This window comes from Ptiloglossa arizonensis, chromosome 9 (genome assembly GCF_051014685.1).
Source record: "Ptiloglossa arizonensis isolate GNS036 chromosome 9, iyPtiAriz1_principal, whole genome shotgun sequence".
In the NCBI taxonomy this organism is placed as follows: domain Eukaryota; kingdom Metazoa; phylum Arthropoda; class Insecta; order Hymenoptera; family Colletidae; genus Ptiloglossa; species Ptiloglossa arizonensis.
The window spans coordinates 21,673,944-21,742,997 of NC_135056.1; the positions used below are offsets into that span (position 1 = coordinate 21,673,944).

At 49.5% G+C, this 69,054-nt stretch overlaps 6 protein-coding genes and 2 long non-coding RNA genes across 15 annotated transcripts; 4 read left to right on the forward strand and 4 right to left on the reverse strand.

The window, feature by feature from the left end:
* Window positions 1-5,467: 5,467 nt before the first annotated feature.
* LOC143151576 (uncharacterized) lies at window positions 5,468-6,713 on the forward strand. The gene has a single exon (XM_076320882.1). It carries the CDS (start codon window positions 6,474-6,476, stop codon window positions 6,711-6,713), a length of 240 nt encoding a protein of 79 aa, XP_076176997.1. The 5' UTR covers window positions 5,468-6,473.
* An 8-nt stretch (window positions 6,714-6,721) lies between these two features.
* LOC143151578 (uncharacterized) lies at window positions 6,722-8,097 on the forward strand. Of its 2 annotated transcripts, none has more exons than XM_076320884.1 (2): window positions 6,722-7,496; window positions 7,811-8,097. In XM_076320884.1, the coding sequence occupies exon 1, from the start codon at window positions 7,284-7,286 to the stop codon at window positions 7,494-7,496; it is 213 nt and encodes a 70-aa protein (XP_076176999.1). In that variant the 5' UTR covers window positions 6,722-7,283; the 3' UTR covers window positions 7,811-8,097. The 2 variants fall into 2 exon arrangements, with proteins under 2 accessions (XP_076176999.1, XP_076177000.1); XM_076320885.1 differs by having other exon boundaries at window positions 7,279-7,496; window positions 7,814-8,097.
* LOC143151579 (uncharacterized) lies at window positions 8,071-9,286 on the forward strand. 2 transcript variants are annotated; one of them, XR_012993376.1, is made up of 2 exons: window positions 8,071-8,210; window positions 8,739-9,286. It is a non-coding gene; the product is annotated as an uncharacterized LOC143151579 (long non-coding RNA). The 2 variants fall into 2 exon arrangements; XR_012993377.1 differs by lacking the exon at window positions 8,071-8,210 and having other exon boundaries at window positions 8,237-9,030; window positions 9,105-9,283.
* A 946-nt stretch (window positions 9,287-10,232) lies between these two features.
* Window positions 10,233-18,972, forward strand: Pvf1 (PDGF- and VEGF-related factor 1). 3 transcript variants are annotated; one of them, XM_076320879.1, is made up of 7 exons: window positions 10,236-11,047; window positions 11,155-11,335; window positions 14,704-14,809; window positions 17,235-17,482; window positions 17,563-17,673; window positions 17,907-18,082; window positions 18,588-18,972. In XM_076320879.1, exons 2-7 carry the CDS (start codon window positions 11,183-11,185, stop codon window positions 18,745-18,747), a joined length of 954 nt encoding a protein of 317 aa, XP_076176994.1. In that variant the 5' UTR covers window positions 10,236-11,047; window positions 11,155-11,182; the 3' UTR covers window positions 18,748-18,972. The 3 variants fall into 3 exon arrangements, with proteins under 3 accessions (XP_076176995.1, XP_076176994.1, XP_076176992.1); XM_076320880.1 differs by having other exon boundaries at window positions 10,233-11,335; window positions 17,907-18,169; window positions 18,588-18,727; XM_076320877.1 differs by having other exon boundaries at window positions 10,236-11,335.
* LOC143151573 (uncharacterized) lies at window positions 14,957-19,892 on the reverse strand. The gene is made up of 5 exons (XM_076320876.1): window positions 19,877-19,892; window positions 16,768-17,020; window positions 16,230-16,663; window positions 15,458-15,924; window positions 14,957-15,254 (listed from the first exon to the last, which is right to left on the reverse strand). The coding sequence occupies exons 2-5, from the start codon at window positions 17,007-17,009 to the stop codon at window positions 15,183-15,185; spliced, it is 1,215 nt and encodes a 404-aa protein (XP_076176991.1). The 5' UTR covers window positions 17,010-17,020; window positions 19,877-19,892; the 3' UTR covers window positions 14,957-15,182.
* LOC143151577 (uncharacterized) lies at window positions 18,896-19,852 on the reverse strand. The gene is made up of 2 exons (XR_012993375.1): window positions 19,508-19,852; window positions 18,896-19,283 (listed from the first exon to the last, which is right to left on the reverse strand). It is a non-coding gene; the product is annotated as an uncharacterized LOC143151577 (long non-coding RNA).
* A 25,136-nt stretch (window positions 19,893-45,028) lies between the features above and the next one.
* Window positions 45,029-51,049, reverse strand: Dap (cyclin-dependent kinase inhibitor dacapo). Its single transcript, XM_076320881.1, has 2 exons — window positions 49,262-51,049; window positions 45,029-45,346 (listed from the first exon to the last, which is right to left on the reverse strand). Exons 1-2 carry the CDS (start codon window positions 49,827-49,829, stop codon window positions 45,246-45,248), a joined length of 669 nt encoding a protein of 222 aa, XP_076176996.1. The 5' UTR covers window positions 49,830-51,049; the 3' UTR covers window positions 45,029-45,245.
* Window positions 51,050-54,478: 3,429 nt separating this feature from the next.
* On the reverse strand, window positions 54,479-65,645 carry LOC143151005 (uncharacterized). 4 transcript variants are annotated; one of them, XM_076319705.1, is made up of 3 exons: window positions 65,562-65,645; window positions 55,334-55,514; window positions 54,479-55,219 (listed from the first exon to the last, which is right to left on the reverse strand). In XM_076319705.1, the coding sequence occupies exons 1-3, from the start codon at window positions 65,579-65,581 to the stop codon at window positions 54,989-54,991; spliced, it is 432 nt and encodes a 143-aa protein (XP_076175820.1). In that variant the 5' UTR covers window positions 65,582-65,645; the 3' UTR covers window positions 54,479-54,988. The 4 variants fall into 4 exon arrangements, with proteins under 4 accessions (XP_076175820.1, XP_076175823.1, XP_076175819.1 ...); XM_076319708.1 differs by lacking the exon at window positions 65,562-65,645 and adding an exon at window positions 61,189-61,359; XM_076319704.1 differs by lacking the exon at window positions 65,562-65,645 and adding an exon at window positions 58,495-58,794.
* Between the last annotated feature and the right edge of the window lie 3,409 nt (window positions 65,646-69,054).

Genomic DNA, 69,054 nt, shown 5'->3' on the forward strand with positions numbered 1-69,054 from the left:
CTCTCGTCGCTGCCTCGGGAAACGGGCTACCCTTTCGAAAGGAGACCGCGCGACCGGAATAGGAAAGCCGTGGTTTTCAGCGACCGGTAACCGCTTCGCGAAACCTTCCTCGAACGCTCGGATAATTTCGTCCGCTCTGGCCGCCCGATCCTCCAAACGGAGCGTCTAAACGCGACGTGGTCTCGGCGAAGCGAACAACGAAACGACGCGTACCGCCGCGAGGTCGATGGAAAGCGTCTCGGTGCGTTAACGGTCGCTGGACGTCGCCTACCGAAGAAAAGCGGATCGATGATGGCAAAACGACGATTGTGCGAAAGGTCGAGCACGGATGGTAGACGACGGAGGTACGTTGCGCAACTAGGGCTCGTAATTGGATCGGTTACCTCCGTAATTGCGCGATTCTCGAGGTTCGAAGGAGTTTTCGGCAGAAACCGAGTAAACTTTTCGTTTTTTTTCCGCGCTCGGTCGTTATCAACGACCAGAAGCCGTCGAACGCGGCGGAGCGTTCTCGTCGGCGGCGCTCGGCTTCCGCGTGACCGTGCGAAAAAATTCCAAACAACTGCGTCGAACCGAACGGAATGACATTTAAACGCGATCGAGTTCCCGGGAATCCGGCGTCCACGGGCGTCATAGTAGGCCTGCCAGAAAACGAATCATATTTCACGGTTCCGACGGAGGGAACGCGACGGGTCCATCGGACCGCGTGGAAGGAGAGACGCAGATGTCCGTGAAAAGGTAACGAAGAAAGCGACAGTTTTGATAATCGGTGTGCGCGTTCCGTATAATGCCGACAAGAGGCGTAGCCGCCATCGGATGCAGAAGATACGACACGACACGGCACGATACGACGCTTCTGCTTCGAGTCCGGGACTCGTCCTCGCCGATCCGTTCTTATCCGGCCACGGATCTAACTTCTATCCGCGCTCCTCCGCGTTGCTGTTTTCGAGCAAACGGTTACTCGTCCCGCGAAACTTTCGCGCCCGTCCACCGAACTAACGAGGAGAACGAGGAGAACGTGGGACGAACCTTTTGAAATTTCTTCAACGACGAGAGTTGGAAAAGTTGTCCGCGAGGGCGCGATTTCGCGTCGGTCGTTCCGAAAGGCTCGGAGGATCGCGACCGGGTCCGGAGTAAATCTCGATCCGCGGTATTCTCGGTAGGAATCGCGCCACGAATGCTCGCATGCACGATGACGGGATCGTCTCGGCTCGAAAGAAGAAGAAAAGGCACCGACGAAGCCGCTACTTCTCTTCTCGCTCTCCTCCTCTCCCCTGGCGGTCGGTGCTCGGCCCATCAGCCTTCAGCGTTCGCGTTCGCGTTTGCGTTCGCGTTCGCGTTCGCGTTCGCTCCGTGCTTGCGTGCCAGTCAGCATTGGCAAGTAATTTCTTGCACGCAATTGCCCGCTACTGGAATTGCCTGGTAGGCGACCTCAGTCCGTCAGTCATTTACTTTTTAAATCGAGCCAGCCTGCCTGCCTACCTACCTACCTACCTATACCTCTGCCGGAGCGAGCGGCCGAGTGGCTGACTGGCTGGCTGCCTGGCTGACGAACCGCCGGATCGACTCGGCCCTGTGCACGCGTCTTCGAGCCCGCACCGCTTCGCGTCGTTCCCGCACGATTTCCCAAACGTACCGCCACGATTACGCGATTACGCGATTACGCGACAAGCGTTCTCGGCCGCGACTCGCACCGAAAATCGTTCTCGAGGGACCTCGAGCGGGGCCCGAGGCCGCTTCGAAAGGGCACTCCGCTCCGCTCGAAACCTCGTTTCTCGCTACGATCGCTCGTGAACGTCCCGCCGCGAGCGGGGACGATACTCGAGTCGCGCGCGCGGCCACGCGTTAACCGGCCACGTAACTCGCTCACCGTGAAAACAACGAACCTTTGGGAACATTTATTCGAGAGGCTCTCGATCGATCGCGTGGACCTCGTATTTTTTACCTCGATGTAAAACCCCCTACCCTACCCTACCCATACCCTCCTCCTCCTCTACCGTTTTGTACCTCGTCTTTCGTCGCTCGCAGAAACCCGACAAGCGCAGGCCCAAATCGTTCGAACGCTCTCGAAACGAAAAAACCGACTCGACTTTTTTCCTACCGCCAAGGTGCAACGTACCCCACCCCTTTAACGAGCGAAAACGTTTCTCTCGCTGCGATTACCGCGGAGAAAAACGAGCCCGGGCGTTGCTTGCAGGTTTTATTCGAAACTATGAAAGAAGGAAGAATTATCGTTCCGAATCGAACGTACCAATGACGAATAATTGTACGTTCGGCGTCGGTTGCGTTTACATTCGTGCACGACAAGCCGACTTCTTGTCCAGGAAGAGGGAAGCGACGAGCAAAACGACCGTATCTTAATCGTCTCTTGTTATTGGCTTTCTAGACCGAGCGTGTCCGGCTCGTGGGAATCTTCTATCGCGCGCGGAAAAGAGGAAATCGAGCGAAAATTCTCCGATCCTTCGCGAAACCGAGGGAAAACCGAGCCGTCTCTCTCCCAACGTGCTCTTACTCGGGAGCTCGCTCGAAAGCTTCGTCGAAAACTCTCGAATCGATCGACGTCTCTGCGTTTACCGAACCTGCCGATCGTTGACGCACTCCGTGCCTTTTTTTACGTATCCTTTACGCGCAATTATCCGAGTGGAATAAAAACTGGTGAAAAACATCTTGTTCTTTGAATCGAATACCCGTTCTCGTTCCCTCCCCGATCGGACGCGACGGAAAATTAACAACGATTCGACCGCGAAACGAAAAAACCGCAACGACTCGACGTAAGAGCGAAACAACCTGGCTTACGGTGATACGCGTTTCGGTTCACCGGAACGCTTCGCGGAATATCGCGAGTTTCGAAGACACCGGTACGTGCGCGTATATTTCGATATTCCGCGTTTCTCGCAGCCGCGTTCAACGCGATCCTGTTTTGACTTGGAAATCTTTACGGTAAACGTAATTCTTCCCATTTAAAATACATGAATTATTAATCGAAATACGTTGTTTTCCTCGGGTGCGCCGCGCCGCGCCGCGCCGCGCCGCGCCGCGCCGTGCGCAACGAGATGCAAAACAAAATTAAATAGTATGCGCGTGCATGATTAGTTGCAATTAAATCGTAGTCGCGAGGGGTTAAGATCGAGAGCCCGGCAGTGCCGCGAGAATCGGAAAACGTCTCTCTGGTATCGCGCGGACGAACATCCGCTCGAGGGATCGTTGTTGGAAGTTTGTTACGCGATTCGGGGTCTAGTAAATCGATCATGACCCGTGCCAGAAACTCGGCTCGTGCAAACCGAATCGCGGATAAAATCCGAGCGCGCGGCAACGCGTACGTATGAGAAATCGACTGTACGCGATCCGCTGCCGTACCATCCTGAACCCCCGGGGAAAACTCAACCCTTCGCTGAATACGAGATAGGCGTAACGAACGCTCGAGATCTCTTCTCGCGATAACGGGAAATGCTTTATTTTTCTTCCCTCGCTCGTACCATCGCTGGTTGACCCGATTTCTGTCGCGCGGATTCGATTTTTCCTGCGAGAATCTTGCCACCGATACGGCCCGATCTCGATCCTCGAACGAACGACACCGCGACACGGTCCCGAGATCGAAACTTTCGTCGTACGAAAATTCTAGAAAAGTCGATCGACGTATTCCTCTTCTTTTTCGCGATCTCGAGCTCGAACCGCGACACAGCGAGACCACCGGGAAACCTCGAGTTCCGTCGATTCGAAAAATATTTCGAGGTTCGATCGTATCGAAGAGGGTCCCCTCGTGCGACCGGAACGTCTTCGAGCATCGAAGTTTTGCGGAACGGGTACGAGGACCGAATTGGGCCTAACGCGTACGCGCGGGATGCGGCGCACCGTGGACATCGGATCGGCCATTTTTACAAGAATCGTCTTCGAGGATCGAAGTTTTGGTGTCGTCCGACCAAGTTCCAAGGTAATTTTACATCGTTCGAGAGTGAACGGCCCGAAGTCGAGGCATCGATTCGTGGTACGCAAATTCGTGAGCACGTGAACGAAAACATCTCTGGGACGAAACCCTGCATACGCAAACGAGGAGTACGCGTTTCGAAACGGAGAAATCGCGACGCGTTGCACGGGTTAATTAATCGCGAGCCGGGAACGAGGTGCTCGCGAGAAGAGGGTAAAAATCGTCGCGAAACGACTCGGTGTTCGCCGTTCGAGACGCGATAAGGGGAAAAATGTTCTAACGCGACACACTCACCGAACGACGAATCATTTGTCACGGTCTAATGTCTCCGCGAGCTGAACGCTTATCGCGTGACACAACGCCGCGACCATTTCGTTGCTTTCGCGATGATCGCGGGATGGCGCCACGAACTCTCGATGATTTCGCCTTCGAAGAAAACGACGCACGTTTCATCGTCAAATTTCCCTCGACGGAAACCGAGCCGTTATTTCGACCGATTACCGTGACGCGGTAGCACGCCGAGAGGACCACTCGAATACCGAGGATCGAAATCGAAAGACCGGAGCAAAATACGATATTCTCCTATACGCGACCGAGTCGTCGATTTTACCATGAACCAATTATTGACTTTCGATCGTTACTCGCGATACAAGATACGAGACGACCCGTATCGTGCGCGAATTAAACGCGCGTTCTTCTTCGCGTACGAATCCTGAATCGTCGTTGTCCGGTAAAATATCGTTGTCGATGAAAAAAAGAATAGACTAGAAACGAGATCGCAGGGCTCGTACGGACGAATAAAGGATCCATCGTGACAGAAACGTTCCCTGGTCGAGACCCAAGCTTTTTGTCCACAAACGCTTCACCGAGTTCTTTCGTTGCCAGACTTCCGACTGGGAATAATTTAGAATATATTTCCGTAATTACTCGCATCCGGTACGTGTACGAGCTGGCCCGCTCGAAGACGTTGACGAATCGACGCAGAGTCGAAACGTCCGCGCTCCAGGGATTATCGACGATCTCGTCGATGGAACGAAAATCGTTCCGCACCGTTGCGGCAAAATACCGTGTCTCGAAAGGTTCGAGTACGCGAGGTCGACGAGGTGTACGAGCGAAACTCGTCGTCGATGGAGCGACCGACGTATAGAACGACGCTCGTTGCTCGGATGATTGTTCGTTGAAAAATTCCTCGAGTTCTCTCGTATCTCCGCGAAGATTTCGAAGAATCGAAACCGTGCGCGATACGGTGCGAGCAGACGGAGAAAGTTTGCTCGAAGAAAGACGCGAAAAGTCAACGCGATGAAACGCGTCACCGAGTCTGCAACCGCGAACGTCATCGGTGCTTATCGTCTTCGAGGAACGTTCAATTTCTTTTTTTCTCTCCGGGCACGTAGCTGCTAATTTCTCGTTCCGCGTTAGACTTTGCGCGAGCACGTCGATCGTAAACTCGATCGACCCTGAGCGCCGATCGTTGAATTTCTTTAACGGCGACGATTTTCGTAAACAAAAGAGAAACGATAACAAGCGCGTTACGCTCAGCGAACAGGGCAGTACGCTCGCTACGCGATGCGCGCGGAAACTTTGAGAAATCGATACGACGCGAGACGAACTTTACGAGTTCGCTACTTGTTTATTTATAGGCTCGGTTAAATATATATGCGTGTAAGTAGATTTCGAAGAGAACCGGCCGTAAAGAGATTATAGCCGGTAACGCGTATTCGGGGTTATAATTTTCGAGCCGGAAGTATCCAGATGCGTCTCTCGTACGAAAATTTATTCGGACGAGAGCCTTCGAACGACCAATGGAACCTCGGGAACGAAACGATCCTTGCACGTGGATATTTACCGTCGTTTTTTACCTCTCTTCTTTCTAAATTGAAAACAAAGTCGAAAGAGAAGGAATTCCTCGCGAGCTCGAGCACCGTTCTTTCCGTCGTCGGGAGAAACGAGCAACGAAACTATATTTTTCGAAACTTTCGCGAACATTGCAAAGGGCGTATCGCCGCGGAAGGGACGCACCTTGCACGAACGACGATAAAAACGATCGAACCCTCGAGTGTAAATACAACGAGTCGTCGACAGTGTTTAAAAGCGTTCGGTTACCGTACTCTGGTACAGTTTCCGTCAATTTGTGCAAACAGAGCGGTCGAGTCCATTGGTTTGCTTTAGATAAGGATACCGTGCGCACTGTTTCGCGAAAGAACGTGGTACGCGATCGAAGGAGCACGGTTCGTTCGAAGAAGAAATCGCGAGGCAAGAACGATCGGTGTTTCCGAGGTTCGATTATCGCGACGGAGACGATAAACGGGGACGAAACGTTGTTAGCGCGCGTTCGTTTAATTTCGTGCGATCGAGGGAACGTTCGGGCCGTTGGATGGTGTAGCGCGAAGTGTCAGCCGAGGTTATCGGGAAACGATGGAAACGAAACGACAACGTACGATTGACCTTCAGTAACGGAGCGAGATCCCTCGGTGCGAGACGAGCGTTCTCGAACGTGGACGTTTTGCGCTCGGTTCGGTCCGCGAGCGATCGTAAGCGTTTTCGAGCAAGAATGCGCTACGTTGACGCTGTCCTCGCGTTTGCGGTGTTCCTCGTGTTCCTGGACGCGAGTCTGTCCCCCGGGAATGCGTTCGGTGAAACGTTGACGGACGCGAAACTCGAGCGCGCGAACGGCTCGCGAGACAAGGTGACCACTGGTTGGATAATAGCACTTCCGTACCGAAAGAGAACCTCTCTCTGCCCGGACGGAGAACGCAAGGACCGACGTGGCAACTGCAGAAAGACTTTTTGAAGGTTCGCGCGGAAGGAGGCACGTACGCGTGCACGCATTCATCTACGTCGCGATACGCATCTATCGAGTCCCCGCGACGCGTCGCGATAACGGTTTTTATCGCCGGAGGTGGTTGCGCCACCGTGATAAGATTACGATTTTCGACGGGCGGTCGACGCGACGACACCGATACGGCTCCCAATCGGCGCTGTTTCAGCTTCCTCGTGCACCGTGTCGGGATCGCGTCCAAGTTTCCGCGCGGAAACGTTGCACGCGTACGAGGATTCGCGAACAGAGGTTGTTTCGCGTTCGCGAGAAATCGGAGAAATTCCTCGTCCGATAAGCGGCTCGCGTTCGGTGTACGCGCGTCGCGGTCCGGTCCGGTTCGGTCCGGTCCGGTCCGTTCGTGTCCCTGTCACATCGACGCCGTGACAACCGGTGAACAGTAACCGAGCACACTCCGTAACCTCGATTGGCAGCGGGAAATTTGCCACGGGTAAGATTCCCGCGTGACTAATCGTTCGACTCGCGTACGAGAAGACACCGAGATTTCTGGAAAGAGCGATTATTCGTCGTCGAGCCGCGGGCAACATGAGACTACCGTGGATCGCTGGATTGACGGTGGCGTTTGTTTTGCTTCTCTCTTCGCGCACGAGTGTCGCTAATTCGACACCGCCGGAGGAATTGAAGCGGTTCGTGCCCTTCGTCGCGAACAAGGTCGAAGCTAGTTCCTTCATCAATGTCCCGATCAACTGTCCATCGCACCAGATCAAAATCGGACCACGCTGCAGGACTACCTTCTGAGTGAGTCGTTTCTTTCGATACGTTCGTACACTTTCCTTGCGAAACCGTTTCCTTGAACACCGCGGTGCTACGGTCACTTTTCCAACCGTTGATCGATCGCGATGTTCCTCCGATCGGTGAACATCATCGTCGTAGAACGCGTAACTTTGGCGTACAGAGTTCGATAGAATTTCAGCTCTCTCCGCGACTTCGATACGAAGGACGGTTCAGATACTCGCGAAAAAATTGTACGATAAACGACCCTCGATAGCTCTAATCGCCGTTCAACGTTACGACGCACTAATCCGCGTTGTCCATTAACGTTTCCATTCCAGAAGAGATACGCTCCAATCGACCGTTTCCATCGTCGTTCGATCATCGTTGAACGTATTTGCGACCAGCACTGACAAAGGATTCTTAAACCGATCGAGCACCCTCGCGAACTCTCCAAGATTCGAGTTCCAAAGGGCGAAGCCGGTAAAGAAGATCCTCGAATCGTTTATCCAACGAGCGCTACGAAAACGGTATCGAGAAGGCGACAGCGTCGAGCAACGCGAGGTTATCGATAGGAGAAAACTGCTTTATCGCGTGTTCGTAACTCAATAAAAATTTTAACCGATCGGCCAAGTGTACGCCTTTACGATTTATTTTCGACGAATCGCGCTCCCGTTCTCTGGAGAAGTTCAAACACTCGCGCGTAATATTATCGACGGTGAAACCCGTTGGGATTTCATGGTAAGTGAGCTACCGCGAGAAATACCGATCTCGCGAGTATCGGTGGTTCGGAGCGACTTTGAAGTCCGAGAACGGTGACTCGGGGAATTACGTACCCTCGATTGGAGTACCAAAGTCGGTAAAGGTCGTAAACGTAGAAAATTCGCCCCGTATATCGAATACATCGATCTTGGAAAATATAAAAAGCTACCTGCGTACAGCATCGTAGATTACCAAAGTTTTCAATATCGCACTATTATATTTATTTTTATATCCAAAGAAACTGTTCCAAGTTCAAATACAAGTAAAATACAAGATTGAAATAAATTCGATCTTTTTCAGCTATTGATCGTTTTATCGAGAGAGTCGGTCCGTAATTAGCGTGCAACGACTTTATCGTATCTCGAAAAGCATTTGACGTAATTAGAAACCACATTGTGCGTAATCAGGATACGAACTGTAACCGCAAATTAGTGCGAACAAGGCGGAACGGGGATGGGAAATAGCCCTCAAAGGAGACTATGTATATCACTCGTGTTCTCTTTGCAGCGTGCCTCAGTCGCTAATTTCCACCTTGACGCGATCGATCTGCTTCGTACGAAATTAAAATAATTGAATCAAAAGTGACGAAAACCTACAAAAATTGTTCAAGTTTTCTATCCGCGCGATGGCACCGCTGCGTTTCATTTTCCTCGCTTTGCTCCTGATGGCTTTGATCGTCGGACAGGAATCCAAACCACTGACGTTCCCACGAAGAAACGAGAAACGTTGTCCACCGGGATATAAATGGGTTCGTAACTTGGGATGCAGGAGAGTCCTATCGATGAGATCGCAATTTATGGTAAATCGACGAAATTTATAAAAAAAACCGTATTTAAATTGCTCGTAACGCGCACAATACGCATTTCGTTGCAGTAAACCTCGGAGACGAGCTTCTGCGAGGTATAACGCGCCGATCGTGGATATCTTTACCCAATATCCGATATCACGAAACTCGTATTTAATGCACGGTTTACTATTTTGTAATTGTAAATGTCTGCGACACGATGCGTGGAAAATAAATGACAGTTGAAGAAATAATTCCTACGTCTCGTTTTTTACGTTATCATCGATTTCTTATCGAGAAGTAAAATTATACCGACGATTAATTTTAATCTTCGCAATGACGTAATTCGCGTAGATTCGTATTCGAATAAACCGCGGGATCGATTTCACGGCGCAAAGACGAATATCGACCTATCGAGAGTTTTCTTAAGTTGCATCCAAAATGGCTGCCTACGGGGCTCGAACGGAGAAGAAGAAAATGTGTTTTTCCTTAATGAAAAGAATAATTAAACGTCGCGAAACAGTTACTCGACGTTGCGACAACTACTCAACAGGGGGATCGATGAAACCGATTTATAATATCGTTAGGAAAGTACGTCGAAGGGTAACATAACCTACTATTGTGTACTTTAAATATTTTACGTTGGACGTTTAAAGTAAATGCTACTGTAATTAGTTTGCCATTGAAATCTAATTGGAGACGGTGTTTGTCTCAACGATGCGGATCACAATCGATGCTCTTCGAAGCGGACAATGTTCCCTTCGTTGAGTCTAACTCTAAGATAATGTCCAGCGTCGACTTCAGGTAATAAATTTTCTTTAAACGTTTCTTCGAATCGTTGCTGAGAAGTAATACGCGTTTGTATGTTCCAGAATACGATAGAAATATTTGGCGACCAGTGTGCTTCTTAACGTAACGGTACGTAGAGACCTTGCTGCTCGTTCTGAATGTCTGGCATTCCCAAGCGTACGATTCTTGAACTGCTTTCCTATTGGAAAGGTCGTTTGGTACTTTCTTAACGAGATAATTAAAACGCTATTAAATTTTGCATCTTGCGCATCGAGTATGTGGTTTTGGTAAAAATTAGAGTAATTGAATTAACGTTCGGAATCAAAATTAAATTAAAATACCAACAAACGTTTGCTCGAGTTTCAGCCAAGACGATCGAGGAGCTTCCCACAATCGTTCGGAAGAACGGTAAGACGTAATTTGGCCCCGAGAAGAATCGTCCGTGTATCAGGAAAATCGCTATTATTTTTCATAACCGGTCCGACGCTATTGAATCACGATCGATAATAAACCGAGAGCGCCATACAAAGTCGTTCTTCGTCTATATCCCGAATACTTTCACTATCGGTATTGCACAAGCCCTACGATCGAACTCGCGTTCGAGCGCGATATCGGCGCGGCGAACTTTCCTCGTGAACCGCCTCCTCGAGACCTCGCGTTACGGAGAGCGATCCGAGACTGTACGGATTCGTACATGGAAATTGGTACACCCACGTCCCTCGTCGGGCCAGCATTCCCGTATAAAAAATCCAATAGCGTACGCGTCCACGCACAGAACGATCGAGCGAACTCGCCGTATCGTAACTATCGAGAGTGTTGCGCAAAGTTCGCTATCACCGTCGTAACGTGCCGCGGTGAAAAAATTCGGAACGCGCACGGTAGATAACGCTGCGTACATTAATGCTCGCGGTGCCGATAAGGACGAAATAGTCATCGTGTAAAAAGAAATCGGAAAAAGAAGACCGCGCGACAGTGGCAAACGGCGAAGCGGCGATGCATTGCGATTCGTACGCGAGCCAGTGTTGCCCGTGTCCCGGTGTGCGCGCGCGTGTGTGCGACCAGAAATACGCGTCGAGACGTATTCGCTTCGGCAGTCGATCGCGACGCGAGCGGAGGAATCTGCTCAGGTGTGCGTTCTCGCGTTTTCCTCGTTAAACGCGAAGTGCAATGCGAGCAGCGAGATCGCCGAGAGTCTCGTAAACGCGTCGAGGATTCTTCGTTTGTTGATCAGAAATCGTGCTCGGTATCGGTTATTCTTTTCTTTTCTTTTCTTTTCTTTTCTTTTCTTTTCTTTTCTTTTCTTTTCTTTTCTATGCATCGACTTTCTCACGCGAACATGTTCCACACTAGTCGGAAACTGTTGGTTCTCGCGATCTTCATGTTGATAATGGTTATTGGATTCCTGGTGGCTCAAAGTGACACGCGGTTCCGCAACGACACCGACAGCATCGTGTTTCCCGATCAGATCGAACCCTGGAATGGAAAACCGACTCGCCGGGCCAACTGGCACGACGGTAGCAACAAAGTGGAGGTAAATCGATGATCGCGTACCACGCGACGCGATTTCGAACACGATCTTTCGAGATTCTAACGAAACATTTCCGTTCTCTCGAGAGCCTCGCTCCCACGTTTCCCCGCGCGGTAAATAGCGCGATTATGTTGTCCGGCGTACGACGATCGTAAAGACCGTGCACAATGAACGTCGAAGAACGCGTCGTACCGCACGAATTACATTATCGTCGCGAGCTGTTTCTTTTTTTTCTTTTTTTTTCTTCTTTTTTCTTTTCGATCGTTCACCGTTTCGTAACGCCCGTCCGCACCCGTTGGTTTGCGAATTTATCGGTACATCGTCGAGGACGTGACGCGAAAATCCTGCACAATTACGTGTCGCGAGAAAAGGCAGCGTGCTGTATCGTCGATTCCGACGAATTACGTCGAAACTAGTCATCCGTGTCGGTTCGGTTACCGCGGTGACTTTTTTTCTCCCCGATATCCTCTCTACGAGGGAAAGGTGAGGTCCGCTGGTTAATTATCGTTCGATGCTTCGACCGAGCGAGTTTCTCTTTTTCGTCGCGTTTAAAAATTCCGTTAGCTTCGCGGTCCGTTTCCGTTTCGGTTAATCCATTTTCGAACTCACGATCGTCGAAAAAGAGGCACCGATCTCTGTCGCGGACGACAGATACTTGGCGTTGCGACATCCTCGTCAACGAGGGAATATTTGTTTTCCCGTAAGAGACCTGGATGACGTCGAAGGCCGAACAACGCTAATGTCAAGGAGACTCGGGATCGAGGTGGAAACCTCGATTGTGCCCGATACGATTAGAACGCTCGTCACGGTGTCCGCGATTCGATGTATAGCCAATTGATTACACGTAGTTTGACGTTCGCGCGAATACTTTGAGGATTACCTTGCGATCGTCGATTCGTTTTATCGACGCCGTCGTATCGTGGTTTCGCCGGAAACCGTTAATTGGACGACGGGAGAAGATTAGCTTCGAGGTAGAGAGTATTTGTACAATTATTACGCGTATGCGATTTATCGCCAATGTACGAACACCGGTTGGATATTTTATCGGGACGATTTCGACCGAGAAATTCAATCGTCGTCCAAAATATCGAGTCCTTCGAAAAGAAACTGGGAAATTTTCGGTGTACGTAATCGGACGCGTTCAGTCGGAGAGATTGAGAATTATCGGGTTGTTTGGAAAGTAATTTCGTTTTCCAAAACGGAGAATGTATAATTTAACGAAATGTTTGAACACTTTAAAAAAATCCTGTTTCATTTCCATAAAAAAAAAAAAAATGAAATGACTTTCCGAACAAAACACTATCCTCTCGAGCAGTCACTGTCCGTTACCGTTTCTACGTCGCCTGCCTACTCTCTATTAGCACGCTTTCGTTAAAGTACGCGTGTACCAAAGGATACTCTCGCGAATGAACGCATTGTCGCGCAGCAGTTGTGCAAACGCCGACAATCGTCATCGATGATTCTTCTTATCCGCGTTTTTTGAACAATCGATGTTAAAGAATCGATCCGTAACCGAAAGAATAGAAAGGTATCGAGGTTACGATTAATAAAACGCACGTAGAACGCAAGTGTTGCAAGGTGAAGCCGGCAAGGTCGTTGGAGACTCGATTTCGCGGAGTTTACGTTTCTTCTATCGTAATGCAATTACCGCACGGGTTTCCGGTAGATCGTGGTGCAACGGGAGGTGATTCCCTGCGAAGAAACGTAAAAAGTGAAAAACACGAAGCAGATGGTTCCGATAGGTAGCGAGACCGATTACTTTAAACGCGAAATTGGCTCGAGTGTCGCGGACGCTGCCCCAAAGAGACTCGCGCTCTTGGTACTAAATAACCGTGAATTTATTCTACCGTGTTTAAAGTTTCGATCCCTGCGAACACCAAAGTGAATGTTTACTTTGATCGTTCGACGCTCGTTATCTCTTTCGAGTAAATAATTGTTTAAGGTAGCGATGGCAAAGTCCCGTGTAAGAAACGTCTCGACGCGTAGGTACCTCTCGTGAAATGGATGCAAGGTAATTTCGCGTTCGGTGTAAGTTTTTCTCGACGACTGACCCGTTGAATAAAAATTAGCTCCACATCGTATCGTTCTTCGGACGAGGAATCGCCTACTGGTGCGCGTTACGAGGCTACTACCGATGATAATCGCCGATCGTAAAGTTCCGATCGAGCGACAAATAGCCAACGACTTCGCGGAAAGTACGATCCGGGTTAACGGGGAGCACAGCGATTACGAAAATCCCGATACGCGTAAACGGTTTACGATGCAGGGTGCACCGTTACCCGTACAAATACTTCAATGAACGTTCAGAGTTGAAAGAATCGGTATTCGCGCAAGTGGGACAACCACCCGAGACGGAACGGAACGGAACGGAACGGAACGCGGCGAATCTCGCGAACGATCGAAAGAGAAAATTTCCATCGGGTTTATCGGTAGGGGACATTAACGCAGGAACTGGTTCTTAGAAATCGCTTCTCCCGCAGTTGTTCGTTTTTCGGCGTCCCGCGCGATAGAGATTTGTGCTCGAAACCTGTTCCAAGTCGAAGGACGAATGTTCCGAGATCCGGAGAAACGGCCGTGCACGACACCGCGTGAATGCAGTCGCGCATAAAAATACATTTAACGGCGGTCTAAAAATAGGGACCGCGAAAATGCGCATTCCTTTTTGCCCGTTTCCCGGATGATTGACCCGCGATCGTTCGATCGTCCCGACCCGAGTCCCGCGTGGACCATCCCGCGCGACCGAACGCGATGATTCACGTGTCGCTTCCTCTCTACCGGGAATACCCCGATAATTAACCAAACCGGTACTCGAATATCTTTTTCTCGGCGATTCTCCGTTCGATCGAGTTTTCTTAATCGTTTCGACGTCCGTCTGGCGCGCCGGCTCTCGTTGTCCCGACACTCTAAAAACTCGGGGTATCGTTCGGTAGAGTGCACGGTACACCTGAACGGTTCTACCCACCGATCACCGTTCGATTCACCGACTCGCGATATGCATGACAAAACGTTGGAATTCTTGAGCAAACAGGCTTAAAAGTGGCTGCTGATTAACGCGGTGATCGTAGAAAAAATATTCTACGTTGAAAGACTGAATACGAAATACGAGAAACCGGCTACGGTATTGAAATATTTTTATTCCGAAGCGGAAAGAATCGAACGGTGCGAAGTTCCGCGAGGAACGGCAATTAAAATCTTTTCTCGCGATCGATATCGGCCGGCTCGATCGAAACCAGAATCAGCCGCGTTATCCGTTTATCGGTCCCGATTAGATCGGCGTCCGATCCGTGGATAACGTCCGCGATAATTGAAAAATGGATAGAATTTTTCATCGATCGTGCTTCCCGTAACGATAACGTTCCATCGTTTTTCAGATGTCGATGCAGCTAGCCAAAGAGATCGATTCCATGGATTCGATCTACGACATCCTCAAGCTGGTCCAGAACGTCCCTAAAGCGAAACTGTTTCAACCCCTTTACGGTAAGAACGTTCTCCGAGAACGTATCGACGCGCGAGATCCTTATTGCGAATCTGTTGGTAAATAATTTCCGTAACGAAAACCGGTTGACTCGTAGCGGTCTGAGAAGAAAAAAAAAATGATAAAAAATAACGACAAGTAACCAGATCTCGTAGCTCGAACTTTATTCGATCGTATCTCCGATCCAACGTTGTACAATAGCAAACGGTACGAGAACACCGGGCGAATTTCGAGCGACAACGCAGAGCCAGCTCTGTCGTCGCGAATTCTTCGTTGTTTAACGAACGAATCGTTGCAAATAAATCAACGACGAGCGTAGCAAATATTGTTCGATCGGATAAACGAATTAAACCGAGCGGTATCGCTCGGTAAATATCATTGTTTGAACGTTGCTCGATTATCGGCAAATATGAGATCGCTCGACAAGTCTTGCCTACGAACCCTAAACTGAAACGTAAAAAAAAAAGTTACATCGACGAAACGAGAAACAAATTTTTGTTCCAACGTTGCCCAAATAAACGCAAAAGGAAAAGAAAGAAAAAAAAAAAGGTAATCGCGGTTCGATCGATCAACGATATCAACGTCGAAGAAAAGGATCTGTTCTTTTTTTGCTAAATTTTCGTCCTGTCGAACTCGCGCAAAAGATTTACCCTGCACTCGTTGCTACTGTCGTATACGATCCAGTGAATCCGATAGTTGAAGACGAATTTCTTCCTCTTCCGATCGTTGCTGTCTTCCATGTTGGCGCAAGGTTTGTCGAAGACCAGCTTGTTCTCCACGTATCGAGGGGCGAGTAACGGTGTGCAAGGGTCTCTGATCGTCATCTCCGTTCCCAAGCGCGCCAAAAACCCTTTGCGATCCTCGAAGAAGTCCATTTCTTTCAAGAAACCATTGAAATCGCTCGCGTTCGGCACTAGTCTGTTACTGATCTCGTTGATCTCCTCCAAGCTGGGCAATCTGGCTTTCGGTTGACCAAAACGGACCGTAGAGTTGTTACTCTTTCGTGGCGGTTCCAAGGCCGGGTACTCGGTTGAAATGGAATACGCGACCTGCAATTTACACGGCCGCCTCCAAGTGTGAACGCCAGACGTGGCCGGGAAGTACGCGTTCCAGGTATCTGCGATCGAATCGTACATTCTCGTTATGAAATATCTAAGCTGAGATTCTTGTCGGGGTTCGCGACTCGTTCGAGTCTGATTCCAAAGAAAATCCAGCAGCTTTGGGAAAAGCTCGAAACACGTACGCGATCATTCCGAATCTTAATCGATTTATCCGACGAATACGTTTCAATTCGAAAGATCTACCGATGCTCGTTAGCTCTCGGAAGCGCGATAAAGTTTCGAAAACTAGATTGTACGTTTAGTCGAGAGGAAGTGACTTCGAGGGTAAGGAGGTAAGTATACGAATAAAGTGAACCCTTGCCTCTTTTCCAATATTTACGCGTGAATTCGATCTCTCCTTCGGCCTCCATGTACTTAACCGTGCCAGTTTCAAAGACGATAGACCCATCTCCTTGACCACGTTCTCTCTTCGTCGCTTTGTTGGTCGGTGCCATTTCCTCCTCCAATTTTATCCTATTAATGCCCTGCTCGATCTCCTCTGTGTTGCTCGGCGAGATCTCGAGCTTGAAAAGATTGCAGAGATCGCCCTCGCTTAAATCGTAGAACAACGCGTCGTCGTACATCGCGGTGATTACTTTCGGATCGATTTCGTTGTGATTGAAATCTTTCGTAACGTCGCTCGTCGAAGACAGATCCGATGATTCACGTTTTATTCGACGGTCGTTGTTATCGGCGTCGATATCGATTCGTGAGGTATCTCGAGCGTTTCGGTTCCGATACGAAACGATCGTTTCCCTGTAGAAAAATCGACGATTAAATATTTCATCGTTTCCTCGTTCGAGCAGCGATAAGAACGGAAAGAAAATTATTCCGCGAATTCGGTATTCGCGTATTCTCACCGATTGGACGGTTCCTTTGTGCAACGTATACCAACGCTGGACGCGATATTCCCAAATATGTGGCGACTGTTCATTTTGTGCGCTTCCATGAAAGCGGTTACGTTCTTCCTACCTCTTACCGTCCTGCCGAACCAATCTAGGACCACGTTCTCCGAGAGGTGGCTTTCCAAGCCGTAAGCGAGACCGTCGACCAGAGCAAAGTAGCTGTTTGCGAACGAAATAGCTTGCGTGCGATCGTCCATTGTCCACTCACCTAGAACGAAACAGCTTCGCGCTGGAAAAAGTTTTCCGACTCGCGACCAGCGAACACGATACTACGTACACCACATGGGTGGAGGAACGTGACGGGAATTCTGGAGGAAATTTAAACGAAGGAGAATCGTCCTCGAGTGGTTCGAGGAGGGATCTTGTTTCGTTCGCGTTGTTGCCATTGTATCGAAAGATGCTGCGAAACGATCTGTTTTTAGGTAGGATTGGAGACGAAGGGATCGGAGAAGGGATCGTTGGGGAAGCGATCGGAGAACAACGCTCGAACGCCGAGCGACCAGTTCCAGCCGTGTGTATACCCGAATTGCAACCGGTTCCCCTGAAACTGGATACCGATCCATCCACGATCTATTTACCCACTTGCACGCGCGTCAAGAGATGCGGAGGATGTTGCAGCCATCCGTTGTTCTCCTGCCAGCCAGTCGCATCGAAACTACGTAATTTCGAGGTAAGTAGTCGATACGTTACCAATAATTCTCATTGCTCGTATTTAATTGCGGAGTAATTAAATATTACGAACGCTCGAAGGTAACAGTGGCGTCGTTGGACGACAATGGCATGCTGAACTTCAAGAACAATCAGATCGTGCTGGTGGAAGAGCATACGAAATGCAAGTGCGACTGCAAAATTAAGGCGGAGGTAATTTGAAGACAGCCGATAATTGGGATCTTCCTCCTTAAACCGGTATAAGTCGGTTAGCGGTTTATTGCTCACGGTTCGCGAATACTTTCGCATGTGCACATGGGCTTTTCCGTCGCGAACGAATGAAATATTCGTAGATTTTGCAACTTCTCGTTTCACGATTCAAGAACGAATAATCCGATTGGGTACTTTGGAAATATATTTTCTTTCATTCGACGTTGCCTTTGCAGAATTGTACCGAGAAGCAGTCGTACGTGGAAGATGATTGCAGGTGCGAGTGCAATAACGTTGACGAGGCGTCGAAATGCGTGAACAGCAAGTTCTGGCATCCAGAACATTGCGCCTGTTTCTGCAGAGAGGAGCTCGAGTGTTCCACCGGGTTTTACTTCGACCAAAACACGTGCAGGTGTGAGCTAAAGAAACGAACAGGACCGCTACTATGGAAATAAGGAAACTCTCTTCTCTCACTGCACTCTACTTTCTCACATATCTTGTAAGCTGCACACGCGTTGCACAGGATCGTTTCCTTAATTTGCTTTCTCAATGTTCCATTTCTCCGCACGAGTCGCAAAACTAACAATCCCTTTCCTCGTCGACGCTTCTGGATCTGTTCATTAACGGACGCTAATATTCATTCACCTCCGTGCATCTTTGTTATATTTCGAAAGTCCGACATAAATTGCGAATCATCGAAGCATGCGTCGCTTTCTTCGAACATACACGGTCAGCAATGTACGTATGCACCGTTGTCGATAAAGTTCGTTCAAAATTAACCAAAATAAATTAAAGCGGACAATGGATCGGTATCGGATTAGGGTTACTTTCTTGTAATTTAACCAGAGGCAACTAGCAGCGTTGATACAGCATTTGGAAAACGTCTTTTCGTACAACTTTTAACACGCGTGTTTCAGGTGTCGACAAGTACCGTTCTCCAAGAGTTGGTTTCCACCCACAAAGGGTGCGGATTACAAATTTGGACAAACACAAAAGTCCGACAACGTACCCCCTGTAATAATTGCATTGGACGCAACGGATCCTAGGAGAAAACCCAAAGAAGATCCAGAACGCTAATAAACTTGTAGATTAAATCGGAAGGCTCCCGAGACAACTATTTTTAACGGAACACGCTTACGACTCAACCCTCCACCGTCGTGCCATTTCATTACAACACGAAACACGTAATTATAGTATTTGTGAGATAGATAGTATTAATTCGATATCGCAGAATTAAGTCGATATATTTTTACACATCGAAAGACTTTGTAATATAAGAAAATACACTTATTTAAACGATAACATTCGTATTACTTCGTACAAGATACATTAACCTATTGTACAATCTACGGGGAATGTTTCCATAAATTCCAATTCTATCGACTACACGTATCGTAATCTATTATATAGAAAAAGTATACAGTACGCGTTCCTTATCCTTACTCGTCGTTACTTCTACTCTATTCGTGTTTCCTTCAAAGTGGACGATACCTCTTGTACGGTCGAATCCGGAGGCTGCTTAATACTTTGGTAATATCGAACTACCGCTTTGTTAACCTTTAAGAGAGTTCTATACCTCTCGCTCATGGATGTAACCGAGTCAGATATTTCACCTAAAAATTCGTACAGTATTAAATAATATCTTTCACTTTTGAACAACTCATGGATTCAATACATAACCTCTCTTCCATCCGCAGCGTAATACGTTTAAAACGCCACATTCGAATCAGTAATTTTCAAAACGTACCGATGCAAAGTACTCAACAACGCGTAAAGTAGAGATGTATGTAAATATGTACAGAATAATTAAATCGACTCGTAAAAATCGTTCACTCACTAATGGAGGATGCAATATCATCGACCATAGATTCTCTTGTGATTTTCTGTCGTTTGTGCGTATGCTCCATTGGAACGAAATTACAACTTTGTCTTCTAGATTTACACGATCGCGATTGAATATCGAGAACAATCGAAACGATCAAAAGTTAAAGTTTTATTCGACGAACACCGACACCGCCAAATGGCGCGAAAAGTATCCAAATCGGCAAGTCGTAAATACGTCGAACAACAAAATTTCTAAACGTCTACGTCCAAATTTCCATTAAACGGGCGACAAATACGCGATACACGGAATTCGATTTCTCATTACAATAAAAGAAATATACGTCGAAACCCTTGACAACGATTTATAACAATATATAATTACCTGTTTCCGAAAGACGCGCGAATCCTTCCTGTCGCTTTAAGACTCAAAGGTCACGGTAATCGGCAACAAATTACATTCGACATTCAACGACTTCGCCTCGTTTACAGTTTTTAACAATTTGGCCACAAAAAGTTATCCTCGACCAGCGTTAAGAATGCGCAAAAAAATTTACCAACGACCGAGCGCTGTAAATACCACTTTTACTGCCATCTGACGATCGGCAACGAAACATTGTATCTTTCGTACGCGTTCTCTAGATGTCGCGATCTAAACGATAAACGATAAAGCTTGCGTACCGTGCACGTAAATAATTTTCAACGAAAACGTATTCCATCGTCCTGTGAAAAATTTGGTCAAATCGGTAACTAAACGTTCAATCGAATCACGCGGAGCGCATTGAACCCGAGTGCAATTATTTTCTATTCGAATCGTTTCCATCCCGAGCACCTTTGGAACGAAATCGCGTCTCGCGCGACGATCCAAAGAAATCGTTCTCGATCCCGAACGACACAAATTTCCGTATTCCGTCGAAGAACCGGGCCAAAATTGGTCCGTTCGAGTTTTCGCGGAAGCCGAAGATCAACTCGATCGAGCTTACCGAGTAAATGGTAACGCAATGGCGTAATTGGAGAGCAAAGAACCATTACTCCGCGTACAAATTGCAGGCTCGAGTTTCCTCTATTTTTACCACGTGCAACCGAACGTGACTCAAAGATAACAACGATCGTCCGATCGCGTTTCGTTAATTAATTTCGTCGCGTTCGTCGATTTTGCGTTCGGTGAATCTTCGCGAACGACCGTTCCACGATTCCCGTTGGGTCGGAATGGATAATTAAATCGGAGAAAGAATGGTGGTTCGTAGTTAATCGAGATGCTCGAGATCGCGCAAAGACCTCGGTGGCTCGCAACGGAGAAAGGTTCCTTCCGTGGGTAATGCGCGTCCGAGCAGCGCGTTCGCTCGCGTACTGGACGAAAGGAGAGAGAAACGGCCGAAGTGGACGACGGACGGAGGCGCCGTTTTTTTTTTCTTTCTTTTTTCTTTTTGCGCCACCCGTTATAATTGCCGAGGCCTCGTCACTTTTGCCGCAGTGAAGTACCTCGGTTGGTGCGTCGCCCCGCGACTCGCTCGCTCGGTCGGTCGGTCGGTCGGTCGGTCGCTCGTTCGGCGCACCGACGGGGCGGCGGCGGTGGCGGCGGTGGCGGCGGTGGTGGCGGCTGCGGCGGCGGCTACCTCAAAGCGATCGCTTCGCTCGCTCGGCGAACAAGCGGAGGAAGCAAACGAGAGGAAGATGAAAGACCGGAGACAGAGAAAACAAAGGCAACGGGCAACGGGCAACGGGGAACTTCCGAGTCGCTGCGCAAGGTACGCTCGCTCGTCACGGAATTGTCGTCGGCCGTGGCACGTGAGCGGCTGAATTTGCAAAGCGCAAACACGTGCGGAGATAAACGCGCGTTTTCCGTTACTTTTTCGACTCGACGAAATGGATCAAGGGCCGTGCACGTGGAAACGTGTCGCGAAACGACGATCGATACGATCGCGTAAATTATGCGGCACCGAGGACGCGCGTATTGACCGATCATCGAAACGAGGGAGGAGGGCTCGAAGCGACAGCGACGACGTCGACGCAAATTCCGCGCACACGCGTTCGGTCTCGCGCGCACGCCGACCACGGACATACCGACGGATAATTATACACGGCTAGCCGTTGAAGGCACCCACGGCGCGTTCGGTGCAATTTAATCGCGGTGCGCGTCGCGGCGGACCACCATTCTTTTTGTCCTCGCGTGAATGCGGCTTAATTGCATTCGGTAGCGAGGAAGAATTAAAATTCAAAGAGGAGTACAGCAGTGGGTCCCGAGAAAAAACCGGTACCTCGCCTACGTATTTTATGCCACTTTCTTGCGTGTACGCACGCGCGTATCGGTGTCTCGCTTCATCGCGCTTCTCCCGGCCTCTCCTCCTCAAGGACTCTCCTCTGGAAGGCCCGTGTAGCCGGTAAGAGGCTTCGCGATCGTAACACGGTAGCCAACACGGTGGTAGGTTTAAATCATATTAAAGCGCATCCAGCGCACCGGGAACCGTAACCCTGGATTACTGCTACAAATCGTCCCGTACGGGGAATTCCGCGCCCCGAGTAATTCGATCGGCTTTAAAGGTCCTGCTGATCACCGGGAGGACCTCTTCGCTAGTCCCGGCCACCGATTACCGCTTCGTTTCTTTTCTTTTCCACGGTGACGCGGCGACGGACGCGACCACGAGAATTCCATCGACGATCCGCTCCCTCGATACGTAAATCGCCAAAATATTCGCGACACCTCCTGGACGCTGCTCGCGCGTTGAAAAAAATTCCTTTCTTTACTCGCGCCGAATACACCGGTGATCTTGCTATCGTTGGCGCTCGGCGAATCGCGCGTATCGTTCGAATAGAGGCGTACGCGATCGGTGGCGCGATTCTTCTACGTCTATCGAGAACCGGGACCAACAACGAGAGAGACGAGGAGGTACGATAAAGCGGTCTCGTGGAAAGTTACGAAACAACGTGGGCAGCGACGGTAGAAAATGGCGTGGGTCGTGACGGTCTCGGACCAGGTGGAACGTGTTTATACAAGATACGACCCGATAAGACACCGGCGAGCCTCGCCGGGGAGCTTACCTACGGAAGACGCGAAATGACCAATGCCCGAAACCGAAACGGAAAAACGAATTCGGAGCGGTACCGAACCCGCGTCCGAACCTTCGAATCGCTTTCGAATTTCGGGGGACGATCGAGCTCGACCGTGGATCGCGACCAAGCTTGCGAGGAAACGTCTCCCGGGAATTATCAGCCAAGGTTTAAGACCCACACCCGATACATCGGTCACGATTTTATCGCGTCCCTGCACGAATAAGCCCATTGAGAACCTAGTCGTCGACGAGATCGGATGGCCGTTCGTAGAGCGCCGGTTGCGATTAGTTCCGAGCGCGATTCGATCCGTGATTCGTGACAGAAAGAATGCACGCCCGCTTCCCTTTCCCACCGACTTTCCTGTGCGCGTTCCGAATCGCGAGACGAATCACTCGTGTCCGATTTCTCGAGCATTTTCGAAATTTCTTTCTCCGAGGAGGAAACATCTTCCCACGAGTGTCGATCGGAAAGGAAAATCGTGGAAGGCTCGACGTCTCCCCCTTGTACCCGTCCCGGTGGAAAGGTTCCGGTCCAGTTTGGGATCGTTCTCCTCCATCTTCCGGTCGGTTGGTTTCTCTCGGTGTACGAGGTGACCGGTAGCTCGTTCGCGTCGCTTCTCTTTCGCCGGTCGGGGTTCTCCGGTGCAGGTTCAGCTCCCGTTGTACCGATTGAGCGTTGACCCCGCTGCGCGACGTTCGCGCGGCGCGGTTTGTCCGAAAACGAAGGGCACGCGTTTCGATCGAGCCGTGGAAAACGGTTCGTGGGAACGAAGATCGATCGAATCGAGATCCGAGTAGCTTCGAGCTTCGAGTTCGGATAAAATCGAACGGAAGGTCTCGTTGACGGATCGGTTGCCGGCCGAACAATGCCGAGGATGGATGTACGCTTCTGCGTACGGGATCGTATTTTTCGTCGCGCGAGTACGCGCGTCCGCGCGCGGAGACGACCGCTTCTAAACCGCGCGATCCACTCGTAGACGCGGTCGAGGAATCGAGACGAACGATTCTTCTCGCGAGCGCGCGTCGAGTCGAGTCGAAAATGACAACGATGTTTCTCGAGTATTATCGGAAAGTTCATTCGTCTCCGCGCAGCCGCGTCGTTATTTACGTGTCCAATCAGTGGCCAAGTATCGGCTCGGAGCATAAATTGACAACGAAATTGGCAACGCAATTTACGTTGCAAGGGTATCGAGCATTTTTGATCTACACGCGATACGAGGCCACTTACGTGGAATTGAGAACCGCGCGCAAAAAGACAAGAGCGAGGGAGAAGAACCTTGATCGAGATCGCCGTATTTGCGATTATTACACGAATCTTTCCCCCCGCGAATACCTACGTACACGTACCTATGTATACGTAAGTCGCACTGGACGAGCAGCTGTTCGAATCTCCCCGATCGAAAAAAGGAAACCGCGTTCCGGGACTACCGATGGAAAAAGAAATCATGACCAATTTATACGCGAAAATGATTACAAGACGGTGCCGATTGCGCGTCGGTTCTTTTTCGCGCGGAAGAGGGAAAACGGCGCGACGTTGTTCTTCGATATGGAAGGTGTCGCTCGATGTTTCGTTTGGTAGGTGTTCGGGTATCTCGGTGAAGAGGAGATAAGATAGAGAGAGCGCGTCTCCTCGATCGCGCGAGATATATTCGCCAAGAGAGGGATATCCTTTCGCGTGGATGCAAGCGTGGATAGCTAGGCTCGCGCCGTTTGGTAATCGATGGCGTTAACGGTCCCCGTAAAATTACCGAATGGGTTCTTTGGTCGGTGAATCCGCGCGGGGCGTAGTAGCCGTTTGCACGTGGAAATCGCGACGCGGTCGATAAGCGGCGGTTCGCGGGCCGAGATCACGGCTCTTCCTTTTTCCTCCGTCCGCTTCTCCGCCGCGACGCTGTATCTACGAGTCTATCCGGCGCTTACAGCTTCATCGAAGCGAGTTCGCACGAGCCAGTATCCGTATTAAGAGGGCGGTTTCGCCGGTACACGAGCAGCGTCCACACCGGGGCAACGTGTCGCCGATCGAGACCTTCCTCGTATCGAAGCGGCGTTACGAGACGCTTTGCGCCGATAAAGTCGCACCGTGTAAAAAAGACGAACGAACCGGTGGGAATCTGGTATTACGGCCGCGTTGAACGCGTCCCGTCTCGCGGAATTAACGCTCGTTCGTTTTCAATCGAGCGAGTCGATTCTTCGGCTTTTCCGACGAAGGGATCGTAACTTTGCCGAGAGATTCCGAGTTGCTTCGCGGACGATAACGGTGTCCGGAGGGAAGTGGTTCGTAATATGGTAGGCATTTCTGTAATCGGGATTCGGTGAAAAATCGCGGGATCGGGAGCCTCGAAACGTTAACGACCGTCTCTCCTCTTCGCGGGGCTCGATACGCATTGAAACCGCTCCATTAAATATTTATACCGAATCGCGTACCGCGCGCAGGGGACACCGCGAGACGAGATGCAAATTACAACAGCACTCGAACGCCGCTGGCTCTGCACACTTTGCGCCATCGAGACGCGAGCGCCCGTTGCTCGCCGAACCGACGCCGAAACGATTTATTCCTGATACGTAGACACGTATACGCGACCGCCTATCCACCGCACCTGTGTACATTCGGTTGTCGTTTCTCCTCGAGACGAGTTCATCGCGAAACGAAACGAGCCCTCGTGTAACATTTTACGCGAGGTTCGGGATTCGAGCGGACCTCGAAAATTTCTCCGCGACGCGAAATCGATGATAAAACGAGGAGAGGAAGACGCGCACGGCCCAAGAGTGATCCAAGAGATCGAGAGTTTCGTGGATCCGGATCCGAGGGTCGAATTCGATCCTGCATCTCGCGTGTCGAGACACGCTTCGTTGTCTCTTCTCTCTCGGCGAGCATCTCTCGATCTCACCCTCCCTCTCTCCGACCGATCGTCCTCCGTTCTCCGTCCTCCGTCCTCGTCGCGGCTCGGTTCCCTCTCGCTCGCTCACTGACTCACTTACTCGGTGGAAACAAAAGGAGCAACTGGTGCGGGCAGAGAGAAGTGGAGGAAAAAAGAAACAGAGAAAGGTCCCCCTCCTCGAAAGGTCTCTCCCACTTGGGCCGATGGAGGGGAATCGTCGAGCGGCAGCGAGTTCGACGGAGAGACGAGGACGCCAACGGTCGATAGAGGGATAGAGGGTGGAAAAGAAGGAAAGAGAGGCGCAACAAAAGTAGCCGTGACGCCGCGCAAAGCGAGCAAACCGAACCGAGCAGCCGTGGAGGAAAAAGACGAAAAAAGCGGCCCTTCGCGGCAACGCAGAAGGGAACCGAGAGGGAAAGAAGAAGAAGAGACCGGCCGAACCAACAGGGGACGGAGGGGGCCCTCAGGGATGTAAGGTGGAGACTTTCGTGCCTCATACGCGTTCGGCGCGGATTAGGTCGCTCGGCCGCTAGACCGGAATCGAAACAACTTACCCAACTATTTTCTCGCGCGGACGACGCCTCGACGCCTCGACGACTCGACGCCGCGATTTACGGACCGAACGACGCGCCTCGAGGGAAACTTTCGATTCGACGAAACGCTCCAAAGTCGGAGGAACGATCTTTCGGAAGAAAGCGTGGCCGAAGCGTGGCAAAGTTCCCTTCGATTCGGAACACCGAACGAAATTTCCAACGGTTACTTCGAGAGCCAACCTCGGCGCGGTTCGCTCGAAAAATTCCAAACTTACGGAACACGGACAACTCCCGTCACCCTCCGACAAAGTCAGGAAAACAGATTGACCGCGAGCTTCGTTTTCTTTTTGCGATCGGCCGTACGACCGCAATACCTGCACCGACTTCCGAGTAACTTGATCGATCGGTCGCCCGATCTGTTCTTTCGGTCGGATTTTTCTCTAGCCGGTACACCGATATTCCCGATTGGGAAACCTCGACCAATTAACCCAGTTTTGAGCGCCGCGACGCCCGCGATTCGACGAGTAAGACTAAACCGGTGGAAAATCGCGTTCGCCTCGACATCCGTGCCGGAAACCGAACGAAAACGCAACGAACCGCGGAGCCGAGCGACGCGTTCCCAGCCTCGCGGAACGCGAAACGGAGGAGTCGATGAACCGAAACAATTGTTAAACGTCTTTCGAGACGATATTCGGTCGCTACGTCCCTGGACCGTGGCAGAGGAGATAAAGGAGGTGGAAGAGGACAGAAGAGAGGAAAAAAAAAAACCGTCGGAACTGGCAAAAGGGGCAAAACCACGCGCACTCCGCACACTCTTTCCTCTTCTGGCTCTCTGGTTAGCCGGGTCGTCTATACCGTATAGAGTGTAGTAACGTACAGTACGGCCAAGACATAGTACCACGGCGCGCGCATTCGACTTTTCAGCGTGCACGTGCACGTGTGTCGAGGAGCACAATGCGCACCGGTTCTTCTTGTGTGTGGCTATGTACCTGCGTGTGTACCGCTTCGCCATCATCCTCCACGGTTCGGGCACTGCGAGGCACCGAGACAACCTGGTAAACGGTGGATGTCAAGGTCCTCCCTCTGCCAGTAGCCGAATACTCCGCCGGCAACGCTCCGCGTATTTCCCGATCCGTGCCAATTGTTACCGGCTGGTTCGCGTAACGCGTATCCTTTTCCTTTTCTTTTCTTTTTTTTTTTCTTTTTCTTTTTCGGGCAAACGTTTTCGATCTCGTCGATCGACCGTCTCCTTCCGCGCGACTTTTCGCGTACTTCTCCTCCGAGGATTTTGTCGAAATACTCGAGACTCGGCGAAAGCAAAGCGTCCGAGCTAGGGGTACCCCGGCGACTCGATAACCGGAAGAACTTTGGTAGCTTCGTACGTTCCTTTCGTCGAGGGTTCGTCGCGCCTTCCGCGGTTACCCGTGTCCTTGCCGATGCAACCTGCGGCTCAACGGAGCGATCGTTGAGCTCGAAAAATTTCCCGCGAACGCGAAACCGCCACGGAGGCGCCCGCGGCACCAACGAAACGAATCTCGACGACACGGATCGTTCTCGAGCGCGTTTTTCGCGAAATCGATACGAGACTCGGGTCTCGATCGAGCCGCGAGTCCCGGACCACGAAACGGGTCGATTTAAATTGCCTAATTGTAAGTTCCTCCCCGTTCGTCGTCCTCTGGGTGGAGCAGATCGGTAGTTGCGCTCCCCGCGGTAGCCGTTGCACGTAATAGCATTCGGAAGGAAGGCAGGAGCAAAAGGAACGGCGAAACGAGACGAAAGAGAAACACGAAGAACAAGAGAGGGGAAACGGATCGAAAGGGGAGAAAAAAGAGATCGACGCATCAAGAGGACGAGGAGGCTTACACGAGGTATACATCAGAACAGATTAAAATCGTCGAATCTTCCTCCATCTATGGCCTCGCCCGTCGAAATTGCAACCACCTCTCGACCGCGTTCGTTCTACCGCGATTTCCCCGTCTCTTTTTTTTTTCTCGACACCAGCGAGAGAGATACTCGTCGTTCGAGGTGCACGAGGTGCACGAGGTGCACTCCGGTCCATTAATTCTTACCGTTCGAGGGGAATACGGAACGGCGAACCCGTACCCTTCCCTTTCGCCGATTTTGCGCGTTTCTCGAAGCTTCTAGTCGCGTCGCGCGAAAGAAACGCTCGAACGGTGTCGTTTAAACTTTACCCCGATGGGTTTCGATCCGGAGTGCACGCGCGTCGGAGTTTCTTCTCGAAACGCGTCTCACGGACGCGCGGTGATCGCGTTGCATCGACGCGCACCGTTCGTTGAAAATTACGATCTCTTCCGGTACTCGTTGAGAAAATTTCTCCGTTTCTAGGGGAAGGTTCGACGGGCACGCGCGCGAGTGCCCGTTTCGAGATCGAAGAAGCAAAAGAGACGGGTACGGTACGCGTTGCGAGCCTCCGCCGGGATTCTCCGCTCGAAATGTATTCTCGTTGCGAAGTTTGCGTCGATAACGCCTATTATCGCTGCTGACTTCTCGTAAGTTTAGATGTCCGCGTTCGGTCACGGCATCCTCCTCGGCTCGTTCTTTGTTCACCGCACAGCTTATTCGACACTCTCGCGAACAGGATTCCGGTTGTAGCGCGATTCGCTCGCGTACCCTCGCGCTCGCGATTTCGATCGTTTTATCGCGCTCGCGCGCTCCGACGCGCTCTCTCGGTTGAAATTCGCCGCTCGAATTTCGGTGTAGCGATTCGTGGAGGTAAACTGGCCGCGAAAATGAAAGAACCGTGGGCTCGTTCGATTCAATGTATCGAGTCCCGAAAGAATTCCCTGTCCGTCGTAAAATCTTCGGGGACACTTTAATGGCTCGGGCGTACGGTTGGTCCGGGATGGGGAGGACCGAGTGGGGGGGCTCGGCGTCTCAGATTTGTGATTTACGCGTCGTAAAGGCTACGAGCAAGACGCGGCTCGTCCGTGCGTGTATGTACGCGAGTGGTCTCTCGCGACCAGATTTGGCGCGACTGATCGCGTGCTCGCGGTACGCGCCGGTATCGGCGTCGATGGTGTTCGACCTGTTCGCGTTGTGGGCGAGTAGTGTGCAAGGGCGGTGACGTCATTGGTGCACGCCCTTGCGGAAAGGTCGTCGAGGCCGAACGAAACTGTTCGAACGGACGCCGGAGACGAGGAGCTCTTTCCTTTCCTCGACTCGCCCGGTGACCATCTTTTTTCCATTTCTCCGGTTTTCGTTTTTTCAGCTCGCGGAACGTCCGCGGTAAACGCGAAGCGTTGCTTGGATAAAATACGATCGACATCGATCACCGTTGAAACGCTCCCCGACGCCTCGAGTGAGCGTACCGACCCGGACGAATAATACACGTTTCGAGGGTGGATCGCGATAAAACGAACGAAAAGGAACGTATCCTATCGAACTGCTCGAATCACGTACGAAAGATTTATCGGCGCGCGGATTTGCATTTTAAATATGCGAAGTGGCGCTGGATGTTAAGCCGCTCGAAAAGAATATTCCCTGCCCCGTTCTCCGCCGCCATTATCCCTTCCCGGTCGGCCCGTTTTTTCCTCGTTTTCTTCGGGGGGTGTACGGAACCTCGACGAAAGACACTCAGGACCGTAACGATCGAAAAAGGGTCGCGAATAACAAATGGGTCGAAAAAATTCGCGCACGCTTTCCAACGTTGCGAGTTTACGCCCGTTCGAGAACGAACGTCCGAACGAAATGTGCTTCTATTTCTGCAAAGATTCGAACGGGTTTGTCACGGAACGGTAATCCCGTCGACAGCTGACAGCCAGTCGAGATTCATTAATGCCGTTGGCAACGATTCAACGCTCTAGAAAAAAAGAAATTTCTTCGACGACAAGAGACGCGGCTCTCCGCGGAGAACAGACGTCTCGCGCGGAGTCCGAGGTATGTACTTCGATCTGGTCCTCGGCTTCGAAGAATCGCATTAACCGCAACGCGGTAACCAGCCACGGTAATCGTAATCGACGTTGAACGAACCGCGTTTCGAAACGCGTAACGATTCGCCCGCGATCCCGAAAGAAATGGTACACCTTCGCGGAACGCTCGAAGAAATTGTGCGCGACAGGTGGAACTCGAGCCTGGAACGCGAACGAAATCCTACGATACGCGTACCGCGAACCAACGGGTAAAAATATTTAGCGCGAGAATCGCTTCGATTATTCCAACGGTGCGAATACCCGAGCCACTTGTTCCCTTCCTCGCCTTTATTTCGTTCCCCGACTCGTTCAGACTTTTTCTCCGCCGAATCTTCCTCGCCAGCTTTTTCTCGCCTTTATCAAGACGCAATCTCGAGCGAGACCGCGGCTCGAATTTAAGGTTTTTAACGGGGAACGAAAAATCGATTCGATCCGCGCGCCATCGCTGCCAATTCATTCGCCGCCGCGTATTACGCGTGTCCATCGAGTCGTACTCCGGACTCGTAGCCGAGCGACCGGAAACGGTACCACCATCGATCACGTGTTTTTGCCAGAATGATAAACTTACTCCGCTTTACGCGCGGGACGCGACGGTATCCCTGCTACCACTCGCGGGGTTCGTTTCTCCCGCGAAACTGGACGTTTCGCTACCATTTCTTCTTTTTTCGTTCGAAGCGCGATACAAACGTTCGCTAAAATGTAACCCCGGTAAACGATTCAGCGAAAATTGGTTCGCGCGCGTGTTGCACGGATTAAAAAAATACGTTGGTTCCGTTCGAATCGAACGTTTCTCGTTCCCGATTCGAACGAATCGAACCGTATTAAAATTTACGATCCGCGAACATCGAACCGGTAATATCTTAACGTGGAAAAGCTCGCAACGCGGTAGAGGACGTCTACCTTCTCCGCGAACAAGGTAGAACGTAACGTGGTATCGCGTGCGGTTTAGTTACGTGGATTGCATTGATCACGACGATGAGAAAAACGTAATCGGATTCCCCTAGCAACAACAGTGTCGCCGGCAGTGGTAAACCTAGAAGTCGGTGCTTAGCAGTACAGAGGGTGTCGAATGACAAGGCGAAGCGATAACGATCTCCTCGGTGTGGACGATCCAGCCTCGTCACGATGCGAATCGAAGCGCCGTTATCTCGATCCTTGTGTCATCTTCGCGCGATTCGAAGCTTCGATACTGTTTTTTCTTCTCCCGCGCGAAAGCTCCAACGATCATTTATATTCCCCCGGTGTCCTTCGTCGGCGCTCGTTTCGACCCTAATGTCTAGCTTCTCCGTTCCTTTTTCTTTTCTTCGGACTTTTCCCATCCATCGAGAAACTTCCGCGCATTACGGTGGATAATGGCCGGTGTCGTTAGACGATTGCCATCTCGTCTTGCTATCCCTGCGAAAGGAAACGACGCGGGTTGACCGACGTGACTGGTCGTACAAGAAGATCTACGATTAAACTCTTTGCGCGAAGAGGAAGTGCATGTTTCTTTGGCGATCGGCCGGGACAACGAGAATAGAAGACCGACGAGCCTCTCTCGTAGACTTTGCACGAACCGAGTGGAACACCGTTCCCATCGGAGGAACCGACGCGAATCGTTTCGAAGAAACGCGCCTAACGCGTTACGATCTCTTCCGGAAACTTTTCGAACGCTGTCTCTTCGACTGCCTCGAGATCATCCACCACCGTCGACTCGTTGAAAAATAATTCGACGTCTCGTTCGTCCATCTCCGGTTCGATATTTCCAACGTTGTTTCGGCACGATAAATGTCTCCGCTATCGAAACGACCTTGCTCGGAGAAGAAGCGTTCGGGACGTGGGAGATCTCCGGATCGTGACTAAAAATGGCAATGCAGGTCGAACCGTTTGCCGAGGGCAGATCGGGATCGAATCTGCTCGTCTTCGCGGTCGTTCGGATAACTCCGATCGGCGAACAGCGCGCGCAGAGATCGTTTCTTCGATCGTTGACGGCGTCATCGGGACGGTGGGTCGGCAAGGAAATTTGTAACGCGTTTCCCTGGGATCGTTGAATCGAACGCACCGCGCGTATGTCCCGAGGCGTAACGAATTCCCGCTAAGAAGACCAAGAGGACTTTCAACTTTGCGCGTATACCTACTTTCGAGCGGTGCGCGCGTATCTTTTTTCTTTTCTTTTTAACCCACTTCTCGGTGTATTCGACTACTCGTCGATCGCGCGATACTTTTCTTTCGAATCTCGCGATCGTACCGCGCGTCGAAGTTGACGGAGAAGTCCCCGCCCGAGGCTAATGTATCGCGTAGCTACGTACCGCGTTTAACGCAGGCGGCAACTGGTCTGCCGTGTGCGTGCACCACAGGTGCAGCCTCGATGCGATATTAACTAACCGTGAAAAGCATTTTTCACTTCGCGTTGAAATAACAGAAGCGCAGAAACGAACTTGGTGTGTACACGAACGCGCGTATGTAGTACGTATGTACGCACGTGCGTAGTGGTACGCGACGGAAGGTCGAACGATTTTTTGCAAAACGTGCTCGTTCGACTTAACGAGCGCTGCGAAAGCACGTTGGAATCTCTTTTCGAAATTACGGATGCGTTTTACAACGTCGAGAACGGCCGTACGCGTAATTTAATCGAAGCGGCGCGTACCGCCGATGACTCGTCCGCGACGCTAGTCTCTAAATTACGAAAAAGATTTTAACGACGGTCCTCGATCGCATCGCGACGTCGCGCGCACTTTCAAATATTTTAATCGTCCTCGTACGCGGACGCCGCGTCTCCCTGTAACCAACTGTCCGCGGTTAGTCGCGTTTCCATGATTACGTGCGCGTTATTACGACTCGCTCCGGTCTCGTAATTTACAATCAGTGTAGCGGCTGTAAACGAACAGGCCCGCGATTGCTCCAATAAACTGCTCGATTCCGACGACGATATTGCTTCATAGCGATGTCGTACGCGCGCACGTCCACGGGCCTTCGATACGCGCTTGTATCAAAATCGTGCGTCGAAGTGACAGTTCGCTCCTCGAACCTCGAAGCGTACCGGGCTTCCGTACGAATTATGTATTACCGTTACGAAGCGTACGACCCATTTAAAGGTCAGTTTTATGATTTCTTCTCCGTGTTCCAGCGTGTCTCGCAACACGGATCGTCGCTGGTCTTTCTTCCTTCCTCGAATCTCTCCGCGCGGAAACCGCCGCGCGCTCCACAATGGTAGGTTTCCGTACCGCGAAGGTGCAATTTCTGCAACAAAAGTCACTGCCCGACAATTACGATCTTTTACCCTCGGTCGCTCGATGCCGCTCGTCCCTTTTCCCGACCATCGTTCCGACTTTCGTGCGAACCTCCGCGAAACAACGTTTCCCTTGATCGTTGTCCGACGAGTTTACGATCATTGTTCGACGCGTTTAGCGACGCGGCCGGGAATCTCGGTGCTTCCGCGCGATACGTCGAACGCTTCCCGCCCGATAACTACGTGCACCTTTACGAGGTCTTTTGCGAAATTGCAACGAACGTTTCGATCGACAGGGACGGAGCGTACCTACGTATTACTCGGCCTTGTTCGGGCGGAAGTATCGGTCGAAAGAGGTAACTTTGTAGCGCGCGAAGGATACCCGAGAACACCAGTTTCGAAACGATGCAGGTCATTTAACGGTCGTTGAACCATCGGGCAGAGTTGCAGAGAACAAAAACGTTTTCCCGACGCGTACAAGCTCGGACCACAAAGTGGCCGAGCTTCCCCCTAAACGGACAAAGTTTTGTCAGCGATTCTGTACGCGTACGAAACGATCGGCCCGATCGTGGAACATTACACGGGATTTCGGCGTTCGTTTAAAGTTACCCTTTCGCGACGCGCTTCTTGGAACCGAGATCGTCCTTCTGGACGGACGTCGATCGAAATTTCGCCGCAATTTCGTCGGTACGGTCGATCGAACGTATTCCGCGGAACACGGTCAATATTGCGCCGAAAGACTTCGAAACCCAGCCTCCGATGCAACGATCGTTGTTCCGTATCGAGAAGCACGTGCGCCATGAGAATAGGTAAACCGGCCGGGGCAGAGTTTACCTCCGAAAGGGACGCAACAATGTAGAAACAACAAGGATAGGAGTTCAGTGGACGGGCCCAAATAGAAACACGATCCCTCGGGGGCACGCTTCGTTGGGAATTCTTATACCGAAGAATTTCCGTATTGCTACCCGTCCGATCCGGTTTTCGAGTTCAAACAGTGCTGCTCCACGGTCCAGAAGAAAACATCTTCGACACCGTTGACGAAAACGAAGAGAGAAACGAGTTACGTGGAAGCCAACATTGTAGAACGAGGGGGAACCGCTTCTTCCGAGGTTGACTCGAATTATTCAAGATTGGAAGCTCGTATCCGACTCCGAGGTCTTCTCGTGTACGGCGGTAAATATTACGCGCGAGGAAACAATTTCGAAACGTTCGAGAGTAAGAGCGAAAGAAATCGAAAGACGAAAATTCTCGCGGAACGTACGAAAATCGTTTCCCGGAACGCGATCCACGACCCTTGCGTCGACTCCGAGAAAAAGCAACTGCAATTGCTCTCTCGACCGGATTGCATCGAGTCGAGATGCCCGCTTTCGACATTAATAAAACTCCGGGTAAAACGGTTCGGAGAAAGCAAACGGGACGGTGTTTAACGTTTCCCGTCTTTCCGATCCTCCCCTTTTTCCATCTTCTCGCGCTGAACGTCAACAACGTTTATCCTCGAGGAAAAATGATCCAACGAGATCGCTATAGATGCGTAAGTGCCTATCGCGCGGCGATAGACGTAACACCGCGGCGCGGCGCGGCGTGGCGCGGCGTAGAGCGGCGCGGCGAATGTTTAAATGGGAAAACCGTGCAAGTAAGCGATAAACACGTATAATTGACGCATCGCGCAACATCGTTTATGTTCCTTTTCCCCTTCGACGAGCTTCGTAATGGACGCGAGTACCAAAGGGGTCGACGTCCCTTTCGTAAACAGATCGGTTACGCTCAAGGACGTCGGTATAGTACGCCGCTGTACTCGCGGACTATTATCCTTTGCATTCTAACCGCGCTAATATTTTCTGCGATCAGCTCCGCGACTGGACGTCAATTGATTTTCAAACAGCTCCGATGATACACCGCGATCGTCCCCGGTAACCCGTAATGTCTCATGAAACTTTCATTTCGCAATGCGCCGGGGCTTGTTTTACGGCGCGTCGTTACTCCTCCGGATAATATCGGGTGGATATTAAACGTCATAGCGAAATAATGACCCGTTAAATCTACGAGGACCGCGGACTTTATACGCGGTACGCGCGGCAAACACAGATTTCTACGATAAGCTCGACGCGGCAAATGCTAATGGCCGTCGTTACTCCGCTATCCGTGGATCGTTCGCAAGGGCGAGACTCGACCCTTCGATGATCGCCCCTGCGTAAAAGTAATCACCGTTGGTGGTATCCCGATTCAACGTTGATAAATTACTTTTTAGACCTTTTTTTCTTTCGCGTTTCGCGCCGTGCGCCTCGCGTTCGAAACGAACATCGTTGCGAACGAGTAAGAAGCTACTTTGGTAGTTTCCGTCTCGAAAGCGACACTTTATACACCTCCGTGGACTCCGAGGGGGAACTTTTTTCTCGCGAAATACGATCACGGTAATCCTCTTTCGCGTATTCGCGCGTAACAATTCTCGGAACAGCCAAATTACATCGGCACCTCCGTAAGTGGTTTCCTTGCGGAGAAAATGACAGCGTGCGCCGCGAGCGAGTTATCAAAGACGCTCTACACGGGGAAAATAATGTCGGGTTTGTCAATAGCCGCGTAATTTTCGAACGAGAAACCGTGATCTCTTAATGAACGTTCGCGTAACCGGTTTCCCGGCCAGCCTCGTACGCGAAATCCACGCGGCTATCATTTTCCGCTGTACCGAATCTTTCGGGTATTTTTAAAATTATTCGCACGAACGGTGGACACGCGAGCCGGCTCGATAGACCACTCGAAACGGGTACGATATTTTCGGAGCGAAGGGAGCGACGATTTACGCGTGGGTAGCTGTCGGAGATCTCTGCATCGAGCCGAGAAACGAAATTCGATCGGTGTTGTTTCCCCGAGCCGAGTTTGCGGGAAACGGTGAGAAACGGTGGTGTTGTTTCGCGACAACCCGGCGGTAAATAGGGTACTCCGCGTGGTCGCCGGCGAGCACGAGAATACTCTTTCGAGTCGTAAAACGCGGGCTGCGCGTTTCAGTGTCGAGTTCCACGGTACGGGAGTGTTGCGTAAATCGAAGGTAGCCGTGGTTCGAAACGCGACCGAAACCGTATAATTGCGTTGGTCGATCGCTCGCTCGGGCTCGGTTCGATCCGATGCGAAAATGGTCGTTCCGTTCGCGCGTAAGCCCGTGAACAGTGAACGGAATCGTTGCGCGTAGTCACGGTAATTTTCTTCGGTCACGGAGCTGTTCCCGCGACGGCAAACTTACCCGGAATGTTATTTCCCCCGTTCGATCGCGGATAAGACCGTCACGAACTACCGGAGAACGGGATAAACAGGAGTCCGTAGGAACCAATTCGTGATTTTTCGTCTTCGTTGGCCGATGCATCAACCTTCCCTCCAGCAAGTGGAGCAGCACGTATACGCTTATTCGCCGGTGCTGCCCTCTACGGTTTCCTTTCATTGGCCCCTTATCTCCGAGCGATGGTGAATCACCGCGGCCAACACGATGCCGAGAGAGAGCGAGGAGACACGGAGAGGGAGAGAGGTCCACCGTGATGCTTAGCACGTGTGTGTGGTGGTCGTGAAATAACCGAGGTACGACCAGCGACGGAGAGGGACCGAGAGTCTCCGAGAGGGACCGAGAGGATCCGAGAGGGACCGAGAGGGACGGCGGGAGGAACGGTGGAACGGTGGAACGGAGGAAGAGAGCGGGGGCAAGGTGGAGCGGGGGAGGAGAACGAGGAGAAAAGAGTCGAAGAATCGTGGAGCGAGCGAGAAAGGGAGTGGGAGAAAGAACCATGGACATGGTGTTGACCGGGCTTTGAACCCTGATCCCACTGGAGTACTACGCCGTAGTACGGGCTTCATCGGGATTGGTCGGTCCGCTCTTCTTGGCTCACCACACTATCAACCCTGGCTCTCTTTTCTCTCACCCTCTCTTTCGTACCGCGTCAACAACAACCCTTCTCTTTCGATACTCTCTCCGTCCGTGGACCATTTTATACCCACAGAGAAGAAGGTAACTACCAGGAATACCACGAGGCGCATGATCGACTTCGATGCGCTCCTTGCCGATGATTGCGAATGTTTACAAACACTTCGCCTACATGCAACCTTACTCGCTAGAACTGCACCTTCCGTAAGTGTGGGTTAGTACGCGCGCGTTGCATTACCTACGGGACGCGTGGTTCGAACCATTATACACGTACACGGAATCCAGATGCATCGGAGCAAATTTACCGTGGAAACGAGAATGCGTTATCGCGCGTTACTGTTTTCTTTCGGTTCCCCGTTACTTTTCCGTCGGTCTGCATTTTTACGTTTTTACGTTCACTCGGACGACGGATGAATCGCGAACGCGGCTCGTCGAGGAAATTGGACGGGGACAGGAGGAATCGATCGTTCTCCGTTCGTCGCGCGATCGACGGTGTCGAGGTATCCGAAGGTGGAAGTGGAAGCGATTCGCTGGAAATAAAAATATTTGCCCGGCCACGTTCGGAAGAACCGAACCGAACCGCGCTCGGGAGGCTCCGAGCACGGGCGCCGTGTATATTTTACCAAGAGACATAAGCGAGCTTCTCGTCTTGCGCATCCTCCAAGAGACTTCGAACCACAGCCGACTACCGCTTTGTCCTTACTCGAAGAGACCGACGGTAGGGGATGGGATGATCTTCATCGATGGTGGGGCAAGAAAGATGAGCAGGGTAGAGGAAGGCATGGAAGGTGGAGGACCGTTGCACTGACCGGGCTTTGAACCCGCTATGTGGTAAACAACAGGTACGTTGCACCCGTGGCGCAATTTGTAAGAGACGAGCCCGAAGAAGACTTCTTCTTCGGGAAGTCATCGTCCGAAAATAATGCCAAAGACCACTTCGAGTAACGGCGACCTCCCCTACTACCTCCGCACGGTTGCTTTCTTCCTTGACGAATCGTAAAGAAAAAATTCGAGATCGCGGTCCGTGGTGCACGCCGACACGGAAACGCGTTGCGGAAAGTCGAGCTCCCCGTGCCGTACTCGAAACGAGTTCGAGTGGCACGAAATTCGAGCCGAGGAAAACACGATTCCTCGAACCGAGCCGAGCACCCGGTCCTTCGAGTAAATACTTCCAGTAGCTCGAATTTCCTTCGATTTTCGAAGCTCGACTTCGAAACCGACCCACCGACCGATCCAACGTTTTCTATTTGAAAATTTAACGAACCCCGAGAACGCCATTGCTCTCCAGCCTCCAACCACTGCCAATTCCTCCTATCTTGGAACTGTTCTCGAAACAATTTAATCGCAACGATGTTGATGCCGTTTCTCCGTATTCGTTGAATATTTTTAACATTGTCTAACGAGGAAGCGGGCTATCGGTTCTAATCGGAGGCAAATGGTATCTGGATGGCACAACGCTATCGACTTCCGGTTTATAAAAACAGCTAGAGCTCCGCGATCGAATCTCGTCGTTCCGTTTTAGGAAACACCGCGCAACAATTACGAACGTCGTTGCGTTAATATTCGACGATTGTTTCAAACTCGTTTCGACGTCGCACGGTACCAATTTTGATCGTAAACCGGTCGCTGGAAAAATTAAGGTCAATTTCGATTTCGAGGTAACGATGTGTCGTAATAACAAAAACGTAACGAAACAACGGTGCGGGATCTCGTTTTGCAATATCGTACCGTTGACTCGTACTAACCTTTCCCGTCTCGAAAATCCAACACGAATACAAGATTTCGACACGTACCAGAAAATAAATCTATGCCGGTTTACGTAATTTTATGCAAATTCGAATCTGGGTTTGTTGCGAATCGATATCTCTACCAATGAGCCTAGTTACCGACATTGCCAGTTCCTTCTGCGACCACTAACTGTCGCTACTGTCGCAAATTTCCTAAGAAATGTTTCTACTTAAAACAAACGTTTCTTTTTTTAAACGTTTAAACAACAAATCGACCGTAACGTACGTAATCGCGTCTCTCGAATTGTTCCCCGATTACGATTTGAATTTTTCTTCGAATAGTTTTACTCGTCGCGAAACGATACGTAAAACATAAACAACGATAACAAACATCCAGTCTGTAGCGTTTTTCGGGAAAAAGAAGCGGTAAAATTCAAGTTACAAACATTCTCGTAAACACTGCCCGTCCTTATATACCTACACCGATTCACACGGTAATAAGCCGACAACAAAATCGAGGTCACTTCCGGTTTTCGTCATGGTGGCTCTATTAAATATAAAGTGTAATTGATTTTAAATTCGATATCCAACGTTCTTATCGTCGTTTTTCAATCGTCATTTTAGTTAGTTTGGTAAATATCTTTGGTAAAAAATATTCCGCCGCTTCGTCGACGAACAACAAATACTTATCGTTACAGGTACGATATTCTCCTCGTGTACTGCATTTTTCTCTCCTTTTTGCAATAAGGAGCAATTAAAAAACGTTGCGGGAAAGCGAGGAGTAAAATTGTATATTTATGGTATTTCTTCGATAGCGTGTGCACCTTTCGGTATTGTTATTCCAGGCTACGTTTCCTCCTTGTTTTTATATAAAATCGGTATTGGTATTCAAGGAATTCCTGTGATCGTATTGGTCGAGGCTACGGACAGGGAATTCTCATTCAAGAATGAACGTCGAAATGTGAGCGTATCGTCTAAAAATACTGTCGGTGGGCCGAGGTGCGCCTAGCAACAGAGATTGCATAGAAGCATAACTATAGTGAACGTGCGTGTTTATACGACGAGGCACAACGAGGACACGGGTTACAGAAAAAAGGAGCCTGACCGATGAACGCGTCGACACGCGTTAAAACGACTTTTCAAGTTTCGACGAGCGACTTTCAATCGTATCGAAACCGTTATTTACATTGTTGCGAAACGTTGCAACAATTTCTGCTACGTTTTTCGTTCGCAAAGATGAAATAAGCGGCGCTTCCGATAAATAATTATACACCTTCGAGGCTCCTATCGCGATTACTTGCCGTTTATTTTATTTATTAACCATCTTCCGCGCCAACTTTATTACAGTTGGTCTTTGCTCTCCATCGATTACTTTAATATCCATACAATTATTTCTAGTACTCGAGATCGTGATAAAGTGCAGATGGATCCCTATAAAGTTACATCTCTGTTAAACTTTACTTCGCTTATTTACGACATTGTAAACGACACCTTTAAATCTCTCGGTTTCGCGATACGTTGGTTCAGTCGACTTCAAGTGTGTTAACTTTATTGCAGTCCTGTACTGCACTTAGGCCACGTCTTGAGCATGCGTTGGTAATTTGCTCGCCCGATCGGTCAAAATATAAATATCTCGTCGAAAAGGTGCAACATACATTTTCGAGAGTAGTTTCGATTACGAACTTGTTCCACGTGATCGCGCTACGATATTTGCGTTAAGATTTACGCAACGATGGCTTTTTCCGTAAACGTAAATAAATAGATAAATAGATTCAATCGCTGTCGCGATTTGCCCGCGGAAATTGTTATCGGTATCGTTCGAAATCGATGAATTGCAGGAAAATATATATATATATGAACTGTAAACGACGATAAATAGCGGGACAGATGAAACCGTACGATGGCCCGTGACGGATGCACATTATTATTAACAGTGTGCTTGACGCAAAAAAAAAAAAAAAATTTGTCTACGCTAGCTACTGCACAAAAGCATATTGTACGGTGGAAAACAGATGATGTTTTATGCGCGTTTCTCGAGGCTCGAGACCGAGCGTGTACACCGATAAACATTCAAAAGAGCACAGATTGCAGGGAGACACGTGCACCGCAGTTTGAAGAAGAGTTGCTTGAAAACAGGGGCCACGTGGCTTTCTGAATGAAAACGAGATTCTTCCTCTATATTTTTCTCCCTTTCTATTCGCTTTAGAATACCGGACCATATATCTTTGCGTGGCCGCTATTCGAATACGAAAATGGAATTCGATCTTACGATTATTCCCGACTGATTAATCGGTCTGATTCACCGAAGAAATACTTGCATAATTTTCTGACCTCGATTTCGTATTCACGCCGAGAGTTGGTAATTCGAATCGAAATTAAATTCCTCCTTCTATTGTTTTCGTCTAACGAAATTGTGCATTGGCGAAATTAACGATGAATAATAATTATGAAATTATTTGAAAAAAAAAATCCCGACGATTCGACCGCAGATTACACCGTCCGATTTAAGAATGCACGCAGAACCTGCACGTACTTTGTATTCAAGGTGCAAAGCACTGTATCAACATCCTCGACTCGGCGTTAATTTACTTGCAAATTCGAACACGCGGAGCCGCACACTTTTCTTGCAATTCATCGATTTCAAACGTAACGAACCACGAGAAAATGTAACGAATTCCGTTTCATCTCGATTCGTCGATTCTTCTTTCCGATCGGCGTTAGATTCGAAAACGATCGGTGCTTCTCGATTTTAAGCCGGGACCATTTTCAACCTCTAGGAAAGAAGTCCGACCGAAATAACCGCGAGATCGGTCCATAAAGACGAAATGTAACTTACCAAAGGTAAATACTCGCGTATTCGGGAACACCTGCTTACTTCTTAACCGAGTTTGAGTACTCCCTCGTGCGTACAGCTTCTGTTGCACCTGCACCTGCCCGAATCTTTCTCCAGAAATTCTGTACACTTCTTGTTCGACGTAAGGAGATTGCACTGGGATTCAAGGAGTACTAGGACGGTTTTGCTGTAACGAGGAAATGACACAGTTTGAGACGGTTCGTAAAAAGTTTGGGAACGGTTATCGTCAAAACAACCTATAAAGCGACCGAGTTGGGACGGTCGAAAATGGGATTGTATACTGTACACTGTAAACAACACTTTTCGATTCTAGCGTCGCGTTTAAACGTACCCTCTTTTCAAAGTTAGTCTACCGTTACTCGACAATCGTGCGTGTCAGGATTAACGCATAAAAAGAACTGTGGACGCGGGAAAGCGTACAGGTTTCGGATACCAGGGGCTCGTAAAAAATTGATGCAGGTTCTTTTTTTGTAGATAATTCTTTTTTTTTCTTTTTTTTTTATCTTTTTTTTTAATAAACATAGGCATTCACTTATGTAGGTTAGTTTTTTTTAGACTCTCTTACTATTATGGTTTATATAATAATATTGTCGTTACACATATAATTCTTACACGAATACCAACTGAAAGTGAGGCACTGGGGTACTTCTGCTCTTCCTTTTTCATTTTTGCCTTTTCATCGTTCACTCGCACAAACAAACACCATGCACACGTGCTCAAGCATATGCAACCTTCTTTCACACATTCTTTACCGAGGCCTTACGTCACGTTTAAAACGTACATACACATCTACTTATTACAAATAAGAAGTACACGCTAAGTTATGTTTACTGAGATCATACTAATACATCACAGGGTTACATAGACATACGATTTATATTCTCTTTTACTATTTTTTTTCGTTTGTTTCCCGACGGCAGACTCCTTGTATCGTGATCGTTGCAGATCTGACGAGATTCCATAGTCGTTCGACGCGTTTTTCTTGAGTTCTCTTTTTTCTCGTTCTCCTCGTAGCGGCAGGGAAAAAATCATTTTGAGCAAGTCTGCCGTTGACCATCGATTTCTGCCGAAAGCGGTAACGATCGTGCGCGTGCAATTTATTCGTGCGAGTATACAGTCGTCGAATTCGAAATTTATCGAGAAAAACGAAACAAAACAATACAAAAAAAAAAAACAAAAAAAAAAAAGAAAAAGAAAGAGAAGGAAATATATACGTTCGACGCGCTCTTCGTACAAAATTTTGATTCCAATTTAATTTCTTATCGCGAAGCTCTCGCTGTACGCGTATCGCTGCCATGAAAGCGCCATTGAAACTTCGAATACAACGCGACCGGTATGAAAAACGACTACTAGAATTCCTCAACGAATCGATTCATCCGCTCATAGCGCACTCCGAGAGTGAACTACGAAAAAAATAGCTTTGTAACCACCAGTCGTATTTTTTGAATTATAATCTCAAAGAGGGGGGGGAGGGGGCGGGGGGATGATAATGAACGGAAAAAAGTGTACCAAGGAGCAGGGTGCGAGATAAAAAAAAAAAAAGAAAGGGGGGTTGTTCCAGAGGATGGCTTTAACCAAATTATTATAAACAAAAAACTTGTAATAAACAGCTACCATTATAAAATCAATATACCATTTAAAGAGATATACAATTACATTTACATTAATGTTACGGTTTTGCGTAAATTCATCCGCGATGAAGAAAGTAACGAAGAAAGTTTTGGTTCGTTTCCAAAAAATAGTGTGCCGCACACTTTGAACCTACGTACTTTCGTTAACAGGATATAAAATCATTCGGATACAGATGCACCCTCGCATAATTTAAACAACCGTTCAAAGACCTCCGGAAGCAACGATTTGTACTCGCTGAATGGTACCAAAAGTAACGCGTTACACGTCCGTTAACCTAATGTAAATCGTGTGAATTTCAGCCTAATAATACCTGCGTGAAAAATGAACTTTTCGTTAGGCCACGGAGAACTTTCAACGGTTTTTACGCTGTACCACCAACGTCCAGGGTCTGATCGTAAAATATTTAAAAAGGGTAGGGGAGAGGGGGCACTTTGCCATAATTTGTAAAAGGAAATTCAACGAGACAGTAAATGTAAATTTATCGATGAGCACAATGAAGATCACGTCATACCGGTCGACCAGATAAATGAAAATTATCATTACGATTACTGCGTCGCTCATCGCTGTACCGTAACTCGTTTCTTCCGAAATGTTCGGACGTACGGTAACAATTTTGAATTCTACGATCTTCGCGAAGGTTTGTTGCTCTATGTACAATATACTTGATGCAAATCGGGATGAGAGATGAAAGAAGAGGAGGAGGGGGTAGGAGAAGCCGAATACGATCAAGGTTCCCTTCTCTGAAGAGATATAAGAAAAAAATCGCGGGGTGATTTGGCATCGGCTGTACTTTCTTTAAGTTGTACAGGAGATCAATGCTTGAACATGGGTAACCAGCTACGTATCTAAATCATATCTTTCTCCACGTTTACTGTCCTCGAGAGATTTCTCTCGCTCTCTCTTTCTCTCTCTCTCTTCGGCCACGGAACCGTGATTGCGTTCCCCTTGTTTTCTCAAACCGTATATAAAAAAAAAAAAAAGAAAAAAAAAAGAAACTGTTGTCAAAAGTTGATTCCTTCGCCCTGGGTACGCCGAGAAAGAAATCAATGTCGCGTATACAATTTCGCGATCGTTTCAAGGACACGGTCAATCGAAACCATCGCGAAATTCGTTCAGCGAATCCAACTTTGTCTTCACTGATGCGTGATCGGAATTCGACGGATAAAGACGACGAGACAAAACGAAGATTCGCGGAGTCCAAACCGAAACAGCCAGTGCTTCCAAGGATTCGTGGATCGGGCCTTCTTCACCGATGTTCCCATCGGAAACGCAATTCACTTTCCACTTAACATCTAAGATTCGCTTAAAATCTATGCGTTGTATCCTAAAAATATTAATATATTTTTTGTCTCCTTGCACTCTCGTCTGAAGTGTTACGCGGTGCAACGACCCCACCATCGTCATCGTAATTCAACCCTCCCTTGTTTCATTCTTTAGAATCGAACGCACAAATATATTACATTAATTAATTTCGTGAAAATGTTACTCTCTCTGTCTATATATATATGTATATATATATCCTAATCGTTACTCTGTGTTTACTCTAATGCAAAAAAGATAAGGACACGATGAATTACACGTACATGTATTATAAAAAAAAAAAAAAAAAAAAAAAATAGAGAAAAAAAAAGAAAGAAAGGGAAAAAAAGGGAATAGAGAAAAGAAAATAGCAACAACAGTGGCGTATCGTTCTTCCTTCCGTCCGTTTCTTCGTACGAGGTCGTCGTTGTTACTATTTAGTAATATTCGTAGCGTCGCTACGAAAAATGTACACGTGTACACAACGAAAACCCGCGCTACTTTGTTTTTTTTTTCTCTCTCTCTCTCTCTGCCCCACTGTTTTCGTCTACATTCATGGCGGATAAATCTACGTGAATGGCACAGCCAACGGACCTCGCGCCTTCTGCCAGAGCTTGCTTCTTCTGCCTTTCTCGTTCCTCCTGACAGTGATGCTTGCTTGCTTCGTAGTTCCGGTCCCTCTCGCGCGAAGAGATGGAAGAAGGACAGCGAGGCTGAAGGAGGAAGCTGGGAAGGCTCTTTAGCTGCGTATCTGACCTGCGTTGCGGGCGATCTTCTCCGGCGGCTCTATCATGCTCTTCGTGCTACCGTTTAGGCTACGTTTACGACTCTTCATGAAGTCTGAAAGCATACAACAATCGACACATGTACACGGAGGTACCACACGTGCGTGTATTCGCGAACACGAGTCGCCGAATGCACGAAAAAGGTCAACCACGCGCCTGGTACCGTACGAAGGAGGCCTTACGTAACAAAAAATACGGCCGATCGAGTGGCAATTCGATAGAGGGAAAAAGAAAAATATGCGACGAAATCGCTCCAAGAACGTTCTACTTAATCGCGTGCAACATAAAGTTCGACCTTGTGCATCTGTCGCGATAACCTTTCGGATGTAATATCGGCTCACCGTGGCTGTTAATTATATATCGGCGGCAGATAAGATACCGGTTGATCGCCGCGGAGCTCGTTAGGAATTAAAACGCTCCAAGACCGAAAGCAACCGCCGAAATCGTGCGACGAGTACGGAATAAGATGCACGGGTGCAACTTTGTTTCTCCTCGGTAGCAGCCATTGTTCGCGAACCTTTAACGAGTCACGATATAGGAAGCGCGGTAGAAAAACCCAGCCTGCGCCAGACCGATCACTCGCGATCATGAGTCACGTTGCGCCGCATTCAGCGTCCGTACGAACCGAAGGAACACGGATCGCTCCCTTGCCCTCTCCTCGAACGAACATTTGGCGAATTTCCACGGGGAAATGACGCGCATCTGTTCGATTTTCCGAAACCGAACCCCCTCGAGAGCTCCTCTAGCCACCATTGCAACGCCACGCGACAGAAATTATGGAGATCTCGAAGGACAGCTGTGTCAATGGTCGTGACCCCTTCTCGCCTAATCGCCTCGCGTTCGCGTTAATCGTACATGTAAAAATTAATAACTGCAACGAAAATTAAATGGCTTGTGAAAATAATTCCCGGACCGTAATCTCGTTTCTCGCGGCGAAGGATAGCGATTTCTTTTTACAGCGTGTCCCAAAGTACGCGGTCTTTGGTGGAAAAATGAATCGAATCGTTGGCAGCAATTTTGTAAGCGAACCGTCTACGAAAGAAACCGAAGCGCGTACGGACCGCGTCACGATCGATTTCCTCATTTTACGTCGCGTTAAATAGTTGCGGGTCGGCTCGCGAAAGAGGAAAGAATCCAGGCGTGCGATTTAAATACCCGAATCGTGCGCGTATGCGGGTTAGGCCGAGCAATCACGATTTTAAATAGCAATCGCACCCCCCGCGCGCGCCGCATGGGCCATCCACCCTGGTTTTTCAGGGATGCACGATTGCGAGCACAGCTGATACAACCGTACCGCAGCGCGCAGGAGGGCCGGGCCGGGCCGGGCCGGCAAGCTCGCACGAAGGTCGCACGCGTGAACAAAAGCTGATGACCGACGGGGGTACGCGGAAGGGAAAGAGGACGGGGGTGCACGGGGGTGCACAGGGGTGCGGCAACCCCATATGGACTGCACAGCTGACCGCGTGGCTCATTAATAACGTACGTTAGGAAAATCAGTCGGCGCCCCTATTGGGCTTACGGCCAGAACGAACGACGCGGAGCGATACGACGCGACGCGACACGACACGACGGTACGTTACGATCTCGTGTTCGTTGTCCCGTATATTCGAAAAGTGGGGGGCGAGGGAGGTGGTGTGCTCGTCAGAATGGACCCTATCGGCAAATCGAAACGCGTCGTGCGGTGTATCGATCCGGTTAATCGAACAGCGTGCGTATCGTCACGATATTATCGTTAAATAATAACGGTTACCGTCGCGCGTCGCACGCGACCACTGAAAGCCGAGCCGTAGAATAAACATCAAAGGTAAGACCAATTACGCGTAATCTCGCGCAATTAAGCCAATGTTTGAGCACGTCTCGGGTCGGAGACTTCGCTCTAGGCTTTGCAGGAATTACTTCGACACCGAGGCCACCCCGCGGCTCGTTCGTGCAATTAACGATCGGTATTTTTCTTGGGAATGAATGGGCGCGAGAAGATAACGAAACGAGAAATATTTTGTCTACCGTTCCATCGTTGCGAATTGAACGCGAAGCGACAGCGACCGAGGTCTCCGGACGAGAAATAAATATACGTTTTCGAGGAACGTTTCGAAAGCTTTCGCGCCAAGATACCCTTGCGTTGTTTCTTCGTTGGGAAAAAAACAAAAATAGGTCAACACGTCCGAGCCCGCGTTGACTTTAAACGTCAGCGTGCAACGCGTTAAATAAACTTGGCCGTGGCGGGGAACGCTGGTTTCGCGTACACCGAGCACACGGTGGTTTTTTTCGGCAGTTTAATCGAACGAGCGACTCCGTCGTTGTGGATACACCGTGACGTATAAACAAAAGAGCGTCGTCGCGTGCTACTGCGACGCAAAATGTGTTTACACGCGTGTAGATGCACGGCGTGCGGGACACATGACGAGTCACGTCCAGAAATAGTGGCGTCGCGTGGGTGGTGTGCACGCCCGAATAATAAATAGGCGAAAAAAAGGGGAACTAGACCGTGAGGTACCATCTGAACAAGATGGCCGTGTGCAAGAAGGTACAGATACAATACGGAAGGCCTCACGTGAGAAGAACACGTCTCAAAGGAAGCGGTCGATATACCGGGTGTCGGTAACTTTCCTCCGTTCTCATCGAGATTCGCTAGCACCGGGTGTGCGCGGATCATCGATACGCGTATTATACCGTAATATTTATCGTTATGTCATCCTTGTTTACGCTCGCACGCGTACAATTATCGAACGATGCTTATCCATGCCAAAAATATATTTGCCGGACATTATTTTGAATCTTATCGCTCAACTATGACTGTACGTTAGTTTTATCTAATTCCCCGTCGTCGAAATGCTTTCATTGTTCGACGAGTTTTCGCCCGCGAATCGCCCGATCGATTCATCGATGCAACGCGCAACCTTTCGTCGTAATTTTCAACGGTTATTGCTTAATGCGCGAAATATGTATGCACGGTGTGCCGCGCGGGTGCAATTCGTTCTTTTTATCAGGTGCTTACGTAATTATGTAAATTGCGACAACCTTGGCTGCCGGTCGGCGAATTAGATTGACCTAGGCTATACACGCTTCCCGTATAAATAATGCCAGTCAATTAACTCCGATAATGCGCGTTAATCAAACGGAATAATTCAGGAAATCTCGTGTTCGGCGACGAATTATGTAACTTCTTGCAGCGTACCGGTGATCAGTATGCGGTAGAAAGGGAAAAAGAAAAGGAACGACGTACGTTTAACAGAATGCGAAAAATATACGACGAAAAACTTTGAAAACAAATATTGCGACAATCTTGCAACGCATCGTCTCTTCTATTTTTTTCGAGTATCGAGTATCGGCGGAGGAACTTGAACGTGCAAAATGCGCGAAAAAGACTCGTTATCTTAAACAGCGGCAAACGCAAAGCGAAGAAGAGGACCAAGTATTTTTTGTTGCGACGTAGTTTTTCTAACTCGCTCGTTCGCAATTATTCCTTTCGTAAGTGTATCTCCGCATCTCGTTGAATACGCGACAGAGGATGCAGCTTTGAAAAAAGAAACGAACGAAAGATGCGATTTTATTTGTACTTTGTGCGCGTCGTTTGTTTTACTTTTGAATTACCCGCGCGAAGCTGTGCATCGGTATTAATCGTTCGCTGTGAAACAGAGGTTCCCAATTTGGTAATTAGTACCCTCGCGGACTCGAACGATAAATTACTAGGTGTCGTTTGGGGATCGACGTAGAATTAAATCCAATTTGGGATAAAGGTTGGGAGTCCCTGCTACGAAAGAACGTAAAGACTTTTATGCAGCGCGCGGCAAGGTTGACTCGCATTTATAAATAATTAAGTCTTATCGAGTTGAAAACGCCCAACCTCGTACAGCGACCGACACACCTTTTACCCGCATCGAGAAAAAAGCGCACGTGTTTGCGCGACTAGGCCACTTCCAGCGTACAATGACAACTACGAGGTAGAAAAAAAAAACGTGTTATCGCTTACCGGTTATAGAGGACTGTTTCCTCGTCGTAGAGGTTGTTAAAACGGGGGTAGTGGGTTCGACGATGTACATTTTCTTGTCCGACTCGAAGTCGAAAATTTCGTTCATGGTGACCTCGCCGATGTGCGGTACTCTTGGTTCTTGAGGCGGCGTCCTTTCCGATTTCTGGAGGATAGGAGTCGTCGGAGACTCTTTACGGAGGAATCTCGTGGTGGGCGAAGACTCCCGTGCCTTTCGAGGCGTGCTAGGCGCGTGTTTCCTTAAGTAGGGCATACCGCGTAGGGCATAGGGCTCGGGGACCACGTCCTGCGGTGTAACGAGTTCCCACTCGTACCTCGAATTCGCCCTCGGTATCTCCAAGTGAAAGTCAAATCCCCATCTTTCAGCGTCGAGTATGGACTGAGCGCGAAGCTCGCGCTCCGCCAATGCGCGAGCCGCGGCGTGATCGACAGGTCCGAACAAATCCCTTCGAACACGGGCAAGGGCTGCTCTGCTAGGCACCGTTCGTCCTCCACCCAAATTCCTACTCATTTCCGTCATCATCGCCGGATTCAACACTCGTGCGCTCATATTTCGTCAGTCTTTCGCGCCGGCAACGTCGCCGTTCCCCTCTCGCAGTTACCAATATCCAACTATGTTTTCAAGAAACAGCCTCTGTTCCTCTTCTCGCGGTAGCGACTCCTCTCTGTCTCTGGGTTTTTGGAACGTGATCTGGCACTTGGCCCGCACCACTTTCGGTGAACTTCAACACTCGCACAGCACTGAGTCGATAATTGTTCGTTTTCGCATCGATTTCTATGCGTTCACACACGTCCCATTTACGAAGATAATTCTTCCAGGAATCGTCCACGGAACGTTGAAATACTCGCGGCTCGCGAAGACGTGGCAACGTTGTCGTGGCGCGACCCACCGAATTTCGAATAATGGCCGTGCTCAGCGTCGCCTCGGGACTACGCTGATCGTTGACTCGCTCGTGAACGCACGAAACAATCCGCGAAGATGATTTTCGGTGACACACATCCGCGAATCGATGAATAATATTCGCGACGGGAGTGTATCACTGACCGACGAAACGTGCACGAGCACACGAAAATTTGGCAACACGGTAAACACACTATTGCGTACCGCGAGGGAGCGAGAAGCAAGATATCAAAACAGCAACACGACTATCTCATATTTTCTGAGAGCGCGATACGCGATCCAATGGTCGGATCGATCGAAACGGTATCCAGGAATCAGCGATGGAGTTGGATTTCGGTCTTTCCCATTCCTCTGCTCATAAATTCATCGCTATAGCCCGCGGGAACAACGAACCGGCAACGTTGCACGCACTTGCGCGTGAGCCTCCCAAAGAGACTGCGAGCGTGTTTCGACGTATTCCCGCGAAGATTACGACCAAGTTGTTCGAATTTCAAATTCGTTGCGTACTTCGGTGTTCCGATTTCGTAGTTATCACATCCACGCGAGATAACGCACAGCAAAGATATCACTCTCTGTCCTTTATCCAACACAAGAAAATTTTGTGGAAAACGTTATTGCACACGGCCCGAAAGCACCAATATGCTGTCCGCTGGCACGGTGGGAAATCACCAAATCGACTTCGATGCTACGTAAAATCCAAAGGAGACCGGTACCGCGCTTCCCGCCAAACACACGACTGTCAAGACACGCGCGTGGTTCCAAGTTCGGCGGAAGGTCGTATACGATTGCGCAGTTATGTTGACGCCTGCCGATGTGCGTGCGTGCTCTGCAACTCACGGAGTTGCGCGAAGACACGTCCAACACGTGTAAAGCGCTCTCTAGCGACTGAAGCATGCGCCTCTCGTTGCAAGCGACCAAGCCTCTAAACTCGTCGGTCGCTCTCGGCCATCTTCGGTCTCGTTCGGTGTCACCCCTTTTCCCTCTTCCGCTGCAGGGAAGAAACGAAATAACCGCCATTCGCAGAATATAGTCCCTTCAACCTGAGCGCAGCGTTTCTAGCCTTTGAAAATACGCACGAGAAGGTTGTACAGTTATTGGCCCCTTCTCCACGGCAACATAAACGAGCAGAATGCTGATCGTAGCCATAGGACGTGTCCCAGTATGCCAAGCTCTATGGTAAATACCCTCCAACTTTATTTTTCTACCTCGAGGATACTCTGTTCGAAAGCCTGACGAACCGATAGGCCATGATTGTTGCATTCGACCGCTACCTTTTCGCGCGATATGCACAATTATGCTCAAACCGCGATCGTATTCTCGATTCGTAAGAAATAAATAAAACTTTCCTCAAGTATGGTGCGATGAGCGAAAATTTAACAATTGGGAAAAAGATTCTGGACTCGGTAGAATTCGAGAAATGGGTACATTTTGCGCAGTGAAAGTTTCTAGTCCACGTGTGCTGGGTACTCGTAATCCTAGGAACAAGTTGACCGACAAAGAAAGCAAAGTATACCGTGTATTGACAAAGGGACAAAAAATAAACAAGTCCACCTTTCAAAACAACGGCTGTAATCTTATCACGGACACTCGTACGTACGTTTATTCGGCGGATTTCCATGTTTGTATGGCAATACGTTACGCACAGTGAATGTATTTGCATACTGTTCAGATTATCATGGACATTTCATTTTAACCGATAGAAGCTCCCGTAGTTTAAACACCATAGCGAGAACTAGTACACCATACTTGAACGAAACGTTCGAAAGATCTTATCTAAAATTTGCACCCTCGTTGAGGTAAACTATAAACGAATAAACGAATCGATTTTATCTGCGTCTACAGATGTTTGTAATCTACATACACAATGTACATTGACTACCGCCTACGTTTATATCGATCTAATAATCGCACACTTTACCGTACAGACTCGAATCGTGTTCGTTTTTTTTTTCAATTTCCATTTTCGCGTGTCGGTTTTGAAAAATTTGAGGATAACGCACTTGAAATTTACAGAGTTTCGAATTTGTTTGTTTGTTCTACCTCCGGTAAATATCGTTGTTTATTCGATGGAATTTTTTGCGTAGTAATCTGTTACGACACAGATACGAATTAAAATGTATTCGTTGGTTCGGTACGAGTACGTGCCTCGGCTAATGTCTGCGCGTAAATAGTTACGAATTTTTATCAAAGATTGTTATGCAAATGCAAAAAATTAATAGACGTCCGCTCGTAAATTTTCATTTGTATCTGAACGGTGATTGTTGAGCAGCAGATGTTTGTTGCGTCGCTGTTAGGAAAGACGCGAGATCAACGAGGCGAATCGACACTTTTCATTGATAATTGTCAATTTACCTCGTTGCTGTTCTCGTGGCCTGAATCGTTTGTATCTTCTGCAGAAGGCAACGGAGAAATGGTTGTGTCGCGTGGGACGCAACTCGCGTCGAGCGAACCGTGCACGAACGATCCTCGTAACCAATCACCGCGCGTTGCCACGTAGCGTTCGGTAGTGTTAGTGGATATCCGTTCCATAAAGTATGGCCGACCGAGTGGCGCCACTGTACGCGCGCGGGAAACTTTGAAACTTTCGAACCGGGCAACACTCACGGGACACTCCCGTGAAAAATATTTCCCGTGGCGACCTTGACGTTTCATTCGATCGCGACGAAAACTATTGGTCCTGCCACGGTAATCGACGATTCGAACGTTAATTTCGTGACCGGGTACCGTTCGGGAATCACTTGAAAATATTTCTTTTCTCTGTCGTCGCAATGCTTTCGGCGACAAGCAAAAACGGAGAGGAGGGAATAAAAGAAACGAAAAAGATGATCGGTAGGAGTAAATTCTCATGGGAGGATTGTAAAGCGTGTCGTTTGAAATGAAAATCCCACGCAACATCCAGGAAGTGGTGAGGGTGGCACCGGATGCATCTCAATGAGGGGAGAACGAGCGAATGAGTCGCGTAAAACAATCCTTTTTGCGTTTCACTGAGACTACCGTCTCTCTTTCATCTGCGGTTAGGTGGGGTACCCGTTTAGCAAGGTATTTCGTTGCACAGGTGTTCTCTCATGCTTCGCTGTAGACGAAGGATGGAAAATAAACACCGCTCGCATCCCCACTTCTCTCCCTCTCTGCATCCCCCTCTACCTCCCCGTATAACGTCTACTGCCTGTATCTTCCAGACGACGCGCTGTCCTAGATTATTTCTCGTGGAAACGCGTGTTTATACATCCTGAATAGACGACCGGAAGACGCGTGGCTGCATCTGCATCGTGTGTTTACCACCGTGGTAGTCACCTGTTCCACCAGAAGGAGGATTTCGCTATCAAATCCGGGTTTGCCGTCCTTGTGCGTTATCTCGTCGCGTGTACACTGCTTTAGAATGAAAATGTAACCGCGATAAATCATCTTTATCGAGCTCAAGGTGGTGGATTCTCGAGCTCGAGGTTGAGAACGATGAAACGACGCTACGATGCGATAATAGATATTAAACGGTTATTGTTTACGCCGACGAGATTGCACGTCTCGCGAAATTGCAAAAAATTCATTCGATAGATACAAGATGCCGGCGATATCGATCGATGTTTGAAATCGACCGGTATCGGGATCGTTTGTTTTGATAAACCACGTTCATTAGCACCGCGTGTTTTTGAAATTCTTCTGCCCGGTATTGTTCAACGGCTCCCCGGAACAATGAAGCTGGTGCGCGTTATACGCGTACATCTTTTGTCGTAGTCGCGATTGTGCCCACTTCCGTGGGAATTACGCGGAACGGAAGTGCAATTTTTGGCCATGGGTACACCACCGTCATCGTGGCCAGCTTCCATGGCGCGAGCAACGGGAACAAAAAAAAATAAAAAAAATACGATTCTTAAGAAACGGTGCCAGGTGCACGAGCTGCCTTCTCGCAAGAACTCGCGATTAAATTTGAAGAAATCGTGATACTCGTGGAATCGTGGATACTCGGGATTGGCCGTTCCTTTCGGAAAAAGTATCGCCGTGTCTCGATGTAATTTTACACGATTTTAACGTAAACGCGACGAATGGTTGCACGATGGTTGTCGTTCACTCGCACCGAGTCATCTTTGCAGAAGCGAAATGTTTGCGTTTCCTCGTAAGATGATGCATTTAACAGATGTGTCATTTCATTCCGGTGTCTAGAAATTAGGTCGTGCATAACTCGTGCACCATATGTTCGGAAGCATTCAATCCTAGCGCATCAATCGCATATTACAGCTGCTTTGCGTTATTAAAAGGAGGGAAAGCAAAAGTATTTCGAGGCGTTATCGGACACTGATTCGTAAATGTGTAGAGAAATATATTATTCCGTTTATCTATAAAGAGCACAATGTCATATTTCGTATATTCTATTCACATCGCGTAATATCATTCGTTCGCTGATCACGTGTATTGCACGCTCTTTTAATAAATATCGTATTAAATAATTACACACGGGCACTATAAAATCGGTATAAATAGTACAATAACAAATATCACGACGAACGACTTTCGATTTTCCAAATCGCCGCGAAAAGTCGAATTGTTTCGTTTAAATTACTAAAAAAAAAAAATAATAATAATAAAAAGCGTTACTTTGGTTTACTAGCTCCGCGGACATTCAACTATGCCCATTCCGACTAGACGTCAAATCAATGTTCTCTTCGATAAACGACTACGCAATTTCTATCTAGAGTACCTAATATCCTCGACTCGGTTTACTTCGCTCCATCGAATTTTCCGTTCGAATTGGACTACTGATTTCGCTCTCGATAAAAAAAACTCAGGATGAACGAACTGTCGCGTAACTCGTCTCATGTGCTGTCGGTCGTGTTGTCGTGATCCCTTTCTTCCGGCATTTCCGGAAACGTAACGGCGTCGGGTTCCTCGTTCTCGTTCCGCACAGTTTGCAAATTTTCCAACCGATTGCTCGACTCCAGTGCTCGATTACGAATTTCGTTTCCGTCTCGATCGAGCTTCACCCACTCGTAACGGCCAGGTAACGGTTCTTCCTTCTCGAAATCGAAATTCCATCTCTGTTTAGCCTACGTCCAAACAAAACATAAAAGGTCGATAACGGGGAGATATCGAACTCGGGATCGAAAGTAACCGTTTGCTTTTTCGGTCGAGGTAATATACGTTTTCTTTTGGTTACTCACGTTCTCCCGATTCTTGCGCGCCTCCTCCAAAAAGCAATTGGCGAGATTGTCCTCGACGCCGGAACGTCGTTCCGATTCGGGTTCGTTATCGGGCTCCTCGTCCTGAAAAAGTCTCCGTCGTACGCTCCGTCTTCTTCCCTCTTGCGTATCGACGTTCGGATACTGCATCGTAAGCCGGGCCCTAAGAGACCCGAAGTAAATTTAGGACAGGTATATTACTCTTTCCACAGTCCAAAGACGTTCGCGACACACCTCGATCGACCGAATCGTGCAATTTTCAACGTTAGATAACACTATCGCCGAATTATCACGCTTAAAAATAGATAGGTTTTGTCGCTTTTGACCCGTGATAATTCATAAACAACAATGCAAAAATTGTACAACGCGGGTGAAGAGATGATACCGATCGTGCCGCGTACAGTCGGACGAAAGAATTTCAAATACACGGTGTAATGCAAGTTTAATTACTGCCGCGCCACGCGCGATTTAACATACATAGTAGTTCGTTGTGGTTTGTAAACAGTACGATATGCATCGAGTGACTCGCCGCATCGGAGAGCGCGCGAGTCTATGCGCACGTGTATTGGCAAAAGAGAAAGAGAGAACACAGAAGAGAAACCCGTAGTACTGTCGGCCAATGTGCCGTTCAACGGATGTATCGGAATGCATTTCACTTCCTGCATGAACGTACGACCGTATGCTGGATAATAGTTATTATTCTACATATGCGTAGGCGAGATCTTGCGCGTAAATCGTTCGTTTTTCGTCGGCTGAAACGGTCCGTGGTTCCCTTTGACTTTGGGATCGTGGCGAAATCGCGAAACGATCGTTTACGACCCGCTCGTTTTCATATTACAGAGAAAAGTTAACTCCGGTGACGACCGTGAACTCCATTTTATCGAGCCGCTCGTAAAATCCCGATCGTCTTTCGCCACCGAGACGATTCCTCTGTATTTTCACCGTGCAAAAGGCAAACGGCTCTAGGTTGCGCAGCCACTGTGCCTCTTTGCTCGATCGGAAACTGGTTTGCATCGAAACTTTCGCTTCTATAAAATAATAAACTCAACTGCCGCGAAGTAATCACGATGCTAGACAAGCAGCCGGGGATTCGCGTTACGCGCGTTTCAGCCATCCGGATGAATCCAAAAATCGAGGATCCGAACGAAACGCGAACGAAGGGCGAACCTCGTGAGCTCGAGAATCGTATCGAATTGATCGCTGCAATTGCATCGAATTAAATTCGAACGCGATTCGATTATTCGTTAAACGTGAAAGTAACGGTGACCGTCTTCGAAATGTATCGTTCGTTCGGGGTGTTGTAAGCGCGCGTTTTCGAAACTGTTCCCGATAATGCGATATTTTAAACGCGAATAAATCTAGGCCGGGCGTAATTTCGTCGGGGTGCAGAATCAACGGGTGTTCAAGATCGAGGCACCTTGCGCGAAACAAAGAATCCGTGCAGAGGAGCGTGCACCTGCCCGAGCTTCACATCCGCCGTTTATGGTCGCACACTTTGCGATATCTTGTCATCGTCTTTCCGAGCTGCTGCTCGGGCAATACCTAACGAAATCGGAATAATTTTTATTACGTACCCACTTCTCGATACGTATCGCGAACAGGTATCGCACGTTTCCACGTAAAACGTGCACGCCCTCTTCTTGGTCCAGTAGTTACATTCGTACGAAAGCTTCGTGGCCAATTAAACTACAAATCCACGCACAGTGTTCGAAAGTCTCCGGCGTTAATTAGAGCACTCACATCTTCGTTGTAACTTTTATTTTCCCAACCGACTGGAAATTAATCGTGACTTTGTTTCGTTACCGATCACAGGCACGTAAACGCGTAAGCACCGTGTATCGCGGTTCACTTTGATCGCGTTTCGCTAAGGAAAGAAACGCCGGTGATTTCCTTCGCTGAAAATGCGTCCCTATGGTTTACCGTCAGCTGGCGAAAAGTTCTCGGCTCGAATAGCAACGCGATCGATAATCCCATCGTTTTCGTCGGGGGTGTGGACTCGTACGAGGGGGTATTTTCGTGCGCGCGCACATTGCCCGAGATGCTGTGTCATTGCGCATTCGCACGGATATCGATATTCGATACTTTCGATGTGCACCAACGTGCGACTCTATTTCTGTGTCATTGCACCGGGATCGTTCGATCGCGGCCGTTCCACTGCGAGGGATCGTTACCTCTTCCACGTATGTATTTCGTTAAATCGATCCGTACGAAGTGTCGAATAACTGAAAAACAATTACGAGTAGATGGTAAGAGGCGAATAAGAATTCGACTCGATTTAGAGCGCGCGATAAAGAGAAAAACGAAGCATTGGGAAATTGCTTGGACGTTAGGATTCTCGAGACGAAATTTTATTTACACAACTATATGGAACAGAGCCGTGTAAATCGGTTTGGCCGCAGTAGCCAAAGTAACGTCCCCACCATCGACTCCGGGCCTACCATAAGCTACGAACGAAGGAACTGGAATAAACGCAATAGTCGAGCGTGGGTACCGGGGCCGCTGGTTGTGCAACATTGGATACACGACGGTCATTGTTACCTTTGGGACGAGATTCGAGGAAAAAAGGGCACGAGAACGTTGTCAATTTTTTTGAAAAGGTCGAATCAAGATCTTCGGAACCCGAGACGAACGTTGACTCCGATTACGATAATTATTTCTCAACTCGAAAGATCTTACTTTTAACGAAGATTCGAGAAGAAGAATACCTACTGTTTGTGCATCGAGATCAATTTTTCACCGTAACTCTGTTCCTACGAGAGATAAAAAGAAATAACGGTTCGAGTAAATGTTGGTCGGTTCGACCAGAGTTGTCTCAATGATATAAAATCGATACACTACTTTCCAATTCTAGAAACGTTAGCCTCGATGAAATTTGTTGCGCGCTGAAAGATTCCGAGAAAACTGCTCGTAACGCTTTTCGTTTGGCACAGCTTGCACAGCTTTCGCGGAAGAGAATTACGATGAATTTTCCATCTCGATCGAATATACGAACGTTCGAGGCAGCGTTCGAAGCTCGATCGAAAATGGTACATTTGGTATGCACCGATCCTGGTTAACTTTGCAGCACGTGCGTTTCGGTCGTGGAATCGAATTTTAAACGGAATCAACAAACAGCACGATTCTCGAACAACGTGTAAACTAACCTCGAGTTTTGATCCCGGACGGCTCGATTCTCGAGCATAATCTAATCCTAGGTTGTATTCACCGATCCAAATTCGACTTGCGACACTGATACCGAAAATCGTTCACTCGGAAATTCCAAGGTGAAGGCAGAAACGAACGAATGCGATTCGAATCCAGAGACGGTGGACTCGAGGCTGCAGCCGGTGCAAGGCTTGAAGTGCGACTGACTGAAAGTCAGAATAGTTACATGCATCCCAGGTGCAACGGGATAGCCTAGATTCTCTTTCGCAGACTATTAGTCACGAGTGACAGTGTAATAGACGCATGCGCAAATACTCATTAACCGAGAGATTCACGGTGTCGTGGTTCGTTCCAGAATGTAAAACGATTGTCCGTTTACGGCGAAGACGTCCTTCCGCGGAAAATTCCGTTCCTCTTCCGCGACTCGATCCCGTTCGAGGAAGAGGCGAAGTAGGTACAGCGTGAAATGTCATTGTGCCTTCGCGATGTCGGTGAAACGGTCACGACGACCACGACGAACCGATCGCGCTTGAACGGTAGGTATCTAGATTCCAATAATACGTATCTAGATTCGTGGAACCGTCCAAGTCCAAGAACGAGGGTGAGGATCTTTCGACGTAAGTTCTTCCCCGAAGGATCGATCGTTCGATCCGTAATATCGTATCGGTGTCGTCCGCGGATGTATCGTATCGTCGTTGTCGAGCGATAAACCGATCGTTGGAAGACGATCGATCGATATTTGCCGGCTGGAATAAGATCGAATCGAGTCGAAAGCCGAGCTGTCGTATCCGAGGAAAGATAGTCGAGAAGATAGTTTCTTCTTCCTTCTCTTCTTCTCCTTGTTCTTGTTCTTGGTCGTTGCCAGGGAGAAAAATTGAAACGTTTCCGTGAGAGTGTAGCCGGTAGAATGGCGGGAAGTAGAACGGTAGGAAATTCTCACATATAGAGAGATACACGTATTCTCCGGAGAATTCTTCGAAGGCTGTAAAAAAAGCGGCAGCTGGGAGTAACCTCCTCGCAGCTAGATAGCAGCTTCTCGGGTCTGTGGTTCTCTCTTGTTTTCCTTCACCTTACGCTTCCTTCGATCGTTCGACCTCCTTAACGGCTTCGTAGCAACCGGCGTTTCGTACTGTTCCGTGGCGGTGTTACGCATCGTAACTTCCGAGAAAATTGCACCGACCAAATTGCGCATATTTTAGTTTCTTTCTTTCTTTCTTCCTTTCTTTCGCCGGCTCGCGTAAATCATTCTCGCGCCTCGTGCAGTCATTCTTTCCCTAGCAACCCACGCAGCTGTCGATCGTCGCCGAGCCAGCGATACTTTGAAAGGCTTCAGCCGTCGCGGAACGCTTTTAACGCGTTAAGCACCGAGCCTACTTCGTTTACCTTTCCGTTTACGTCACTGGGGACTCGCGCAGCCCGGATGGAAACTACTCTCCACGGATCGTAAGTCGTCGAGTCCCCGCAAACTGACGGACGACCGAACGGGCTAAGCCCTTGCTCCGGCCAATCTCCGTGCGGGGATTTCCCCACGTTTCTGCTCCAAACGGTCACATCGCCCGCTAATGATCTTCGTATCCAAGGGGAATAGAAAATCTCGGGAATACCGGCTACATTGATCGAATTAAAGGTACAGCGCGCTCTGAACCGGGAGAGCGAAAGAACGTCTCCTTCGGAGAAAAATTACCAAATACGGCACAGGTTTCTCCGTACTTCCGAAATTTCTACGTTTCTTACGGTCGAGGCGCGACGTTTCGGTTCCGAGATTCATCAACCGCGTTTAGTCTGCGAACGGCAAGGACTCGAGCGTGTCGCTATCCAGTATTTATTCCGCTCGAGTTATTCGACGAACGGAACTGGCGGCCTCTTAACTTACTAGGTGTCTTTGCGCAATGTGGGTCACCAATTCGGTTCAAATTTTGTACACGGTTAGCAAATATTGGGTCGTTCGGAAAGTGATTTCGTTTTCCAAAATGGAGAATGTACAATTTAATAAAATGTTTACACGCTCTAAAAAATCGTGTTTCATTTTCACCAAAAAGAAAAACGAAACGAAATGACCGATAACCCGATATAAGTGATACAAAAGTTGCAAAGTTTTCGTGTTTTGAACCCCACCTCGAGAACACGAGTTCGAATCTTCACGGGTTGGCAATTTCGTTCTCTCCGCGTGTACAGATTTTCGTCGTTTCTGATCGTTTTCTCGTTTGCGCGATCACTCGATTAACTGGACGATTTGTAAGTGTACGTCGTAGCGAGGTCGAGTAAAGAAATACTCGATCACTCGGTAGAGGAACTTGACCATTGGAAAGGATCCAGGTTGAAGTTCGCAACGCTCGACGATGTGCTCGAACGTTTAGCGCGTGTGACCAGCATGAACGTGTCGACTAGACGAGCGTGCCTGATCAATATTAACGCTAGAGAACCGAACCGTTACCAACCAAAAACAGAGACAACAGTAAACTCGGATCGATATTTATTTTTCGGCGAGCCTCTCGAAAACTCTCGTTCGAAATTAATTCCGAACGGACGAGCGAAATTTTCGGACGTAAACGATTTCTTTTCGACGGGCGGTCGTTGTACGCGATTCGAAACGAGAAGCTTCCCGTACTTGTTCGCAGTTTCGACACTCGATTTCGTAAAGCGACACCGTGAAAGCTAGACACACCTGACCGATATCCAACAACCGTTCCTACCTTGAACGCGTCCTTCGCTCGGTTCGTTATCGCCGTCGTGAAAATTGCATAGTTTTCCTTGGGCCGTTCGCTTCGTATCGCGGCATATCGGCAATTCGTTGAAAACACTTATTCGATATCGGATACGGACTCTGCTCGATCTCCGAGCAAATATTGTCCACGTTCGCAACAACCGGACGATAACAAACAACTACGTTGGTCGCCGCGCGAGCTGACGTGTATTCCATACCGAGACGCGTTCGCGTCGCACGATTTAACCGGTGCAAATGTTTTTCATCCTTGAAGTCACTTGATCAAACATCGCGACGAAAATCGCCCGACTTCGGCTCGCTTATCGATAATCGAACGAGCACGGTAAATTTGTTTTAAATCGTTCGCGGCGAGCATTCAGTCGGACGATAAAAATAATTAAACGCCGATAACCGGTAATTTCCGGTAGGTCGGAGAACACGCGTGAAATCGATCTCGCCGACGACCCACGAATTTCGCGAGCGTAATCTCCGCGGCTCGTTAGGTCGTACGAGTGGTGCGTTCTCGATCGACGATCATCGAGTTTCCCAACGAACCGTGCCCTTCTCGAATGCCCGCAAACCACCAACTCCGCGCTCTTCCTATGAATGGAATGCATATTCATTCATTCTCCTTCACGGTATCGTTGCGTATATACACGTGTTGCTCGCCGCGGATCCCGACGTATGCTAAAATCTTTCGCGCCAACTGTCGCTTCCTGCGTGTATCCACGGACCTTGAAATGTATTCCCGCGAAAAGGAATCACCTCGGTCGTGCTCCGCTGGACGAGGAAGCGCTTAAAAAGAAAGTCGTTCCCGAATATAGGAAGGAAACCGGAGCTCGTGTCTCCGATTTGTTTTCGTATCGAGGAACCGACTTCCTCCCGCCGCGCCGAGAAAACATTTTTCGAACGATCGTTACGTACGAAAATCGAACCACGATTCGGAAGTTCAAGACTTTTGGTAACCATCGACGATCATCGTGTCTCTGCTGTGTCTTTCGTTTGTCGTTTTAGCGGGAAATCGGGGAGGAAGATGCGCGCGTAACTTGCTTCGAGAAACGACGACAGTCCTCTTTAATTTTCTTTATCGGTATATATTCGTTTCTCGCACAATTGTACGATTTACGTTACGATTCTCCAAGAGTCTCGTCGCGACTGCGATTCCGTTCGATCGATCCGCGCAGCGTGAAAGTATACCGGTATTTAAAATGTTTGTTGGTTGATTACGGAGCGTGTTAGGGTCACCGGATCAAGGGTTTACCGTTGATTGTTCGCGTTGGAAAATATGGGTTCGCGAGAGGGTTAGGATCGGTTCGAAACGCGCGTGTTCGTTTCCTCGTGGTTTGCACGGTACTCGAGACTCGATGTATGTAAATAGCCAGGAGGCTCGAAGCGGCCTTAATTTGCCGTCGCTTTTGTATATAAAAAGGAGGAATAAATGCGACGAACCCCGTCCATTGGGGCAACAGAGGCTGCCCGGTTCGACGACGCTCCCTTCTCGAGACGCGCGTGTGCCCTGCCCTGTTCGAACGCGGGGCCGGATCGTTACGGTGGGGCCCGGTTTCGAAACACCCTCGGGAATGTTTCCTGTCGGAGGTTTTCGTCCGACGTGCGCGACGAGTTTCCAGGCTCGAAAACTCGCAGGAGGAAAGCGAGAGGCGTCGTCCCCTCACGTGCGGCCGATCCGTCCGCGCGCTCGTAGCGTCGCTCCCCCGACGGAAACATTTATAGAAACAGAGGCGGCGGAGACGTCGCGCACGGTATAAGAAAGAATGGTGGAATGCGCGGCAAAAAGCGAATCAGTGTAAATCCGTGGTACGCGATCGTTGAAGCTCGATTCGAGCGGCGGGCGTCGAGTTCCCCGCCTTAGGCGTGCGAAACGGCTGATCGCGTTCCTCGCACCTGTTATGCTAAACGATTCGGTAGCTCGTACGTAATCGCTCCGAAATAGGTGCGCGAAGCCGATCGTTACCGATCCGGTGCTACGAACAGTACGTACGCGTTTCCCTGGCACGTTGTACGCGTTACTCGCGCAAACGCACCGACCGGGATTATCGGTCGCTCGTAATCGGCGTTAATTATTTCTGCTCGTTAGCGGAAGAGTTTTCGTAGCCGGTGGAAGACGCTTGGGAAAATCCAGTCTCGTGTTCCGTAAACAAGAACCGCGAGGGGTTCGTTAGCCGAGCGGAGCTCGCATTCCGCTCGTAACAACAACGAGAAATCGTTACAGGATACCGACGGTGCACGTGGCCGCCGAGTCTCTCCTCGCAGCAGGATTCGCCCGCCTCGCGGTTGGCGCCGATGATCTTTATCGAGTTCGTTAACGCGGAATTCACCGCGGTAACGCGTATCGCGCGTGCACGCGCGTGCGAGTCGATCGTTCCGCGAAAGACACGGTGACACGATTTCCATAGGTACGTATCGTCGGCAGCGAGGAGGCTCGCTTTCGTTTTGATCGTAAATTCGTGACAACGGTTCCTCCTCTCGAAATAGGTTGAAGCCACCCACACCTCGTCGCGAATCTCCACGGCCGATCGGCTTTCCCGTCGATTCCATCCTACGGAAATAGATTCACGTAGGTCGCGGACGCAGCTGCGGATTTCTATCTAGTATTTATTTCGTGTTCGCGCACCGTTCGTCCATTTGCGGCAGGTCAGTGTCGTTCCTCGGCCCACGTATCGGCCAACGAAACGACACTCTCCGGCGAGTTTCCCGCGGTAGAAAAACCGAACCGTTCCTGTACGACTACGTGGAGACTCTCCTCCTCGGCTTTTCTTCTTCGAATCCGTATTCGTCTCGGTGGTGCCCGATGATCGATAGAAACGCGCCGAGCGAACGCGAACGCTCGTGGAAAACCCGATCCGCGATACGAAAGCCAGCTCATCGTTCGGCGCGTCGAACCGACAAAGGGACCGTTATCCTCGTGTAATCGGAATTCGCGATCGGTCGTACGACGAGTCGCGTTTCTCGCGAATATTGAAATTCGGTCGTTGACGGTGGGCGCGTGCAACTACGAATTAGCCGAGAGAGAAGCGCGATTATCGTACGGACGGTCCGACACGCGAGAAGAAAGCGAAAGCGTCGCGTAAAAAGCGTCTCTTGACCTACCAGACCTTCGGCCGCGATACTCGTAAGCAAATTTCCATCGTTGCTTCGTCGTTCGTTGGTCGTTCGTTGGTCGTTCGGTTAGGAAATTCGACACGGGAGTTCGTCGAGTCCTCGTTGTTCCGGCGACAGTGACAAAGTCCATTGGATACTGTTTTACGCGGTGATCGGCGGAATAAAGAGAAAGGTGTCTCCCGGTGCGCTGTGGGTGCATTCAACCTGCCCGGAATTTAAAACCCCTCGCACAATAACCGCCTGTTTCGTACGCGGAGAAATCCAAGACTCGGCTCGTGAACTTGAGGAGCACAGGAAAGGCCAAACCAACGATGTAACGTTACACTGTTAAGTCCCGTATGTAACGCTAGTCTCGGCCAGCACTCTCTCCGCTGGTGAGTTACCGGATGCAGGGTCGACCGCAACGCGACAGGATCTATGCCGTTCGGAGGGATGCGTGTCTTATCGCGAGGGGAATACGACGGCGCGGTATCGCCCGTAGATCCGATCGGAGGACAGAAACTCCGCTACGAGAGGTTCCTACCTGGCTCTCGGCTCGCGTCCGATTAATTGCTCCCTCGAAACTCGCGATTTACGCTTCGTACTTGCGTCGAAACGGTAGAGGGACGGTTCTTGCCTCGAAGATGCGCATTTTCTAACGGTGTTCGGTGTGTGCCGGGCAAGAACGGTCGGTTAACCACTCGTAGGGTTCCGTGTAAAAGCTGGCCCGACCGTCTTCTCCGTTTCGTACGCAATCTCGATGCTTTCAAGGAGTGAATTATCTTTCCAAGCTCGCCGATATTTTGCCACGAACAACGTTATCGTACACGTCGGGTATTCCTCTGCGGCGATGCATCGTATTATTGCGAGGTCCCGGTGCGATACGCGAGGGAAGAAGATGCGGACGTCGAAGAAACATCCGTAACCTCGAGGAGAACGATACTGGAAAGAATATTGTTTCGAGGTCGCGTTCGTTCTTCGAAGCTGGTCGGGTTACGCGTTTCGAGGTGGACGGGGTGCGCGCGTGTTTGGTAAATTCGGTCGGTTCGGTCGCGAGTCCGCGAGGCGTAGTCGATTCGTCGGCGTACGGGTTTCGAGCAACGCAGCCCCGTTGCGTGCACGATTGGTCGTTCGAGGATCGAAACGGGAGCAGGCCGATGAAAAGCTGAACGGGGATAGGCATACGCAGAGGACCGAGTCCCGTTTCACTTTCCAGTGGAATATCGGTTAGCGCGAAGCGTTTCGATACCGTTATCGCCTCACCTGTGTCTCGCAGCCAGCATGTCGAGGTACGTTCCGCAGGCTTCGAAGGAAACGGAGTTTTGCGGGAGGACCGTTCTGCGCAAGTTTGCCGCAGTAACTGAAGCTTTGCTCCGGTCACGAGGTGCAGAACGCCGGCAGCGCTTCCACGTTTTAAAGCCTCTCGTGCATCGAACTGCACTCCGTACGCTTAATCCATCTACGTGTGGTCTATTTATAAGTGGAAGCGTGTATGGCCCTCTATTCCCCGACGATACACTCGCCAGTGTACTTCCACGCGCGGACGTGTGCGAGCTATGGACCGTACGCTGTACCCTCGCACGCGTCCCGGACGCGTGTGCGTGTGCGTGTGCGTGTGCGCGTACGCGCGTTTAAGCTCGGGAAAGGAAGTCTATTTCCGGAAAAAAAGGGAGTAACTCGAAGAAGCGTCGAGCGAACGGAGACGAGAGGGAGACCGAAACTCCTCGAAAATACGACTAAAATTAGTCCTCTCGCGAATGTCACGGGCACGGGGAGACCGTGGTGCAGAGGTACTCTTCGAGTCCGTTCGTTCCGATAACGAAGAGAACGGTCTCTCTCGTGTATCTTTTAATTGAACGTTTCGAAGTACACACCGAAGAGGAGGCTCTTTCACCGCGTCGGGCGCATAACGGGTATCCGCGGGCTAAGAGCACCGCGAGTTGCATTAGCGGAAGGACTCTCCGGCGGCGATAAATTTAAAACGGGCGAGGATCTCCGGTGGTCATCGGATCGTCTCGCTGCCACTTATCCCGGAGTGGATGCACTTTCGTACCAGCGATCGAAACACTGTCCCCGAAAGGCCGGGTGCTCGCTTTCGCGCGGCTATAATGGAGAGCGCGCGAGCATGCGAGCGACCGAACGGGCCCGTGAGTAGACTCGGAATTTTAAGTGCTCGCTCGTCCACGCGCGCCACTTTCTAGCCATTCGCAATAAAAGGTGCGCCGTGAAATTTCACGGAACAATATCCGCTATCCCCGAAGCGTGTTCTCACGAACGAACGAAACTTGGAGTAGAACGTACCTCGGTCGATTACTCGACTCGCTGACGGCGGAATCGTTTCCGCGGAAAGGCGAGCGCGATGCACGACCCGAGACCTCCGCGCGCAAAGGGAAGAAGGCCAGCAGGCGCTTAACGATTTCCAAGGCAGTTCCGAAGGCGGTGGTACGGAACGACCGAAACACAAACGGACACTCGCTTTTTCGCTCTTTATATTCAGACTGGAAGTGATTTCACGGTTCGAAGGACCTCTCTTCGGCCCGCAGACAGGATCTAGGCGAGGCATCCTGCCCGAACGATCCTCCCTTCGCGGAGGCCTCACCTCCTGCCGAGGCGTCGATCGCGCTAACGTTTCCATTCCTTTCCGTTCTTTTCTTTACGTCGAATTTTCTCATCGAACGGTTAACGCTAGTCCCGATTTAGCCGTTGTACCATGAGAACCGAACGATTTCGATGTTTCTGTGGTCACCGCCGCGATCGAATTCGCGACACCGACTCTCGGAGAAAGGTTCTCTCCGTGAGAGTGACGCGACGAAGGACCACGGTCGATGGTTCCTCGCTTCGATATAACCCTACGCGGGGTGGTTAAATACGGTCGGGCAGTTTTTGCGGTGAGTCTTGGTCCAACGAGCAGAGCGATCGGAGGAGTTGCGGCCCGTGGGACATCTGCCCGTCGAGCACCACGTTCCGCGAACGTACTTGCGTCCCGGTAACTAGAACTTACTCGTTCGCATCGATCGAAACTTTGTCGACCGGAGGGGAAACTGGCCCGGTTGAAATTTCATCGGGACGAGGTTTCGTCCGTGGCTCTCCTCCGCGAACAATTTTTAACCTCGAGAGCAACTTTTAAACGGACTTTCAGATTTCGAGGGTTCGAAGGATCTTTTTCTCTACCGTTGGTCTTTCGCCTCTTCGACTCTGTTCATTTGGCTTCTCTCAGCTTCCGTTTACCTCGGTCGGCCTTTGGATGCGAACAACGACGATCGACGATGCTTCGACGAAAGCGGTGCAGTTTCGAGACTCGACGCAGCCACGTACGACGCTTCGACTCGAGACAGTGCACGGCCTTTTTCCAACGATTCAATGATTCCTCTGTCTCTCGCGACGTACTTGTTTAAACTCTCGAGCATCGCTCGGACCCTTGACCGACCGACCGACCGACGGATTTATACAGCCCACGACGATTCTCGTTGCTCGAACCGTCACGACGGAATTACCCTCCATCGTTAACCCGCGTTCCGAATGCAGTTTCGTTGCCGCGATATCTGCTTCGTCACGGCACAGATTGCGGTGTATCGACGGCGCAGAAGATACTATTTCGTTCGAACATCTTTTTGCAACGCGTTCTTCTGCTTCTTCTTCTTCTTCTTCTTCTTCTTCTTGCTCTTCTTCTTTTTTCCGGGCCAATTTCGTTGCCGCTCTTCGAGCATCGACACGTGTACCTTCTTTCGCGCGTATCCGGCCCAGTCTTTCCTTCGCGTCCCTTAAAAAGAGCTAATTTTAGGCTCGCCCCTGGCCGAGGGTTGCGCGAATCGTCGCGGACCGGCAGAATGTTCACCGCGCGCCTAAACATCGAAGATGTTTCAAATCGTGACTTTGACCTCCGTTCGCGTACTCGCGGTTACGTTTCTCACGCATTCGGCGACCGAGTTGCGCGATTGTCCGTTTTACGTCACCGGGGTACGCCACGATCGCGAAAGTCGATGTTTCACGGTGACTGTGTAACATCGCGCGGACCGAAGAAAGGCGAGAAAAAAAAAAAGGGAAAAAAATAGCAAATGAGCCACACGCGCGTAGGAAACGGTCATCGGGACCAGTTTTCGCGAACTCGGGCCAAAGGGGTCGAAAGGACCGGCCACTCGATACGAATGTCCTTTAATTACGGCATTCGGTTAGTCCCCTCCGAAGCTCGTGTTTACAGGTTATTAGATAATACGGGGCCCGTGGAGCGAGGAAAACGAACGGTCGCGTGCTACCGTTGGAAAGTGAAATGCCACTCGGCGAGTTCGTTAGGCCATTGTGGACATCGTTTGGTGGCTCGCGATCGGACATTACCCCTCTCGTTTACCATTCTTCGATACGTTGGATAGATCGTAATTTATCGCCACTCCGGTTACGTTACTTTTTCGGAGCCCACCGTTGGCCCGTGTTCGCCGGTTGAACTTTCGATCGCCAGACGCCCAGTGGGATGGAATTTTTTAAATACTCCGAAAACTCGTCCTTTTCGAACGTTGAACAGGATCTTTCTGCCGCGCGCGTAACTCGAGTATCTTTCAACGACGATCTTCGTTCCTTAAATAACGGTCGCCGGCTATTATTAACTTTAAAATGGAAGTCATTAGGCGTCCGGACCGATCTCGATGCAACGACCATCGTTTCTCGTCTTTCCTTCCCCGAAGCGACTCGAAGCGTGCGAAGAAGATGAAAAAAAGCGGAACGTCGACAATAACTTTTTTCCAATTGCAAAAACGTTCGATCA

Bases quoted from the DNA above. Each gene is read 5' to 3' on its own strand.
- LOC143151573 (XM_076320876.1), bottom strand. From the start codon at position 17,009: ATGGACGATCGCACGCAAGCTATTTCGTTCGCAAACAGCTACTTTGCT. The intron at 16,664-16,767 runs GTGAGAATACGC...ATTTTTCTACAG, and splicing joins ACAAAGGAACCGTCCAATCG to GGAAACGATCGTTTCGTATC. The intron at 15,925-16,229 runs GCAAGGGTTCAC...ATTCGATCGCAG, and splicing joins GCGTAAATATTGGAAAAGAG to ATACCTGGAACGCGTACTTC.
- LOC143151005 (XM_076319704.1), bottom strand. From the start codon at position 58,532: ATGCTCGAGAATCGAGCCGTCCGGGATCAAAACTCGAG. The intron at 55,515-58,494 runs GTTAGTTTACAC...CGGGTCTCTTAG, and splicing joins GTCCGGGATCAAAACTCGAG to GGCCCGGCTTACGATGCAGT. The intron at 55,220-55,333 runs GTGAGTAACCAA...GTTTGGACGTAG, and splicing joins CGCGCAAGAATCGGGAGAAC to GCTAAACAGAGATGGAATTT.
- Dap (XM_076320881.1), bottom strand. From the start codon at position 49,829: ATGAGCGCACGAGTGTTGAATCCGGCGATGATGACGGAAATGAGTAGG. The intron at 45,347-49,261 runs GTAAGCGATAAC...GTATGCTTTCAG, and splicing joins GAAACAGTCCTCTATAACCG to ACTTCATGAAGAGTCGTAAA.
- LOC143151578 (XM_076320884.1), top strand. From the start codon at position 7,284: ATGAGACTACCGTGGATCGCTGGATTGACGGTGGCGTTTGTTTTGCTT.
- LOC143151576 (XM_076320882.1), top strand. From the start codon at position 6,474: ATGCGCTACGTTGACGCTGTCCTCGCGTTTGCGGTGTTCCTCGTGTTC.
- Pvf1 (XM_076320877.1), top strand. From the start codon at position 11,117: ATGCATCGACTTTCTCACGCGAACATGTTCCACACTAGTCGGAAACTG. The intron at 17,674-17,906 runs GTAATTTGAAGA...TTGCCTTTGCAG, and splicing joins ACTGCAAAATTAAGGCGGAG to AATTGTACCGAGAAGCAGTC. The intron at 18,083-18,587 runs GTGTGAGCTAAA...CGCGTGTTTCAG, and splicing joins TTCGACCAAAACACGTGCAG to GTGTCGACAAGTACCGTTCT.